Consider the following 51,012-nt stretch of genomic DNA (forward strand, 5'->3'; position numbering starts at 1 on the left):
TCTGATGACGATAAACAATTCCGCACCACATAAATCTGCGTGCCCATCTTGTTGCATTTGGCGCGGACGAGTACGAGTATTTCCGCCAAGACGACACAATATCCAGCTGTCCTCTTCTGGGGTGTTGTTCGGCTGGCGCTTTTTGCTTTGACGCCTAAAGTTATCGCGTGGAAAGACTCGGGCTGAACAAAGGGCGGAACAGCGCGGCTGGAACAACCACTGTCACCATCGTGCAACGTGCATGCCCACAGAAGCGGGGCACCCTAAAAGACGGCTACCACATAAAGGCACAAAAAGCGACCACCACTGGAGTGAAGTGAATTGCCACTTCTTGCTGCCACTCGCCGTGGCAAAGAGGTTCCCGTCTCCCGGTTCCCGGTTCCCGTCCCGCGACCAGTTCCTCGCCGTCCCAGCACGGCACTGTCCCCCGGGCCAATTGCAAGGACTACAAATGACTGCAAATGAGGAGCTGGGTTGCACGATAATGCTTGCGTAAGTGTTGCAGTTGTCGGGTGCAGGCTCCAGCGCGGACTCGTCCCCGTCCACTGGCCCAACCGGATAAGGAAAAGGAGAAGGAGGAGCAGAAGGAGGCAAAGGCAGAAGTAGCAGAGACAAAGCTCCGCTCCGTATCTGGTTTTTGTGCTGGTGCTGCATGTGCGGTTCGTGACTGGCGTATTTCTCGCTCTGAGCTCCTGAATATCTGTTCTGTATGGGTTTTTTATGCCCATTAACGCCTCTCAAGGACGGCTGAAAGGGAAGCGCTAAAACAGTTTTATGTGTTTAAGGAAATGCGGCCATATGCTCGGCGGTGACAACTCCGCGACGCGGATGCGGATGCCGTCGACTATACAGACACGGACTCTCGCCCGGGGCAGGACGCAAGAAGCGCGAGACGCGAGACGCGGTGCCCTGCCATGCACATGCACCCCGCTAAACTCGAGCGGTAATCAGACAACTGGCGAACTTGGCCAACTGTAGCGGCGCTGGGACCGTCTGTTTTGTGCATTTTATGGCGACTTCACACAGAACACGATGCACATCTCCACATCCGGCTGACAGGCCCCACTGGATCCTCATTTTGTGCCTTGAATTCCTTCAAGCAATGTACGCGCCCGCATTCCGAGGCCGGCTGTCTTGCCAGCGCCTTTGAGTCCAGCCCAAGGCATCGCCTCTGATACCTCCTTCTCCAATTCCACGTTTGACATCGCTTCAGAAACTTTCAGCCAGCGATTTGTAATCCTCGTACCATCATGCCACACTCGACTCACAGTTTTCATCAGACTGTAGCTTCCGCTCTAGAAGAATCGATCAACTTTACTGCAGTTATTATACTTTAAACCTAATGTTAACTTATTCAGAATCTAAATAAGTTGTAGTTAATTTAGTGGTGAGATGGCCAGAGAAAATAGGACGTGTTCCCCATAAACATCAAAGAAAGCAAGGACTATTTTGAGACGAACCTCCTTTTGGCTGTGGGAAGCGCCAGTATTGTGTCGCCCTAATTGCTGGAGCCGAGCTCAAAGTAAACACAGAACAGGACATGGGATGGAGAAACCGCTCATCACTCATCATGCATCGTGTCTTGGTCAGCCCTTCGGCACCGCTGACGCCGTCATCGTCATCATCATCGTGAAGTCCCAGGGCAACCGACCCAACACTCGGCACCCCCTGAGTGGCATTGACGACTGCAGCGTCAAAGGCAACACTGCGGATGCCAAAAACATTATTTGCAAACTAACGACATCTTGTGGATGCGCCTTTATGAAGCACTGGCCCGGCATGTGTGCAGATGCGGGCGTGCATTTGATGACATCGTGAGCCACTGAAGCCAGAGAGTGTCTGCGCCATGGCTGAAACATCATCAGCCATCATCGACAGCTCTATCATAACGCCAGAAGCAGATGCATCCACCGAAGTGCCAAAGCATGACAACAACACCCACTCACTTTATATAAATCACATTCTTACCCACCGCGCCGCACAAGGTCCCTGCCCCGATCCGATGGCAGCACCCGAGCTCGACCAGATTTGGGTGGCATCCATCCAAGTAGATAGTCTAAAACGAGAACTCAGTTCGTATTCATAGTATTTCTTGCTCTTGGCATAGCCAGCAATCTCAATGAAAGGAAAATCAATGCTCTGTCCATTAGATTCAAAAATGTATACGAGAATAACCAACATGCTCCTACTCGAACATATATTATATACGTAATTCATTTTTTGATGGATTTGGAAAGAGATTCAGGAGAGTTCAGGGGTACTGGAGCGCAGGTTCGGGTGATGAAATATTACTAAATACGACTGCATTCAAGAATGGTCTTATGATTAGTTGCGACTTTCCTACTCTTGCTGGCGTCACTGCCACTGCAGCGTTACCCCAGTGCACACGTGGCGCTAATTGCTAGCCCAGAGATATGTATGTGCGAGTCCCCCACATAGCAGAAGCAGTAGCATCATCCATACCCAGCCAGGTGCGAAAGCCAACGGCCTCAGAGCTCGCTCGCAGCGGTCTTGGGTGCCAGCACCTTGGATGTGCAGTGCGGCCGAGTCGCGTGGGTCACAGGGCGGGTGATGGCGGAGTGAAAAAAGGTCCTTCAAAGCATTTTTGCATATGCAAACGAATATTTTTAGCCATTTTTAGCGGTTGCAACGCTGCGCATTTGCTCTCACGCCCCTGGCCCCTGGCCCCTGGCGCCCGGCCCCTGGCCCCTTGTTTGTGTTCAGTGTTTATCGGAGCGAAAACTTCAGCATGTAAATGACTATTTTCTTACGGGCGAATGTTTTGGGTGAAGGTGCCAGGTCCTCCCAGATTGCCGCCTGTCCCGCTCGTGAAGTGCGCATACATTTTGTAATTTATTAAGGTTTCGCTCTGAACGAATCCACGACGCGACGTGCCAGCTCATAAACTAAATAGTTTCTTCCACACTTTAAGTCGACAGCTGTGATAAGCCCCCACAGACCTGTCACGTAGAAGGGTTGCAAGGGTGGAACTGACTGTCGTCGTGTGTGGCATGTGCGACCGTTTGGTCATTTAGCTCGAGGCCGAGAGCTCTTTCTATGTGGTTGTCCTTTGGGTGCTGGAGAGTTAAAAATGTTGTTGTTGGTATATTTCCTGTCTTGGACCCTGAAACATTCTGGAGAGGGGCAACTTCGTCTGCTCAGTGGCCGATACAGCGCAATTAAGAGGCAGAAGGTAATTGAAATATTGCGTATACGGCGTGTGGGACATTATGCTCGAATTGAGGCACGCGTGCCCGCTGTAAAAGGCACCATAAAAACAGCAGTGACAGTGCCCTGACTCTGTTATTGATTTGATTTGGGGCTGCTCTGGTGGACCTAGGGGTCTGTGCGCACCTTCGCGAATTCTGGCATCATCCCGCTCCGCACTTTATGACAATTTTATATTCTTTTTTATTGGAGATGGCATTTTGCTTATCGCGAACAAAATAAAACCAAAAATGATTTCCGAAGCAGGATTTTTATATTCGTACCCGCGGCGCGCCTTCGGCCACGTTAATGGCCATGCTCAGCGCTGACCACGGATCTGCCGTCTGTCCGATTTTTGTGCATTTGAAAGCATTGGAAAGTTGCTGTCACCTCGATGTCATCGATTTGACCGTTTGCTGCTTGTGAGAGAATTTGCGATTTGCAATATTCATACATATTCGAAAAATATTTTATTCTTTCATTAAAAAATACACTGCGCATCTGCATACAAAGTTAAGTCAGCTGGGGGTTTTTTGTGATTGCACAGAAATCGATTTCATTAAAATAACGCAACTTTGTGGACACGCCGGATGGACGGGCGCTCGAATTGCATAGAGAATTTAATTTATTCGTTCATGGCGTCGGCGTCCTCTGTGGTATGGGCATGTGCCAAATGAAGGCTGCAGGATTTTGAGCCAATATATGAAAATGTGACATACAAAATATGCAAATATGTACAGTGTGTGTACAGCAAAGCAATATGCGGGCACCGGCCAGCCTCCAGACCGTCCCCAGGAGAAGCGCTTAAGGGCGGGCTTTGTTATGCTAAATGCCAGGCGAGTATATTTCTGATTTTATTACAATCGAGTGGCCTTCTTGCCCTCCAGATCATCGGATGCCATTGTCATGCACTGTGCCGTTTCCAACCCGAACGGAGAAATCTGTACAGTACGAGTCCCACATTAAGTACGAGTACGGCATTATTGATTCAGCTCGAAAATCTACATTTCTCACTAACGGACTGTGAACCAGACACTAGAAATCAGGATTTAAGAGTGAAATGACACTAAAGACTCCGCTCCCGTATCTAGAGTACATATTCAGAATATGGTTTGGATGTCCTTTACTTGCCGCAAAACAGCGCCAACGGCAATCGATCAAATTAGCCCTTGCGAAGAAAAGGTTTCGAAAGTTTTTTGTCGTCTTGTGAGTCGGGGGCGATTCAGGTTCTTGGCAATACTCGTAGACTGGTGTCCGCTGTCACGCTCAACCAGCCAGAATTCGTCGGCTCTGCGCTGCTCTTGACAAAGTTTCCCAACAGTTCTGTGTTAATTTAATTCCATTTGCTCGCAGCATCACCGCTCTGTTCGGCCTTAAGTGTACAAGAAACTTGTTCGAAAGTTGGCCAGCAGAAAAGTTTCCCTGATGACACATTATGGTCACATTCATTAGTGCATTGGCCAGCGATCATTATACGAGTATTTGCCCGAGTATTTGCTGAGCTGAGCCAGTTCAAAATACGACAATTTCATTACGGCCCAAGGAGACCGACATACCACATGGAAGCTAATTACACTGCTGAAATTTTTCACCCTGATTGATGATTCAGAATATTACGACTTTGGCGAATAGTCATTCATATGTGCTAAGCACTCACAATTACCACTCCACCTTAATAACCAAAGTCTTTGGCTTGGTTCCTTCCAATAGCCTGGAATTCTTATATTATAATTTAGTATAAATATTTAAATGTTCTAATGTAAATTGTAAATTGTTTGTACGTATTCTGAGTCGTGGTTAGAATGTAATGGCAAACCGCAGCCGCTGCCACCGACTAAACACCGAGAACAAAAAGCCCCTCAACAGAGATTACGTGACTGAACTGCTCCACACAAGTGCATAAACCGGAGCTCCCGGCAACAAATCAAAGTTTCATTTGCTGCATCGCAAAGTTTTAGTGCACATTTCAGGACGCACATTGCGTGCGCTCTTCCCAACAACACGGCACAGGCAGCCACTAAACATTTTACATCCCTTTATGTATGAGTCATGTATGAAAAATCTGTGACTGTGTGTGTAACGAGTATTTATTTCCCTGGCCAGTTCGCCGGCATGCGATATCAATTGCAGGTGCTCCTCAGATTCAATATTTCACGAGCACCCTTCGCCCAATGCTCACTTTAAAGTGCGGGTCCTCACAGTCATCAAAATGGGGCTGGTAGGCCGGAAACGCGAACGTTTTGACCGCTTTGACCTTCACAGCAAGAGACTGGGCTTCCGGCCTGGTCTTGCCTGCCTTTTGCACTGCAGATATAAAAGCAAAAATAAAAAAGAACTCCAATAAAACATGAACAAAAACACTAATAAAAGCTAAACGATATGACCTCTTTCCCGACTCAGCCGCAGCGGCTGCCTCCCTCGCAGCCAGCATAATGTTAAATAAACATTTTTTATTGTTGAATTTCAGCTTAGACTTACAGTATCCGGTAGCCGTGTGACCGCTGCGTTTTGTTCCGTTTCATTCCGTTTTGTTTCCATCCCATTGTGTTCGGTGGTCAGCGCATTTTCGCTGGCGATTCTGGTGCAACATATCGTATGCGCAATTCAGTGTTTATTGCCTTGTAGCACTTTCAACATACCGTCGGCCATAACTTTCGGGGCATTTGTTGCTCCATCTTAGCCTCGGACAGTGAGTCCTTCGGTGAGTCTCCCGGCATGGCGAAATTGATTAATGACCTCGACGGACTGCCATAAGAGCTGCTGCTAGGCACGCCTTCCCCCGCTCCGAGTAGCTGATGGCCACCAGCTGCTCTTCATGTTTCTGATGAGCGCGGAGTCTGTGGTCTACCGATGATTGACTCAATCTGCGTTTGCCACAGCTAATGCGAACTGAAGTGTCGAATGAGGCATGGCATGCTATACGCACAGTGCCTCCCACTCCTCCACCTCCACGTCGGCCTGACCCATTACCGACCCATCAAAGTCATGGCTGAGGAGACGACAAGTTGTCAATGGCGACCTCGGACGCCAGACAGTTCATAAATAATGCAGTGGCGCCAACACACACACGCATGAGCTCCAGCCAAGAGTGGAGGAGATCCGGGAGAGCAGTAGACTGCTGGACTTCTGCCGGGTCACGCCTGTATTATTAATTATGCTAACGGCAGCAGCCAAGCGTGGAACTTATTGTGACATTTGAAGTAATTATCCCAGGGTAAGCATTTCGTACCATGCGGGGTACGTGCTGAGGTCCTCTGCTAAGTGCAGAACAGAACGTATCAGCTTCTCAAGTCGGACTTCGACGCCACCGAAGTGTGCCGGGTGGCATACAGCCTTGACGACTCACTCGCTGCTGCCCCTGTCCCTGCACCAGTCGTCACATGCGCTTGTGGGGCTAATGTGCGTCTGCTTGTGCGTGTGCTGGTACTCAGAAGTTGCCCAATTATGCCGGAAAACAAATTAAAAGCACTTGTGCACTCGTTTCCTACTGTCCTTGCACGCAGGCAATCGTTGCAGTGGCAGATTGCACGGCGCTTAAGAAAATTTCTTGCAGCAGATTCCGATCCGGTGGAGCTTAAATGTAGTTCTTATGACCCCAACTTGACCCTGTTATTGGACTGTCCCAGCATGCATTTGGTTATTTCGTGGCCCTATGGTACACTTTGGTGGTGCTGAAAGTGGGCTTTAACTGACAATTGGAGCAGCGTACAAAGCCAAGCACAACCCAGACAATACTCAAAAGGGCGTATAGTCAGGAGTAGGAGCACAGGAGCTGAGTTTCGTTCCCTACGGCCGGAAACAATCATCCCGGCGCTACGTCACTCCCTCCCTCCACTCCTTTGGAGATGAGAGTTCATCTGACGAGCCCTTCGCATGTTGCAGAGAAAAGATAACTGGCCTGACGTTTCCTTTGTATAACGCTAATTGGAAAAGTCAAATTTGGCGTTTGTGCACCAAAGGAAATTTGTCAGCCGGTGGAAACTATTTCCCTCATCTTCTAATTGGTAAAGTAATCCATTCGACTCATATTCATTATAGAGGATTTACAGCAAATGCTGATAACCCGGGATCCGTGTTATCAATAAATAAGCAGCTATAAACTGTAAACAGTCAATCGCTGCAATCAATGTCTTATTCATTATTCATACATTCATTTATTTGTATTATTTATTTATTATATATTTAGGAATACGGCTTTATGCCGTATAGATAGCTGCTACTGCGCTTCTGCCTTAGTCTCGAGCCTTCGTTCTCCCTTCGTGTAGAGCAGAAGGTTCCTTCCTACGCTGGTCAAGCTCCCTATATAATCTTCCAGTGGATGACACTGATTGCTTTCGATACTTACTACTCCTTCGAAACGACCCCGCAGATTTGACTGCATTGATGTTTCTGTATTTATAAATTTATTGTATTCCCAATCGGATTTTTGTTCATAATCGAACAAATTCCGCTTTTGATTGGTCTTCAGAAGAACCGGGATCTACTTTTGTTATCATCCATCATACTCATATGTACAGCGGTACGGGGCTGCTCTCCCTGCACACATTCAAATTATTGCGTATATTTTTACACAGATAAGAAAGAAAAGAGTGGCGAGTCCCCTTTCATGAAGTGGTTCCAGACAAAGGCTAGTGGTAGCTACCATTACAGATCCTGATAAACAAAGTCGTTTATTTCATTCAGTTGGCTTTGTCTATTGTTTCGTTCCACGGTTTTGGTCTCGTTCTCTACGGCTTTTGTGACTCTTGCACAAACAGGGAGAACAATGTCAAAGTAATAATACCTCATAGCCTTTGTATATTCTTTGGAATTTTTCATCTATGTACGTACTTTATTCAGAAATGTTTAGAAATACTGCAATCTTCTAAACATGTTCGTAACAGAGTACTCGATGAAATCGTTTGTATTGCCCAAAAATATTACTTTTTAGTACAAACCTGTTGCAAGTCATGCCTAGCCATCGGATCCGATCGATCCATTCATTAACAGCTGCAGCATGGCCTACTAGTGATCTGATAATACTGAATACCCTATCACATTCCGACAAGTGGGACTATCTGGGATTACAGCACTAAGATTTAGTTATGCGGTGGCTAAGTAGCGGCCCACCGGAGTTCTTCACCCTTGGACCGATTGTTGGCGATAGATAACATGTTTTGTCTCCTCAATTTATTTGATTGAAATGGTTTCGAACCAAATAAATATTCAGCTGTGGACGCGCCGTTCTTGGGCCAATTGATGGTCCTGACAATGACCACCATGTGACACCAATCCTATGCCTATCACGCGCGGACCCAGGTAGAAACGCAGCACTGCTCCCGCCCAACCGACCGAGGGCCGCTGTCGCATAACGCGTTAGGAAAGATGGCTGTTAGACAAATAAACGAGGAAAGTTAGAACTTACTCCAATAACTCTAATAGAACTTATACTCTAAAAATACAATCTATCAAGTGAAAAACAGCATAAAGAGCCAAGAAGGGACTGGGACGATGAAATGTATTTACTTTACATTTCGAGGCATTTCAGTGTCAAAAATTTGCATAACATCATGACTGAAAGGTATAGAAATCGGATTGCAAACGAGAGTGAAATGAAGTGTCCTTATACTGCAAACAGAGCTTAACACCATCTGCATACATGAGTAAGTTTCCTTAAAAGCCTTTAATGATGGAGGAGGTGAACTCTAATACATTTGTGGTAGTGATCGCCGCCTTCTAAATCCATTCTGTGTTGGAGATATATGTGATTAAGGTAAGGTGATTAGTTAAAATGGTCTCAAGCATTTTAGGAATAGCGGGCTAAAGATATTGCTCAGGGGAACAGTTGTAACAGAGAAGCAGCTCTGTTAGTACACTGGCTAACAGCCTATTCTCGCTCGCGGGTACCAAACGCATTTGACAGCCAGTAACAGCGCTCTCTGACTGCGCTCTGAGAGCGGGCTCGTCCTTGATCTGCCGATCCACACGGTTCTCATCGTTTCATAGCATGTAAACTAGACTTAACTCCGTTTCAACCCCCGTTTCAACCGGCCGTGAATTACAACCCCGCACATACATATGCATCTACAAAGCCTACTGAAATACATACGTATACGTTGAAATATAAATCGCCCGTCGACCAATAGCTATTGGTTCTACGACTGCACAGCAAATACTACTACAACCAGATATATGTACCCATTATGTACCGCCTTATATGCTAACATTTTGGTCTCTTATCGTAAGGGTAGGAGGCCCAAAGGCACTATTATTCTATGATCATATTTTCGAGTACCTGCAGGTACTCATGTTTATAAGTTTATGCCCTCCGCTCTTTCTGCGATCGCACTCTAGTCTTACATCTCAAGGGTTTTTGTGGGTGCCCTTTCCATATGAGATTCTCATTTTTATAATCCAGCGGTCGGCAAGGCCCTATAATATTGCCATAGGAAAGTTCGCTGCTGCTGCGCTGACGCTCATGCAAATGCGTATAACAGTGTTTGGTTAATACAATTTTCCGTTTTGCTTGCTGTATACGAAAACAAAAGCAAAGACCCCTACAAAGCCAAGACCAGAACGTTCCTGCGTGAACAACTAGAATGTAATTGGCTTCAATGAGAGTGGCATGTTTGAGACGGGAATTCAATTTAGCCAACCCGGCGTGTGCAGAATACTTCACAGTCGCAATAAAGATCGTTTAAGTCAAATATATTTTAATTATCCGACATTCTTTATAGAGTCGCTGTTCGCATTATTTCCGTAATCATCTGAAGAGACGTACCTTGTACATATTGTGACCCGACCCTCATCAAAATCCACGGAGCTGGCGGCAACCTTTGAACCAAAGACGAGCAGAGGCAGAGTGCGGTGCGTCGTCTGTAAAAACGAAGAACAGAGCTCCTTTTGGCTGCCTTTTGAAGGGACAACTTTAATTGGTCGCATTTGGTCGAAACTCGGTCGGAAGGTGCTAAACGGAAATTCGTACAATTCGCATTGTTCTCGGAGCGCTGCATTACTCGTAAAACTGAAAGAGAAGCAAAAAGCACATCGTACTGTCAGCAGCAAGTTGGTGTGTTGGACCCTAGGACGAAGCCAACCACCGACCAACCCACACATCAACTTCTTGCCAGAGGGAGGGCGGCGGCAAAAATTAGATAAATTATTTGAACAGCATTCAATTTGCGGCGGGGGGAGGGGCAGGTCCTCAAAGAAAACTAAACACTAAAATTTAGGACCAAGCAGTATGCAGTAGAGGTAGTCGTAGTCTTCGGCCAGCGATGGGATGGGCAGAGCGCTCAGAACTTCGGCTTCAGCTCATATTTTATTCAGCAGATCCAAGGGACAGCACAAGAGTTCTCGGTGTCTGAAGTAGATCTGTCGCAGGCCAGAGCCAGAGCCAGAGCAGACCAACTTCTGCAGCTGAGCTCCCGCCATTTTTCTTGTTTTTTCGCCAAGATTTGCCCACGTAGAACACTGGCGAGAGTGAAAAAATGATGAGAATAAAGTGCAAATTTACAGTCCACTGCCACTGCCCCACACAGTCTCAGTGGCGCGTTTTCCCTATTTGCATAAAACCCTGCGTATACACAATGGCCTGCTGCTCCTCGCCCTCGGCTTATGAGGATTACTCTGTGTCCTAATTAATATCAAGTCCCCAAAGAATTGCTCTAATTGTAAGATGGCGATAAAATCATTCCGATTTTAATTTGCATGCATGCACGAAACTGTCTGTGTAGTTAATCATCAATCTCATTGAACTCATCAGTCATCAGTCATCCAATCCATCAGTTTTGAAGGATTTTGGTCCAATTTGACACTTATCTGTGACTCTGTTTTCTTATACAATTGCGCTTAAGAGACATCAACCTCAATGGATGTAAGCCCTTTAGAAACAGCTTAATTAGAGCTCGGATGCCACAAAAATTTATGAAAGTGATGGTACAAACTCGTACTCGTATGTAGATTGAAAGGGCGGAACTTTTGACAATGGCTGTGCATGAGGTGAGAGCAGGAGCATCCAAAGAGCACATCTGGTTCTGGCACTGGTACAGGCGCTGGCACTGGTACATCTACAATCTTTATCGTTTCGAGCTAGAGAAGGTCAGAGTGAAAATAATCAATTTACCGACTCGGCCATGAAAAGAATGAGAAGAATTTTCCCGCCACTTCCGTGCATGCCAAGCTAAGAGTTTGCTGCTGCATTACCCGAAAGTTTGACAAAGGAACGGAAATTATCATAAATTTTGTTAGACGGCAAAGAATGACGGGAAAAACACAAGACACACGCGTGGAAGCATGAACAGTGGGATCTATGCGAAAAGTGTCCTCTGAATTATCGATTTTCATTTAGGAACATATTAAAGCAGCCAGACGGAGTGCCTGAGATAAGGACATAGACAAAACTACACGCCTCGACCCTCTTGACGTAATGAAATTCCACCAAGGTGTTTTGTCCCCTCAGTTGGGTGCCAAAATATGCTCGTGATACGTCGACGGCAGGGTGTCACAGCTAAAGCCAAGAGCCATCAGCCATCAGTTGACATGAGCAGATGAACCCTGTCTAACGAAGATGGAATTTGGCGCAATATGGCTATTGCCTAAAGTGAATTAATGTAATTAACGCGGTGTGTTGCAAGCTTTGCTTTGTGAGCAAGTCTCGTTCTTAAAGGAATCTCGTTAAAGCCTCATCGGAAGATGCTCTGAATGTTGCCGTGCTGGTGCGAAAGTTGCGTGTGGTCAGTCCAAGGCCTTGAACATGAGCTTGACCCATCTGAAGGACCTCTGTCGACGTCAACACACGCAACAGTCTTCCCCCAGATTGCGTGCTACAAGGTGCAATCAGAGCACTTGCCACTCGAGAGTAATTACATCCCCATCCACATGTGCCAGGTGACTAAGAGAGTTTGCGAGAGAGAGGCAGTCTCGGGGGATGGAAACTTTGCTGAGGAAAAACGAGAGTCAGAAAGAATAAAAATATAAGGAAAAAGCACCAACCCGTAAGGAAATGGGAATGGGAATGGCCACTTGGCTACGTTCTAGTCGTCACAAATTAATTAATAATACTTGTAACATTATCTCTAATTGGATTGCAGCTAACGTTTGGTAGTGCCCAGACAGTATACCTACATAGATGCTGTGCCCATTAACAGTCTGGCAAATAGTACATACGAACACGCATTCCCAATGGTCGACAAGTCACTGAACAACTTATGACAAATCAATTTCTAGAATGCCAAGCATTTTACATTTCCTTCCGGTCGCTTCATTAATAAATGTTCAGTAAATGTTTAACTAGAAATTTACAACTATAAAGGTTGAGAAATCAATTGTGCATGTTCGGGCCAGCCGCCGAAAAATTAATTAGGAAGTAAATTTAATCATTGGTATTGTTGTTGTTATTGTATGAGCAGCGTGAGCCGCCTAGGTTTTGCAAGCGGTGACTTTCTGCAGAGCTGCTGCGCTCTCCCGCTAAAAGGGCTGTCTGCCGCATATAGAGGCATATATAATTCTAGTGTATACTTACTTAAAATCAACGTCTTAACAGCCACTTCGGCAATCACTTTGATCTGCCGCCGTCGTTTTTTCAGTTCTATGCTCACTCCTCTGCGCACCCCTCTGGTTGCATATCGACATCTCATAAAACTTATATGGCCATATCAAGCAATCGGCTTCCGCTAAGCCACCAAACTTAAATACATATTATAAAGTTGGTGGCAAAAAAGCTTGGCATCTCAATTGATTGATGATGGGTAAAGACCAACACTGCCAAATTTAACTAAATCTTTGAGGAATCTGACCATCTGACCAAAAAAACGTATTTTTGAGATAGACCCAAATCTAGTGATTACAATGTCACATAATCTCCACAGGAACGATCAAGCTTCGGTCCCCGAAAGCTAGACTTCTTTCCCTTGGTGGTTTAAAATTTAGTAATTACAAACGTAGTTCATTAATATGATGCTTTTAAACCTTGGTATAGATTTTCCGAGCATTCTCAGCATTCTAGTCTTCATTTTACCATCTAATTGTTTGGATCTTCCATGGTAAAGGAGGTACCGCAGGGTCTTCACCACCTCCTCTATTGGCTGCTTAGTTGGGGCGCAATAAATATTGATTACCCCGCTGTTCGAAACTGCTGTGGGTTTGTTTGGTTGAGATGGCTGGCTTAATGTTCCGTTGAAATTCTAATTTATAAACCAATTAGCAGGCGAAGCTCATGCCGAGCCCATAAATATCGCTCCCAACAAATTTAATCAAATAGTTTGGGAAATGCTTCTTCTCGCTGAAGCGCTCTAACCAATTTTGTGCTGTCTGTTTCCCCTTCCCTATATTCATTCTCTCAGAGTGAGTACTGAAAGGATGTTTTGTTGCTGGTTCATTTAATGGGATTCCTTTACCATAATCAAAATTAGTTGGGCGAAATTTTCAAGTGGAAGATACTTATGAAGGCATATATAATTCTAGTGTATACTTACTTAAAATCAACGTCTTAAAAGTCCTGGAAATAATTTGGGTCCCAATCTATCGTTCTTACATACAAACATACGTGTATCTTTGATTATTTATGATTTTTTCATGGAGTAGTGCTGCAGCAGATATCAACCCCGATAATCCATCAAATTTGGTATTTGGATTTCACGAGGTTATCTGATTACTGATGATGATGATGATGACTGATAGACATTCTAGATCATAATCACCGTATCCGAGGTGATTAAGATCAACATTTAACTTTTCCCCAAATGAAAGTCCACGTAGGTAAGTTAATATTTCATTTATTTATTTTGTTAAAAAGAAACGTATAAAATGTACAGTACATAAGAATGGGAAGTGGGAGAAGAAATGGAAAGTGAAGGGAACCAAAATCTTTTCACAGTTTACCTACAGATTACTCTTATGGCTATACATATTTTTGTGGTTTCATTCAACTTTCTTCTCAACTTTACATAGATATTTACGCAAAGTATCCGTATCCGTAAGTACCCATATCCAATGGCCAATGCCTCGCCACAGCAATAGAGGAATACGGGTTCGATTAGAGTCGATTAGTATGCCTGCATGTGTGTATTTTTGATGATTCAAGTTTATATTTTCCCTCTGAACATTTTCATTTTCATAGACGAATACGAGTTATTCATTGTGGCTTAGCTAACAGGAATAATTTATTTACATGTGTATGATTTGATTAACTGCTGTCCTAATGAGAACCACATCTGTTAGGTGCTACATAGACTTACTGAACGGAGTCTGATGGAGATCCAGATCCACTCCACTCTCCCATTTCTATGCACTCCAATTTTTTGCCTACTGATAGTGCCTAGTGATAGTGATACTCGTATTTACATCTTGGCTAAATTGAGCTATTTTAATGTGACCATCCATTAGGTTAGTTATTTCAGTTTGGCTGTAGGCTATGCTATATACACTTTACTAAATGCAGGCTCCTTCGTTTTGTGGCCTACGACTTGAAGTACTCGTAGATAGTAAGTACACACTTAAATGCTAATTAGGAAGGCACTTGACATTCGAAATAAATCCCCAAACCGAACAACACGATGAGATACGCACGAGTGCGAGTAGTTCAACGAAAAGCTGGCCTGTTCGTAAATGCTTGACATTTCAGACGCACACTCGAGGGTGCAAGCTGTGTGGGTGTGGGTGTACACCATGCGTATACCCCACAGCTGAACGGCTATCGCAGCTGAACTCCCGCAGAAACAGCACTGGTTCGTCGTCGAGGATGCATGCCAGCAACGTCCAAGACAACGCGAAGTGAAGCGAATTGCCTATGTTATAGATCTATCTCTAAATAAAAGTCTACGACTATGACCTATAATGCTGTGTCTACCAGTGTGGCACGCCGTTCATAGAAACCACGCCATTTCCGGTGGTACACATATGCCACGGGAGAGCGCTTCCGTGCAATCCATTAGCTCGTTTGTCTGCTCCAGCCCCAGCCCCAGCCCCAGCCACGTCTAAGGTCAGTCAGCAATGCCGGATATTAATTACGCTCATATGTACATTTGTATCGCATTAATCTGAGGCCCACAATGAGCTACACGAAGACTCACACAGACACACACACACACAAACACACACACTGAATCTGGAGGAATAAAGCATTTACATGTCTCAGCGCTACAAGAACCCACACATACTACTGGTAATTGAACGTATGTGCCCCCAAAATTTACATACCTACTAGTTCTCTGGTAAGGGCAGGCTCCGGCCTAGGCCTCGACATTTATGAGAAGTCGTGTTTTGTTTACTCTGCGGGGAGTTGCGTCGTTATCTGTGCGGATGTGCGACGGCTTACGAGTGCGAGTATGTGGCAGTATTTGTGTTAGACGTCGCCCCTAAGCGGCAGCCATTAGTACTCGGTCCTCCCACACGTACGCTGCCCCCCCCTCCCCACACTGCTGGCTTGATGGATATGATGGGGGTGAGGATGAGCAGTACTCTGAGGCCGTGTCTGCCTATTTGTTGGCATATGTTTATGCTTGTGTCTGTCGCTACATTATTGATAACGCCAAATGAACCCCGCGCAATTTACTTTCACTTATTGGGTACAACAAATTTGTAAGGCAACTCCTTTTTTGTTCGCAGAAGCATAAAAGACAGAAAGACAGACAAAGCTGTACCACTAAATTGATTCGAGATACGTCGAACGACAACCACGCTGGTAGACAGACAACCTACAAGATGGCTTAAGACCTTTTCTACATCGGGCTATGAACCAATATAATTTTGGCTATAATCTCAAAATGCATTCATTCATTAGGTATTTACAGTTACCGAAAGCTCGTCCATATTTAAAAACAGCTCGCCTGAGTCCTCTCCACCAAATTCCTAAACGCCGGACAAGAGAGCACTCCTCAATCTGGACCTGTGTACTGCTGCAAAGGGGAGGAGCTGGCTAGGATTTTCTTTGTATTGTCGTTGGTGTCTCGCACAGAAACACTCGTATCCACGGGTGGCTAGGGTCCAGCAAACGCATCCACAGTTGTTGCACGTTCGGAGGGTTCGAGCAACTGATGTCCCGGCATGTCCTTACTAGTCTTGCTGCTGACATTGGGAGGGGCGACAGCGACGCTCACTGATGTGGTATACACATGGGGCTCGCAATCCAGAGTGCTCTGTCATCCGTAGTAGAACTGCGACCCGACAGCAACGCCAGTGGACAATGTGCGCGGCGCAGTGCCGTCATAGGAGAGTTGTGGCTGGAGCATGGGGGGCTTGGAGCGGCGCAGCGTCGAAGTGCCCGGCCCGGCTACATGGCTCAGCGTCGTCATACTTAGCGGAGACTGAAGCTGCTGTGATGGAGGGTGCGCCGGCGAACCGCCCGCCAGCGAGGATGGCGGCGTGGGCGTATTGGTTTGGCGCTGCAGGACGCCCATACCCATGCCCTCAGCGTTTATGATATACCCGCCCCTGATTGTCGGCGCCGTCGTGTACTGAGCCAGCGAAGTGATTGGTACCATTGTGCCTTCCGAGGGGAAAGCGAGATATGGAGTAAGCGGATCGGGGCAGTGGAGCGGTTACTTACTTATGGCGCTGCTGCCGGGCAAGCCTGCTCCAGCTCCGTTGGCTCCAATGACAATGGCCGGCGTCAGAATTCCCGCCACCGTTCCTGGACCGGCGCTGGCACTGCTCGTCGCCACGAAGGTGCCTGAGGATATGCCAATGAGGTCGGGCGACTGCCGTGCTCCCACTAGAAGGGGATTCGCTATCAACCCAGCGGCAGGCCCAGAGCCAGGAGCCAGGCTAGCATACAAGTTGCTGGCTGGCGCGTAGGTCAAATAGTTCTGCAGGAGCATCGGTGTGAAGCGGAATGAGCCACCAAATTCATTCTTAGTCACTCACCTCGTTCTTGGACACACTGGGCACAGGTATTGGAGTAGTGAGGTCGATGTCTGCATCTATTTCGGAAATGGTGTCGTTAAAGCCGCTGGGAATTGTCGTCTCGTCGACTAGGCCTCCTCCGCCCCCGCCGCCTTTGCTCGAGCTGTCGGTGGAGTGCGTATTGGTTGCAAGACCCCGACGCTTCTGCAACACGAGTCTAGTGGCAACGATGACGATAGAGAAGAGCACCCCCAGCGACCCAATGATAAGGAGGTAGAAGTACATGCGCTCCTGGTCATCTGCGGAGAGGATAGAATAGGAGGATTTTAAAGATCATACAAACGCTAGGCATCCTCAGTATATTAGAAGCAGACCGCCAGGCATTGAAGGTACTTTAAGGTCAAAGCATTTCGTTAAAGCTATCCGAAAAAAAACCACACTGTAGAAGTACAATGCAATTTTTGTATCATCTGGTAGCAAATGTGACCGAAAAGGAGCCCCGAGGATTTAAAACCCCGCCACTGGATATTATTTGCAAATCAGATTTCTACACTACGAATGTCTGCGACGCCCCTGGTGGCAGTTCGGACAAACACGGGTGGTGCAAAACTGTTGTGGTATAAGGTCTGTGCTGCTTGCAGGTTAGGTCTGTCAGAAGGACAACTGCAGTTCAATAGCCGGTGTCAAGAAGAGGCTGAATTTATCTACGCTTTCATTTAAAAAACAAGATCCGACTTTAAGTTTAAAAAATGGCTTACCCTCTAGGCTCAAGTCGGCACTATGTGTCATTACAGGATTGACGCCACTGCCATCGACATCTGAGACCAGGGAGCCGTTCGTCATGGTCTGATTGCCAGCAGGATTAGCACTAGCTCCGGACCCAGGCCCGTTGGTGCTGTTGCGCCTTCCGAGAGCTGTTGTGTTTCCGTAAAGTTTTGGTATCGCCTCCGACTCCTTGTAGATCAACTCGTCGTCGTAGAGGTCGTTGATGTCGCCCTCAAAGTCTTCAGACTCGTCCGGCTCCACTTCCGAGTCGTTGCTCTCCTTGAGCACTTGCTTTGGCACTAGACGAAAACACAGGAGGGATGCAGCGGATTAATTGATGTACATAAATCAAGCGGCCAAGTCAGGCATCGAAAGAGAAGCACCAGGCATCAATCTTGTGCTCCGATACGATTGGATGCACCAAGCCCCCAAGATCAGCCCCCTCATGCTCTAGTGCTCTACTTACCACATGTGTAAACAACCTTCAGATACATCCGCGAGTTGGGCTGGCACGGAGTGCCGAAGGTGTTTGCGTCAGCTGCCAGGTTGCATCGCCGTCGTCCGTGGCAAATTTGCATGACGGTCTCTGTCGCGTATGAGGCGAGGCACGCTACACACGGAGATAGAACCAAGGAAATAAAGTGCAAGAGGTGAAGAATCAATGTCAGTGCGCTGTCGGAGCCATGATTGATGAGAGTCAGTGCCTCAGATGACCTCCGAAACCTCCCAAACCTACCAAAGCTCCCAAACTCAAACTTACTTTCTTCGCGAACACCCTGCGGCTGTGGGCACTGGATGCTCTCGTACTCGGTCCTCCCAAAGCTGGCGCTGTACACCGCTATCCGAGAGTACGGGTTGCATTCCAGCTGGGCAACATCGTTGTGACAGGCAACCTTGCTGCGGAACTCATCTGAAATTGGTACATAGAACAAAGCTTATGAATACATAATAGAGTGGAATGTTCAATTTCTTTGCCAAATAAACTACTGTTGCGCAACTCATTGAATGGAGGAACCAACTTTGATTCAAAGCGAATTTCCCCTTGTTACTTCACGAAAAGACGTTTAATATGTAGTTACTGTGTGAATGGGCGCCACACGGACGTTACGACAATGAAAAGCCCGGTAGAGCAGTCAACGATTTCAACGATTTCGACAATTTCGTAATTGAAAGACACGGTGCTCGCGCTGCATCTGACTTAAATGTGCTTCCCACTCCATCCAGCCCTCCGATTATAGGTCTGAAATTCAAATGTTCGTACAATAAGTGCGCAACATTCACTGCAATTGGAAGCGCCCTGCCCTGCCCTGCTTCCTCTGGGCCCAGATCCCTGTTCACCGATGGAAGTTAATTTTGTGTCATCGAAGTTCTTCCGTGTTCGACGAAGCACGTCCAAAGGCGAACGGACTGCCAGATCCCGGGAGCGAAGCTCCTCTTCTGACTGTCCCGTTTGCAACCGCCTCCAGGGCCTTCTGCCGTCATAGCCGACTCTGCAGCTCCGCGCTAACAAAGCCCCAACCCAGGTCGCCCTTCCACCTCACTGGATTTTTGGAACGCACGACAGAGCGCTAAACTTGTTATACTCGTACATGTACAAGTATCCTCCAATACATATACTATGTACGTACGAGGAAATTTGTTCCGTGCTAGCTCCAGCCAACTTGCATGCTGTGCTCCCCTCGAATTTCGCCGACGGGACAGCACCCGAGTCCCCGTACTTACCTCCGGCCCTGGCTGTCAGCTGGCGGATAGGGAAAGCTTTGCTCAGGGCGCAGCCCGTAGCCTGACCCCGGCGAACTTTTATTTAACTTTTTCGGTTGGACGTTTATGTGTCGATTCCGGCTGTCGAGGGTATTCCACCCCCGGAATCAATAGGTAGCCCAGAAACTCCCGGCTACACGGGTATCGATGTGTCGGTGTATCGTGCTCGCATTTTCTGCCCTTTTACGTGTACCCTCGTGTCCCTTGTGCTCCAAATAAATTCGGGCGAATTGAAAAAAAACTTGCGACGGTTCCATGGGTGTGTTGGTTGACTTACATGGGCGGCATTTGTAGGCAACTTCGACGATTTTCCGACGCTTGGGGCAGGGGTCGTTGCTGATTGCATTGGAGCTAGCCGTGCTGCTGTGATAGCTGCTGGTGCCGGACGAATCGCCCACTCCGCTGGCTCCCAGTCCGTAGAATTGCGGGGATCCGTGAAACTTGCAGTGCTTCTTCTTCTGGCATGCCTCGACCACCGTCTGAAGCAGGGAGTACTGAAAGTAAGGAGCAAGACCAGGCCGTGCATTAGTTGCTTTCCAGTCCACCCAGACTCTGTCTGCTCCGCATTAAGGTGCAAACAGAAGACCCGAAAAGTCAACGAGGCAGCAGAGCTCTGCGCTGAATTGCAAACTTTGCAAATTGAAATAAAATATTTGCCCTAAAAACGTAATGGAAGTGTTACCGATTGTATTTTATTTTGTGTTTTCCTTCTCCGTTTGCTCGTCCTTAACGGAAACTTACATTGCAATAAAACGTGTCACAAAAGAGCGTCAGTCTGGCTAAAGCCACTTGATTATACCCGGTACTCAAAGAGTATCTTGACTCTCTATTTCTAGGTAGATTAGATTCGTATAGAAGGAAGAGCTTCCGACCCCACAAATATATATTTATATTCTTGATCAGCATCAATAGCCGAGTAGGTATAGTCTGTCCAGATCTATAAAAGCAACCAACAACCAACAAAGGTCGAAAATCTGTGGCATCCACAATTTTGAAGATACGAGAAAGCAGAATCATAGAAAATTACCATATATACTAAATAACAGAATTTGGATTAGATCGGATTATTTCTCTTTATCTCTCTTTCTTAAACTGTACTTCGTTCAGTGTGCGCCCTCTGGCGGAATGAGCGAGGTCCATATAGCAGACGGATGACAATTGAAAAGAGGAAGAGTGAGATATTCAACGAGCGGTGCGGTTAGAATATTAATAAATATATAGAATATATAAATTACAGAATATATTCCCATCGCCACTATCTTGTGATGACAGCGTTTCTCCAACCTGAAAAATAGTGCTACTAATTTGGACAGAAGGCTATGCTGTCTAGCAGCCAATGACAGTCAATGAAAAGCAATGGAGGAACAGTACGAAATTAAGGAAACACAACGCTACAGCAACGACAAACAATGGTGTCCATTTAACAAAAAAGATGCGACAAATGATGTGCTGTGGCAGTCATATTAAGCGGCGGCTGTCGAATCCGTTCTCAGGACTCGTTTCTGTAGGTTTTCCGTCTAACGACAATTCACAGCGGGAGATGATTTGGGAGGCCCTGACGTGGCTTGCCTCGATAGAAAGGCAACATTCGGCCTTCGTCAATTTGAAAGGATGTTACAGCACCACACTCTCCTGCCCATCCTAAACACTCTGACGTCTATGACGCACGCTCTGACGGGCAGCTAACTAAAATTAAACGCAAAGAGTTTCAAGCTATGCTCTCTTGTTTTTCCTATTGTGGAATTTTCCTCGAGTTTAAATTCGTATTTTCTGCTGACTAGTCAGCGAATCAGCAACCCCACCCAAACAAATACAGGAAAAGGAAACAAAAATATTTAATGAATTGGAAGTGAAGCTCCGAATGTAGAAAATTGCCCTTGTCTGCCTACCAGACGGGCGCATTGACACGCGCACCCAACAAAGGATTTATCGTATCTGAGGCGACCTGATTATCTAAGGCTCGGGGTAGTTTTTCAAACAATCTTGAAAATGATAAATGGGGAATGTAACTAAGTAAGAAGGAACATTTGGTATGGTATTGAATTACAGATCATGAATACAATAATATGAATAACATGAATAAAATAAATTGAACAGGACATAATTAAGTAGCTCATCTGAATTCCACTAATATTCGTTTCTTATATGTGCACTCGTACCTGTAGAGCATTCGGCCACATGCAATTTTCTGGCGAATCATCGCCATTATCAGCGGGGCCTAGCAGCTCGCCAACAGGGACGGACTTCCCAGGGTTTCCAGAGTTGACAGTGCTCCTAGACTCCAGCTCAGAACCAGTTGCACTTGCCCATGTGCTGGTGAGAGCATCCACTGCCGAGGGCACCGCCATGGCCACGCCATAGCCATAGCCGCCGTAGCCGCCATTTACATAGCGATTGGCAGGAACTTTCTGTGAGGATGAGCCAAAGATGGATCCCCGTAGCAGGTGTTTCGCCTTGCCACGAATCTCGGTTGCAGCGGCTCCAGAAATTGGACACAGCTCCTCAATGCTATAGCCATCTGGGAGAAATCGGAGGGTGGCACGGGTATGTGCATTACGTTGAATTACGTTAAAGCTAAAAAGTGGCTCCTGTCCTGCACAGGGTGTGGGTATGTGTACTTACCTTTCGCCACAAACTTGTTGTACTGGGCAAACTCAATTGAGATGCTGGTGCCTCGAGGACAGGCAATAACCACCTGGTCCGAGTCGCAGGCCGCTTTCTGATACGTGCGCAGCGTGGCCGACAGTAGCGCTGTAAAAAAAGGTGATTCACATAAAATATCTTTATAGCATAATTTTAAAGGTTTCCATGTCGACATCATCTGATGGGGATGTGGAAGAAAAATAAATAACCGAATAAGTGCAAGTCAGCTCCATTCGGGAGAACGTGGACGCCCTTTTGTACGGTTCTCTTGTCCCTCATTGTAAGTCTGATGATATGAAAAACAAAGGACTAAATTGAAAAGGATCCGTCCTTGCGTGCCAGAACTTTTCCCCAATTACAATGAAAGCCAGCGTCCTAGCCCGTAACAAACCCGCAGTCGCTAAAGCTCTCCACCTGAGCAAACAGCGCGGAGTACTCGGAGTACTTGTGGGTGTGGGAGGTATGGAAGGTGTGGCTGCGACACATATTGGAGCAGGGGAAATTAAGATAGCTTTATACAGAGGGCCACCGCTATGCCTTCTTCCGGACTGCCTCTGCGTTGCCGAACGCGGAGGATGAACCGACTGATGGAGGAAGCAAGGAAACATATTTTCGCAATTAAAAATAAGTAGGCCCTATGGACGGTTCCCTCGACTTAAAGTTGCCAACCGGTAAAATTCTAAACAAGTCCAACAATCTTTAATTTTAGCTTAATCTTAAAATATGCACAAGTGTTTGCTGTTTTCTTAACCTTATCCACGGGGATAGGACGCCATGGTTTTAATGGTAGGGCTGTGGAAAGCTTTCGAAAGGATGTAAAGAACAGACGTTCCTCTAGGAAACACAGATCTAATGGGGCGAGAAACAAGCGTCTTAAAGCCCCTACGTCCTGGGATCCACAATCGAAATTAAAACAGAACTTCAAAAGCATATAATTTTCACCCCCAAAAAGGTGTCGGGTATTGTTTTCGATTTAAAATATGCCGCCCCTCGCACCCGACCTATGCGAGATACTCTTCCATTGATGCGGGCTGGGTATATATAGGGGGATGGGTATAGGCAAACGTAATTATCACTACGAGTGTCGCTGCAGTAGTGTCTGAGACCCTCTAAGGCCCTGCAGTGAGATTGCCATTTTAAAGCATCGACGAGCCCCCACGAGCTTCCCTAAATGTCGATCTAATTTAATGGGTCTGTTGCGGCAGGACTGCCGTAAACTGGTCCAGTTCGGCTGCTGCTGCGTTACCGGAACATATCACCGAAATGGCGAATATGCCCGTGTGGAATGAAACACACATCCATCAGCCGGGGCCCGGCTCCAGTAACAACGCTGCAGGGCGGACATGGCAAAATAATTTAGCCGTTCGCTTCGTGGCCTCCGCTTTATCCCTAATGAGTTCGGTGACTGCGCGAACGATTTGGTTTGTTTCTGACGACTGCCCTGCCCCGAGCAAAGGCGTGGCGGCAACGACTGTGGGAATGGAAGGTGCCCGGGTAAGGGTTGTGCGAATCTGTGTGATTTATGTGGCGAGCCGTAAATTATATTCAAATGCCGATCTCCCCCACTTATGGCGGGATGGACAGGGTCTGAAAACTGGCGACTGGGGCTGGGGACTGGGGACTGTCCACGTGCACACCACCTCCTCGCCGTTTGGGGCCGTTCGTAATTATTTCTTCGGGTAGATAGCAATTCAATGCGGCAATGGGCACCGCCCCGTGACAGTAAATTTTAAGGGACAGTCAGGACCACCAAACAAAGGACACGCAGGAATGGTGCTGTAGGCAAATGTATCTGGAGGATACACTCATTATCCTCAACTAAACGGAGAAAAGAGAAAGAGGCCTGGCCGAGCACTGACATACTTGTGTTAACTTTCTCGTCCTTGAACTAGTCCGTTGGAGGTCTTTGTGGTCGCCAGTATTTTAGAAATACTTGAAGTTTTTATTGGAGCCGTTTCAGAAAAGTAATCGAATCACCCTGGTACGAAGCGCCATAAACTTTTGGCTGCACTTGGCCATAAAATCTCTGTGTTCTTGGTCTCTCCGCTCCCGGAGATCACGTCCCGCAACTGCCGCATGCGAGGTGTACATTTTAAAGCGAAAGTGTTTGAGCCGGAGGTTTAAACTGAAACGAAAAACAATAAAAAGAAGGAAAAGTCCCTTTGACCTTGCTGCTCACAGCCACATCCACTTCCACATCCCACCCTTTGTGGGTGCGTCTGCCCATACAGGCACGTGAAGCTTTCGGGCGGTTGTTCAAAACTTTTTATTTGATTTGAAATTGAAAGCGCCGCAGAAGGAGTCCCTCGCCGAGCTGCGGGAATGGGGTCGTTTCCTCGAACCGCACTCTTTGCGGGGAACGGTGTCAACGATGATGTGGAAGTGGATGGGGACTGCGATCTGGGCTCCTCATTTACGTTTCGAACTGTCGGGCATGAAATTTGTGTAAGCGATGGCATTACATTATGAAGTCTGAAGTTGCCATCTGTATGTCTCACAGGCAAGTATATCGCCTCGCTTAACATATATGACTATATGAATAATGCATGTCTACAGAGGCACGAAATTCCGAGGAGAGTAAAAAGTGTCCCTTCGTTTAACCAGTCGGAAGGCACAGAGATGGCCGAACACGAAATCAGTCGTGTGATTTCAGTCCGTTGTGCAACTCGAATTATTCGTAGCTAAGCTTGGTGAAGAAGTAGTGGAAACTGGAGCAAATCAAGTTAACATAATTCTAAAAATGTATTTATTTCTTGTCAAATTCAAATAAATGGCTTCGCCTTTGAATGAGCACCATTAAAAATTAATGGAATGCAGGGCCAGAGTACAAGCAGGTCCCAGATACTCGTAGATATGTACATCCAACAGAAGAGCATACTCTTCGAATGAAACGCCGAGAGGAAAATAAATATTCTATGAGCAGTAAGTGCAGAGTTCAATCGTACCCAGAGCCCCTAAGCTGTACTTCCTCCATCCTCCATGATACCAGACCCGCCTAGCATCCATCGACGGGAAGCCTCGACTTAAGTGCCAATATAGCGGACAGTAAAAGCAGGAACAGATTAGGTTAGAGCTGAGACGGAGCTCCGCGAAAGTTAATTCAGTCTACTAGTACTTCTAGGAACACGCTAGCGCTCCGAGAGTGGGCAGTATTTGGGATGATAAAAGGTGCGTTTCCAGCCTGTGTATCCGTGCGAGTATATTCTTTGATTTGCAATTCCGAAAACTTTTGACCTCCGCGTCAGTGGGGTGCGCCCACTTAACCCAATTTGACTGTCACTGCAATTTGCTTTTGGTCTGCGAGCAGGACCAAAAGCGCTGCCTGGAAACGCTTTGGGACAGGGCAACGCTCTGGGAACCGATGCTCACTTGTACGTTCGGCAATCAACCGACCAGAGCAGCGGGCCAGACACGAGTAAGCAACTGTCATCGGGTGTTCCCAAGTCAATGGCGTAGAAGAAATTGATTTGTTTTGATTTATCCCCATGAACTTTGCCTTCTGTTCCACACCACACCCAGTTGCCATTGCCGTTGCCGTTGCCATTGCTAGTCAGCCGTCGCTGCCTTTGCGTCCCCTTACTAGTGGTCCCGCTTGCCACTTTGCTGTCTTCGTTGCCCTCTAAGCAAATTCGTCTGATTGCTCCTCAGACTGCTGCTGCTCCTGTCGTCCTCCTCCCAGCACCGTCCATTCCTGGCCTGGCCTTCCACTGTCGCCGTCAGAGCACCCGTGCTCAGGATGCGTTGCTTTCATATTTTATTGACCCATTTTGTTCCGAACAATAAATGGCAATTCTCGTCTGTTGACACAGTGGGGCTGGTCGGTCTATCTGCCTCCGCCCCTGCCCCTGCCCCTGCCTCCATCCATTTCAGCCAATAAAAATTGATATGTCACTGATATGACCGGCGCTCGCCCAATTCTATTCAGTGACCAAATAAATCTAATTAAACGAAATTTAATATTTATGTACAGTTTTTCGGACATCGACAAATGGAATCAATTCATTTACGTGTATTTTGTATGTCAGCATGGGGCAGGCTCAACTGTCCGTCCTCCCTTTTTGCAGCCTTTGACTGAGACCTGCCACAGCTGGAAGTTATCCTTTTCATCGGGGAAAATGCAGTTTGGACATAGATCTAGACTAACAGATTTATTCTTGTTGTACCCCAACAAAAAATTTAGTTAAAAACTGCTTCCTCCTTTAGTACGCAGTAGTCTATTCTGATGTGTATATTCAGACTGTTTTGGCAGATATGTTTTGGGACCTCTGAACTCGCTGGGAAAGAAAGCACACAGCCAAGTGTCGACAGATAAAAATCCGTTCATTCGTAAATTAAATGCCAGGGAAACAAAAGGGAAAAGGATAGATATACATACATATATAGTCGCGACGGAATATGTAGCATTACTTGTCCTTTTGTGCTGGGCTTGCTGTCTGTTTTTTTCTGCAGTAAGCCTGGACCTTTTCCTAGGCTACGAAGCTTATGACATTTTACGAGCTTTTTTAATACTTTGTTAAAACTTTGCGCTTCCCGCTGTTGCGCCGTGGTCCCACGTCCACCACCATAGCTGCAGATAGAGATACTTATCCATCTTTGTACTCGGAAACTTGTGAGACCCAGCACAAAATTTATGAGCGTGTTTTGTCAAATAGAGATGCCCGGATAGGCGTGGCGGCCTACACGCCGCGCATACGCAAAGTTTTTGGCTATCTGCCACCCAAGGACTCATAAGAGGACTCATAAGCAAGTACATCATTTCCCGGTGCTGCCGCTTCGGAATATTTTTGCAGCTTTACGAGTAAATATTTCGTATTCGTGTGGATGTCCGCAGGTCTGATCTGCGATGAGCACTGTGAATACTTGACACGTCAGCAGAGCTCTTGTGAACAGCTGGGATTAGTCCGCACTCGGACTCAGACGCCGTGTGCCGCCCCTAAGCTTTTCCTCTGGCCAAAACTGAGCAGAGCATCCAGCCACCCAGGAAGCGCCGAAAGAGAGCGGTTATCCCACGGCAAGAATGGTTCGGTAATTGAGAGAATACTTTTTATGGTCTCCGAGCAGAACGAAGCCTTTTGTATTCGGACCAAAAAATATTTTTTTACAAGCCAATTTGGGTGCATATCTATATCTCATAGATCTACTTGTTGCTCAAATGGCAGGTACTATTTGCGTTAGAGTTGCATCTTTCAAATGAATATTGAGGGGTCGAATTTACATTTCCAATTAATATTTTACGAACCTGTTATAAGCTAGTGTTACATCATTCAAAATAATATATAATTTTCTTTGAGAAGTAACTCTAAGGGCGGAGAATATTAATTGATGCTTACCCAGCGGATCTATGCGGAATATGACCTCCCCATTGGCGTTAGCGTTAGCACCCGCACTGAGAACGAACAGAAACGACAGCATCAAGCTCTGGGCCTGCGAATAATCCATTCTCCGTCGGATATGCGAGCGGAGCGCGGCGGGAGTTTGGCGGGCGACTGGAGAAGCGTTAGCCAGCGTCAGCGGTCCGCGAGGGGCGCATTCGCATCACAATCGGGGATCCAGCAAGCTCGCTGATGGCGGCAAGCACTCGATCTCGCATTAGCTCGCGGAGATCGGAAGTCGATTGGCTATATTCACTTTACACTGTTTCAGCTTTTCCTTTTAACTTATTTACTTTCGGTTTTTATAGGTTTTTTACCCTGCGAACGACACGACTCTCTTTACTAGTGGTACGCCACTCATGGTCCCGTTCCACACTGATTCCGGTGCAGGTAATCTAATTGTCCTAAAGCCTTTCGCCATCCCTCCCATTGCCAGCGGGTAGCAGCATCGATTGAATCGATTTTCCTCACCTCGGACAAAGCAGAGCGGAAGATGCTCCTGGCGCGGAATACCCTGTGGGTCTCGCCCCGCTCTGGACACCAACCCATCAGCAAGACCATCAAAATTCATGCCCACGCATATGCAAATGAGTGCCATACAAATGGCAACAGCCATTGCCCGCACAGCCATAGCAGCAACGAAATAATGGCAGCAATATCGCCGCCGGAAAAACTGTTCGCAATTGTCGCCTTGCCTTGTGACAATTCGAGATAGCTGCATTTTTTTCACACATTTAAATTTAATTTCGTGCCGTCCAACTTGGCTATTTTGCGGTCTTGCACGGTTTTCCAATATACGGGTAATAGCGGCTTCGATTGGTTTGTCTTTCCCTGCCCTGCCCTGTCCTGCCCTGCCGATGCATGATTATGTAAAGTGCTTGCCATAAAGGCAACCAGTATTATATACCCCATCATTCATGTCTCTTGAATCTGTTTACTGGCTTACAGAAGCGCTGGAAGGCAGCTTCGAAAAAAGCAACAAAAGTTGCGAGAATCTGAGCCACGTATCATCTCAAGAGTGGATGACACTAGAGTGGAGCTTGGACGGCTTATGATGCGCTGAAATGTTCGCAGCACGCTCTCATCCAAACTCCGAGCAGCATCAATCATACGGCGGATCAACGGCAATTATGTAACTCCGCCATTGGGCAGCAGCATCTGGAAAGATGACGAGTCCAACAGAACTTTTAATTAAAATGTTGTCTGACAAGCGAACTGAGAACTTTTGGCACTTTTTTTTTTCTTGTGCCGGCGACTGTTCGACCAGTCCGAGTGCATGGCCGAATGGGAAAACAGTCGAAGCTAGACGGATGACCAGAGCCAGGGGTGGGCCTTCGGGAGGGATGAAAGGCACTCGAGACTAAACTGCCAGGTAAGCGTGCTGTGCAGTTTATTCCCATTTAGCATCGGAATGTTTAATTAACGCTCAATGACACATGTACTTGTCACCCGGACGACAGCTGACAGCTGCCTAGATTGAGTCTGATTGCCAAACGCATACGGAATAGCTAGATGCTCGATGCTCGACGCTCGACGCTCGAAAATGTTGGATGCATTAGGTTACAGCTTGCACTCAAGTTCACACCGAGAGCACCAAATTGTGTATCTGAGTCTGGAGCTTAATCAATTTGGGGGTCTCAGTTACAGTACGAGCGTTTAATCTGCTAGTGAGCATTTAGGCTATTGCCACAACTAAAAGCTAGGAAAAGGCTTGTTGGACAACAGAGACGGACGTCTTCTACTTGCAATTTTGTGGCATTCGTCATTCGCTCTCCGGCTGTCGGCTTGCATTAAGCAAATGACAATCTCCTGGCATAGAAGGCACTTGAGAAGCGGCCTCAATTATTCGGATTCCGACTGTGCCAAGGTCGGGATATGGGCATGGAGGTGAGTTTATACGAAATGAATGCACGAACGTAAGTAGTCACGGAATCCCTCAGCGTTGGACATTTTTCATGAAATTATTCTTCGCTTGCGAATCATCCGCTCCTGGAAGGGACTCCCCGCCATCTTCCTCAATGAAACAACTTCATTGTGACGGGCAGCGCGATACGAGTATTTTCGCATTGGTTGTATTATTCAATTATCTTATCAGGGCAGCGCTGCGAATGAACTTGAGTACCAGCACCAGCCGCGCACTCGACAGTTGATTAATGATGCGATCCATGCCAACTTTTCTCTGCTTCGGATGTGAACTGCGGGATGTACATACGTACATACACACATGCATACTATACGTATGTATGTATGTAGTCAGCTGACTACCGCTCGCATATGTAACAGTTCTTTCCCAGCCATTTAACACGGTATTTACTAAGGCCTGGCCTGTTCTGACAAAGTCCTGATGGTTGTGGGTGTGGGTATGGGTATGTGTGTGGGTGGTTCATATGCGGTCATACAAATGGCTTTATTAGCACGCATTATGCGAGGGGAGCACTTGAGAATGGCACTTGAACGCTCCACTTGCTGACAAAACTGGCGACAGAATTGGAAAAGGCGACGCAAACGACGCCTCCATCTGAAGCTCTGGACACAATTTAACGCGGTCCGCTTTCTGACATTCCGTGGAGAGAGGCATGCTAATCATTACCGAAGAGGCTCAACCACCTACACCGATCGTCCTTAATCCCCTCGAACAGCTTTAAATTCCGCGCTCGTTAGTTCCTTTTTTTGTGTGTCAGGTTGAACATGCTGTTGGGTTTTCAAACTTTTTGGTGGTTTTTTTATGCTTATTTATACTGCCGCCGGAATGTAAAGCACACACGCACTCAAAGGAATACCTCGCGTTCGGGCTGGCAAAAAGCACGTGCAAATTCACAGTTGCCCACGGGTGAGCAGGCGGATCGCGGTCGGTCGGCTCCTATTCGGCTAAGAGCAACGCCGCCGAGCGGTACGAGGACGAAAAGTGCCAGATGGGCTCTTTCCTTCAGTTAAACTCCCGCTGTGCAGGTCCGCGCCGCTTGAGTGTCTTTTGGTTAGTGCGAACTGACGCAGACCAGACTCTTCCTCAGACCGAGTCGACTGCCAGGCGAAGTCCTGTCGGCCGACCGGCCAGGGTAGAGCGACGAGCAGCTTCGCATGCCAGCTTCGTGGGGAAATACTCTCTTTGAGCACAGAACATGCGCCAACAACGAAGAGAGAGAATGTCTGCCAAGGGAGCCGACCGACCGCCAACAACATTATCGGGCCGAACACGGACCCTTGCGTGGGGCTGACGAACTGGGAATCTGGGTCAGTGTGACCGCCGCATCCTTAGCACCATCCCCAGTCCAATCCCCAGCATCCAGCCTCTGTTTTGTCTCTGCCACAATCGGTGGCATTGGCAACCCGACGCGACGCTGAGAACGTGGCCAGGAGTGGCGGCGTGCGTGCCGAATTTAATCGAATGTAACGTTTACAGTCAACTTAACACATCGACTCTGCATATCGTAGTTAAATCTGTGACCGACTGCGATTGGTACAAGCAGATCTATCCTGAAACGTCTAGCTCGTATCAGGAGGTGCGTGTCTCTGAGCGATTCCGGTTGGAACTTCCTTCTACTATTTTCATTCATTTCAGTAATTCGTTTAACAATCGGGCTTATTCCTAGCTGATGTTGGTACTGAACAACAACACGTTGGGAAACAAACGGGGCCTAAACGGATGACTTGTTGCCTCCAAATGGGAGTGGCTAGATTTTGTAATTCACCGCATCGAAAGACATTAACTGACTGTTGTAGGATCTCCTTCCTTCAGAAACGCACAATACCCGTTGACATTGCCTTACTGGCAGCTATTTTTTATTTCAGCAGAGGGCTAAGTTGAATTGTTATCCTAATTGATCCTGAATTGAATCCTACGAGTGTATCCAAACAGAAAGCTTACCTGTTCATTGGACATGTGCCAATTGGTGTGAGGCTCTCGAAATTTTACAAAAACGATACGACATATACAATAATCAAAATAAAACCGATTGTTCAATAAGGCAAACAGAATTGTTTTGCTAATGAATTTGGGATGACACGAAAATAGCCGAAAATATACATTGTACACAAAACAAAACCATAACCCTGCAAAGCGAATATTTTTCTAATTCTTGATTGCTTGTAATTTGCGGTTACACATTTAATTAAGTTTGCTGCCACACTGCCAACCACAATTATTAGTGCTACAACGAACCAAACTATTTTAACAAAATCAATATTGCTGTATGAAATACAAAACTTTTTTTCAACTATAATTTTCACACTTAGAATCGCTAATTAGAATGTTAGCTAATTGATGCTTCAGTATTTCAAAAGCTTTTATTTTCCTACTCTAATGTATATAAGTTTTAACAATTATGAAAGAGACAGGCAGATAGACGGACAGTCGTACATGGCCTTATCGCCTTGACTGTTGAATAGATGCACCAGCTGCTAACTTCTCTGTAATAGCCTCTGAAAGGATATATCACGAGAGATGTCCTCGCCAATTAAATGATGGGGAGCGTCAGCAACATCTGGACGATTTATCAAAGACATGCTTTAATTTATACACTTTAGACTAATGATATTAACGATGATTGAAGGTGCACATGCACAGTTATGATAAATGATAGCGAGGTATTTAGCAAGAGGTTGAATTGCTTACAGGGCAGGTATGAACACGAGAGCGGTAAGGTGGCACTGTTTTACAGTTGATGCGCAGCCATTTATGGCATTTAATCGCACATTTTTCTGCTCGCACCACAAACATTTACATAGATGTGAACGGCCGTCAGAGTGGCGCGTACACGCAAACGATAATACTCGTGCTCTAACATACGCCGGCTGTCTTTCCTATGGAGCCACACTTTGTTGGTACTGTGCATTTGCATTTGCATTCGCTCCACCAGAGGCACATTCGCGTAGTTAATAAATTTGCAGATTGCATCCGATTCCTTTCGCTTCGTTCGCATTTGCCTTGTTTCGTGAATACCGGAAGGATATGGTGGGAAAGTTGGGTGAAGCTTCCATCCCGTCCCGTTGTGACATTTAAAATGCAATTAGAAAATGCCTTTTAAAAATTTACCGTTCTATTTTGTTAATTTTCTTCGCAGGAGGCCGGGCCCGGTACACGGTACACTACTTTCATTACCATTAGCAGGTGACTGAATCTGAGAGATCCTGGCAAGGACAAGCAGCGGCCGCGGAATATGCAAATGTAACATTAATATTCGCTGGCTGCCGCAGGTGCAATACTTGAACCGAGGACCAAGCAGCTGGCTATTGTGTTGGGAGTTTCGGAAATAGCTACTCGCAAGCCAAATCCGATCTTCCATGGACAGGCGCCAATCCATGAACAAATCGGTCCTTTTCAGGAGCACCAAAAATTCATAGAGATGCATATATTTTTCTTTATTTTAAAGTTTTCCCGACAGAAGGAAGCGTTTCTATGTTAAGAAATTATCCGCTTAGTTTAAACGCTGCAAACGCATACATCGATGTGAACCGTTTTCCATTTCCGCTGCATCGTCATCCTTTCTTTCTTTTCTTTTCGCATATCGCTAGTAAATTTATACATATACATATGTATATCATTCAGAAAATACATATATATCGGACGTCATAAACTTTGTACTATTATTATACGGCCTCATTTTCGTAGTCGCTATTTTGATATGATACCGTTGGACAGGTTGGATCCCTACGGTCATGGGATAATTAGTCCTTCACCGATCTGGCCCTATTTGTCTGAGACATAGCCTTCCGAAAATTTGGATTTCCATATCTTTGTAGTACTGTTTTTGGCCATATATGTATGTATATTGTGTATAATAAAATATCATAATAATGTAATATATATAATATAATATAATATAATATAATGTAATATAATATAATATAACAATAAAGATATATTTTGGTATTCTGTGTCCTCGATTTCTTGCTAGTGTGAACAAATTCAGTTTGTTTTTAACAGAGTTATTTGGGACAGAGTAGCAAGCAGTTCAATATAATTTTATTATTATAGTATAACATATAATCGTTCAGTTTTGTTCACTTATAACAATCAAGAAAGTATAGCAGTATAAAAGAATCAACCATTACAATTCCGCAGCATATTCTTCGCAACATACATTCGCCACATTATAACAGAAACAAAACTTATGGCATATTTATGGCACCAGTGAATGCGGTAAACATAAATTTAACGAATATTTTGTATATGAGATTATAGCGTTGAGCAATATAACACTATAAATATATTTAGTTTCAACGAATATAACAAAAATAGAAAATAGCTAGCAAAGCGCCGTCTGTGAAAAGGTAGCCGCAGTATAACAGATTCTAAATGTGAAATTTTTGGCACCAGTACCACTACTACTCACTAGATGGCGCGATATGCACTGTTGGGCAACGGCTGCACTTCCATTCTGACGTACGCTATATTCAAATGTTAAGAATTATGTCGATGTTAAATGATTTAAAAAAATTCGAATGAAACAGTACATTTTTAAAAAACTGGTTTTTGTATTTGTTTAAAAATTAAGTAGCGTAGCCTTTTAATTAGCAAAGAGTTCAGCTAATCTGCAATCGAACATACGCTTTTACGGACTTAAAACCAAAATATGACCTAAAGTTACGAGTGGGCCAAAAAATTTCTAAACTCTCCCAACTATTAAGTATCAAAACTTTTCCGGGTTTTTATACCTGGTGCGTGTAGTACCCGGATAGAATCTTTACCGACCAATAAGATCTAGAGCAACGACATTTTGTATCTAGATTTCTGTAATATCACACCGAATCCAGTTCGTTTCCAAATTTTGCCACACCTTCTTTGGCGCCACAAAGAATGAAAGTCTGTGCATCCACAATTTTGAAGATACGAGAAAACCGAAAACGCAGAACTATAGACTATAGACAGTGGCTTCGCTGCATCTTGCTGTATGCGCCTTCTGGCGGAGAAGAGACATACTGTCTGAGAATGGGGTATAAATGTAGAGCCGCAGCTCACAACGTTCCCGATCTTGTAAATTAGATCTGTGGAGGCATCTGGCGTACGTTACTGGCGTTAAGTAAGGGAAATATGGAAATTTCGGGGTAATACAAGTTTAAAAAATATATCGTTTGCTGAAAATCGCTCAATATGTTTGACAGATTTTGTGGAATAACTTTAATCAAGAATAATCGTTGTTGTAAAATATAATAATAGAAAAATTAAATAACAAATTTTGGACAAATGAACTATTGCTGATTCGAAGAAAATTGCTGTATTTTATTGACTTTTAATGTTTTTGGGCGAAAATAACCATTTAGAAATTACTGAGTTATTTTGGTGTAAAATACGATTTATTGATGAGACAACTGCCCTAATTTCCCCCACATCACTAGGACAATAAGTCAAGCAAATAGCAATCGCTGCAACAGCAAAAGCCATCAGAAGTTTGGCAGTCCGTCCCCGCCCAGGCATCAGGCGCAGTCAGCTCCAGCCGCAGCGAGTAGGATTAACGGCCCCAAGAACATGCATTTGAATCAGAATCCTGATTGTATATGCGATGCAATTCTGCATCGCAGATGCTTTATTCTGTGCTTTCGCGTTAGCTCAGTCCTGCAGATCTTGATCTACTTAGAATTAACTCGTATGAATGCCTCACCTCATAGATACGGACACATACTATTCATCCGCCATTTCATCAGCGCCACAAATTCGTCTGCGAGTTATAACCGCATTTCCTGAGCGCCGTTTTACCGCTGCGGATCCCATCACACCCATCAATTCGAGTTCTCGCCGAAATCTCTTTTTTGGCTCTACCTACACCCGTACTTGAAAAGTTATTACTGCACCCAGGCGGAAAATTGCTTCTTTCTGAGCGTGCGAATTGTTTTTACGCTTTGTTTGAAAAGCGGGCAAATGGTACACACCTACACAACCGGCTTCTTTGGGTTTCACAATGAGCTGGGTCCTCGTGGCTGCTGATTGCCGCTAATGAACGTCAAATGGAAATTCCAGTGTTGGGCGCTGCTTTAACCTGAAAGCAGAGCTCGAATGTCGATTTTGTGTGACAGGGACACGTGAGATGTATGTACATATACATTACTGAGACTGAAAATGTATGTTTCGCAAGCACTGCCAGTGAATCAGGTTTCAGTATTTAGCCCTGTTGACCGTCTGCGTTGCGGGCTGCTTCTAAATCCCCATGCAAACTGCCAGGTCCGCCGGCGATGCACCTCTGCGGCTCGACCTTTTTAGCTATGTCAATCGGACCGATGAACTGCAGCGCCGACAGCAACTGAGGTAGTTAAAGGACACATGGACCCTGGAACTGGCTGCGCTCCCGCTCCCCGACCTATTGGAAAACTTTGGCTGAGCATTTCATAGAAAGGTGTTTCTTCCCCGCCTAACCGGAATATTAGAGCTGCCTGTCAGCGTGTGGCGCTTTCATACATGCTTGCAACTTTTAGCGTCCCGATGCCACCGACAGGAAGTGTCAAACAGGCCTCACTCACTTAGTCTCACTGCCACGGGCACTCCCACTGTAATACGTCAGGTACAAACTTTTTCGGAATTTGTTGGCACAAAGCAAACTGGAGACTATGAGGGACGCAAGGGTGTGGGACGGGACGCTCCCTGTCATCGGAAATTTTGCTGACATGATTGGTGACGACTTCTTCAATCGTAGGGAAAACAAAGAAACGCACACATTTTTCCAGGGGCCTGTGAAAAACCAAGCAAACGCAACCTACCAACCCTTTTCAGGGGTCCGACTTGAAGACGGCAATCATTAAAAGTCGAAATGTTGTACTGTAAGTAGGTCACTTTGCATACAGATCTAGTCTAGCGGGGAATAATCGCTGTGCGCTGTGCGCTGTGTGGAGCGACATTGACAGTATTGTCAAGTCAAAGACCTCCACATTTGTTAATACTCGTGTGCAGGCATTGTGCATTCCCCTAGCATTCCCCTCTTGTGGCATGTTATGTTGAGGTTCTGTCGGGTCGGATCAGATCAGATGTTCGGCGATGATTCATTGCAATGGCCTGTCAAAATTCCAACTAATTGTAGATGGAGGGCGATATTTGTTTATTTTTACACTGATCTGATGAGTTTTCATTTGAAACTAATACATTAATATAGCATGGAAATGCTAACAGATCTATCGAGATGTCGCAGCCAGAAAACCGTTCTCAGAATAGCTTTTGGGATGAGAATGTCCGAAAATACTTCAGTCAATATTTTTTGAAATGCAATTCACATTAAAGGGAGTACTTTGGTTGAAATCCATATGCTGCACTTGTGATCTGCAACAGGTGTTTTTAGAGTAGGACCACGGGGCTGTGGGGGAACAGGCGGAAGGCCAAAAGACCCATAAGTCAGTATAATCCCAACAGATCTATTACGACACTTCGACCAATTCATTCTTTTTTGCACGTTGATTTATTAAATCGAAAAACATAGTGGAATTTTAGAAAGTCACCTACTCCGAAAATCTCCCTAAAGATTTTCATCTGTTTCCATATTTGCTGTTTGTAACGCACCGATGAAAGAATATATTCATTATATACTTTATAATAGGTATAACTTAGTGAAACATCCATTGACTATGGCCTAAGCGAGGTCTCAAACATAAGCATCGAATCACCATTGCAAACTCTATATTGGTTCGGTTTTTATGCTTTGATTAAATGATAAGCGAGGGGGAACGTTGCGCGTCGTAGTAACGGCCGCGGATCTATATTTATACCCGATCCTCCGTCAGTATGGATCGCTCCGTCAGGGGGCGCACACTGCAAGAGGAAGAGTGTGTGAAAGAGAGGGAATGAGTAAGCGCGTGGCAGGCGTTGCATAGACATTGCAGGAGTCTGGATATGAAATAAAGTTACTGTAGCTTTTTTAGTGTCAAACAAGACGGACGGACGGAGGGCGCACAGAAATGGCTATATCGACTCGGCTATTGATGCTGATCAAGAATATATATATTTCATGGGGAAGGAAACGAATCCTTCTGGGTGTTACGCACATGCACTTTTTTGAGTATCGGGTATAAAAAGTGTTTGGTTTGTCCAATCATTGTAGATGACAATTGTCATCGCTCACTGCTGCTACTGTAGTATAAAGTATAAAGTATAAAGGGAATAAAAAGTTTGACTCTGTTGGCCAGTATTTAAGAGTGAGTTTACCTATGATTCGCGCCTTTTGAAGTCCAGTGATAAGTGTAAGTAAGGAAGAATATTTTTGCTTTATTTCTGGTTTTTTATGTTGGAGAGTTTCAGAGTTTCCCTTAAAAACAATGTTAGTGCAGCTCCTTCATACTTCTTCCATTCCTCGCATCTTATTAGCGATTCTATTATGAATGGTTCCCAATGAACAGGGTCTTTCTGTCAGTCGCCGAGTTAATAACTTTGGCATTGTAACTGGGAATATGTAACATTCAATATATCACCAGAACAGTACAGTCACCCATGTACCCTGTGAATGTCGGGTCATTGCGGGTTGACAAAAAGTGCCGCCTCCACCCAGAATCGTATGGTAATACATGCGTATATCTAAGGAAACATGTTTATTCATAGCCTTGGCGCGGGTTCATGATTTCCTTTCCAGTTCCAGTTCGTCCCGTCACCCCGGAAGCCCCAACCCGTGTGCATATGCACGCACTTATCGTCTCTCCTACTCCTCCCCTTAAAAAATGTTTGTCTGTTGTGCTGTCTGTCTGTCTTTATGTATCTGGATGTTGTGTAAAAGGTGAGCGTGCTCTTCAGCCCGCTATTGACTTCAGCATTCATATATATAGTAGGTATTTATATATCTTCATGTGTATTCATAAATGGTGGTTTTATCTAATGCCGACGCACACAGCAATCAAAAACGCTTGTTTGGGGAACCGCTAACGTTGTGAGAGTCACGATTATTTTATATTATATTTGATCCCCTCAATCGTTCCAGCTCACACATCCACCCGCCCGCCGATACATATACTCGCATACAAGAATAAAAAGAGTGTGCATCGATGCCTGGAGATTCGCCTAATATGAATTTAAACAGAAGACCCTTCCTGCGCATTAAGGATCATTTATTAGGAGCCATTAATGCTGTTGAAGAACTCCAGGCCACTGGAGTAATAGTGGTTAGTGGCACTGGAACCTCAGCGTCGCTATAACATTGCGATTACTTTAAGCCACTATCCAATTGTCATTGTTAACAATACCAGTTAAAACAATGAACTCAAACCTAACCAGTACATAATCTGGACTGACAAGGGGATCTACTTTGTTGGTGTTGAACATTAACAGACAGAGTGTAAAATCGAATTAGCGAAGGTGATTTGATTGCAGATGTTTGATTCAGAACATCATCGGTAAGGTGAAAAGGAAGACTGTGATGGAAACCTCGTCAATACGACAAGGACGTACAGTAGGGCTGAAAATTTGCCATCTTTTTGCACAAACTTGCGTCTGTCGACAATATTCGGATGTCCCCAAATGCCTTGTGCACTCGAGCCAAAGGACGTCTCCAGCCAGAACCGAAAAACGCGAGGGACTCTCTTCCCCGGAGTGTAGCCGCACCGATTCGTTAGGAACGAGTCCAAACCGTTACCTATGTCAGCGTTTAACTGACTAAATTCCTATGTAAGTGTACTCGTTGACTATATTGTTGTTTAGATGATTTTGAGCGAGAATATCACCGCAGGAAAACTCTACTCTACAATATAAACTCTAATACTCCAGAGTCGATTGTTTGAAAGGCTCTCAGTGCCAGTCCACCAAGTCGAACAGGAATACCACATTGGCGTAATATAGTCTTCTGCCAATGCGTAGGAAAAGAGCGAATGGTAATTTGGAAAGTCAACATTTCGCGCTTTCATCGATTTGGCGGAAAATGAAAATACGGAACCATCTTAATGAACTCCTCGCTCTAGCGATGAAGGATTCAACGTCAAGGAAAATGCCAAATAACGACTCAAATAAATAAAAGATAAGGGCCATGAAGCCAACAGCCAGACAAAGGCAGGGGGGCATTGGCACCGAAGAAACGAGAAGAGCATGTACGCTGGGTTTCGTCAACGCAGAAGACAATATGGAACGAGATGTAAATAAGAAGAGCGATTTAGCCACTTACCCAACTTCTCGCCGCAGAACACGGAGCTGGGGGACTGGGTCCACACCAAGGCCAACGCAATAATTGTAGCTCCAAGATGCACGGGACGGGAGCTGGTGCGAGAGCAATGCCGCCTACAGCTCTGGCGCGGCTCCATCTCAAGGCTTCCGCCGAGGGGCACCGAATTGGCCAGCGAGTGGCTCTAAATCCTCTAGTCAGGCAAAGGATTCCTCTATTCCTCGCACTCTCACTGTGATTTTCCGTTTATGCACGATTCGTTGCGGTTTACGCAGTTGCTACCGCTTTCATTGGCAGTAAGGACAGTGTTGGTGCCTCTCGAATGAGCTCTGTTTGGAATTGGCGTCCCCTTTGCCAGTGCCTTCCACACGCTTCGCTACCTAATATCAGCCCACAGTTGCGGCGATGAATATAAAGATTTTACTCCACCAAGGAGCCTAAAAAAGCGTGCAGGACGGTGACAAGTTTCCGTCTTCTCGGCACTGTACAACCTGAGTAATTGTTGTTCAAATACAATGCATGGAGAGTATTCTAATTTGCACTTTGCGACAATTCCCTGTCTCAATTTTGGGGAATTGGGGATTCATTTAGTTTGTGCTGTACAGGTCTAACTGTTGGCATTCTCATCTCAGTCGCTTGTTTAGTGCAAATTTCCGGGTATACCTAGAAGACAAGTAAAAAAAATATATTAGTTCGATGCTATGGGAAGCTGGCCAACATTTATAGCCTTTCACGTTGTGGGGTTTTTGGTGTGCAATGCTATTCGATTAAGATCCAAGTTGGCTGGACGAACATATATTTTTATTTAGACTAAAAATGAGCTAGACGAACATGGAGCAAAATTAACTAAACAAAATAACTGAATTAGTCGTCATTAATCGGAATCGTTATTGGAGCACTATGTTTATCATTTATAATATGTAGATGCCGTTGCAACGATCGGTCAAAAACAAGTTGTTGACAGAAAAAAATTTTTGGCCATTGAGATAATCCAACCAATTCCAGACTGCTGTAGTATAAAAAACATAAAAAACAAGTACGATGACCCCAACAAAAAGACAGACAAAAAAAGATCTAAGTTCCTGCTTGGAGTTCGGTGTTTTGACCTGAACAAAATCTACCGCGTAGTAGATTTTTATAGTTGATTTCAAATGAAAAGTAACAGCAAAATAAATATTACTGTTTGCCGTACACGAATACAGATAGTTCCTATGTATGTACATGCTATGTACGAATTGATATTTATATTTACTTATAACTTATAAGTAAAATGAGCTCATACACATAGTATGATTGAATTATTTGTAACACATTTTACGAACAATTGTTCCTATGGAAACTATAGAATATCAACTATATATTGGTGAGGTTAATATTAAATATGTTAATAACATCGAAACAAAAATTTGGCTTTTTTTCTTAGCATTATTATTAGCATTCTTAGCATATCAAAGTGTTGAGTTTAAAAACTCAGGAAAAGTCAAAACTAATTAGAGTCTTGTTTTTTTTATATTTTATTCATATAGGAACGTTACGATAATTATCGTATAATTATAATTAGTCGTCATGTATCAATTTGTTCTCAGCTTGGTATGATCTCTTTATTAAAAAACTTTGAATTTTATTTTTGAGCCGAAAAATCTAAAATATTCAAAACTTTATTTCTGAGTTATATTTTTTCCCTCAAAATGGACAGCTATTAATAATATTTAATAATTCAGAAAAATTATTTTTACCGAATTATTATCATTAAAAATTAAAATAATATAGTTTTGTTGGATATGTACATATATGTATATTATTCTTCGAGTACTCCAGCGGCATCTTTAATTATACTTTGCGGCTATTCTAAATGGATTATTTGTTCGGCTGCAAAAATATAAAAGACCAATTATTTACGATTTCTGAAAAAAGGGTTATCTCACAGAATTTTGCCCATTGTTTCCTTGACAGCTTATTTATATACATTAGGTTCTATACGTTGAAGTATTATATAACGAAAAATGTTGACTTGATGTACCAACATACTACGAACAAAAAATCAACACATTGATCTGCAATCGTTTTATGCGAGCTACATATACGTATGTTAGGGGAACAGCCTTGCTCCCCACCTGCTCTCACTGCTCTGAGATGTATTTTCCGGCAGAGGTTGCTAACGCTTCTCGGACCCCAAAAAGTAGAAACAAAACACAAATACGATAACGGTTTTGTTATTGTTGAGTTTTAAAGGCTCCCAAACTCAAAAAGGGTGCCCACAGCTGATATACATACATACTCGTATATGATAATTAATTAATTTAAATCATCCAACCTAATTTCTTACCTATTTTCTGGATAATAAAAGTATTGACCTTTGCAATGCAATGCCCGGGTAAATAATATGATGGATGTATTCCAAAGATCTATGAGCTCTTCAGATCCCCTCATCTTAAGTATATTTATAGCTCTCATGACTTTCCTTTGTGATCACGCATACGCCTTGTTGCCATATATGGGCTATTTGGGCTAGCCATAGTCAAATTAACTTAAGATTGTTTTCAAATATTTAGAGTGCTATATTTATCAAATACACCAAGTTTCAGCTCGATATCTGCTTTATTCGACTTTATGCCACTTATTTCGGAATTCCGCCCAGTGTGCTTTGGTACAATTCAATACCATTTCTTATTTTTCTAATATCAAAATTTGATTAATTCACTAATTAGCTCAATTAATCTTCTAAAATGCAATGATATTTATTTATACCGGTCTAGCCATGAAAAATATTGTGTACATAAGTCCGAATGAGATTGCTGCCAAATGTATTTATACAAATTTAAAATACAAGAAAAAAGTTTCAGTTCTTATTACCATTCAATGTCCGCTTGTAAGAGTAATCCAAAAAAGGGAAAAAATGTTATCCTCATTTCCCAGATTTTGTTTTGCTATTCAGAAGCAATTTATTTTAATTCAATTTATTCCAAAGAAAACAATGGACTCATTATCTTCACTTCACTGTCAAACTGTCGCATTTAAGGGCTAAAATTCACAAATCCAAAATAGAACCCGTCACGGAATTTTCAGTCACTTTAGAGGATTTACAGATTCACTGTGCCCTGGTCCGCCGATTCTCTTTGAATATTGCCAAACAAGTCGTCGCAAAGAGTTTATACAGCACGTCCGCTTGTCTTGATTCACTTTTCTTTTCGCTCAGGACAATTTTTCCTTAGCCTTTTTCACTGGCCATCCCAGCTAAGAAGCTTGGTTGGCATTGCCACGAGTTAAGGGTAGAGTTACCCCAAAAAATTGCTGAATCGTCGCCAAGCAATCTAGCCGCGACACAAATTTAGTTCGATTCGATGTTTTTTTCTTGAGGAAAGTTATTTCATAACGAATTTTCACATTTTCATCTGCTCGTAGCTTTGTTTGTAAGCTTCGTTGATAACCAGGGTGTCGGGGGAAATTCGGATTTGATAGACAGTCTTTATTTTCACAGGCCGTTATTTTATTCTGCTTTATTAATTACATATGGCAGATTATTACATTTTTAATTTCAATGAGTGGACTGCTTTTTCACTTTCACTATGTTGCCATTTACACTGGAAGATCAGCACTGGGATGGTTTGTCGAATGCTGATGGTGTGAATTAGCCTTAAGTGGAACCGCCAGGCTGGGCAGGAGCCTCTGATGTCTATAAGTTTAGTTTAGAGCTGACTACACGTTACGTTCTCGGATCTGTATCGTTCTCTCCGCGAGTAACTTTGATTTCTTGAGTATATTATGACTTCGGATGACTGTAGTGTACGGCTTTTTAGGATTGCAATTGATTGCGGTCTGCACTGGGGGCCCTGGACTAACCAACTAATCGCAGAGTCAGGCTACGCACGTCGCCAGCACCCGAAGTGAAGAGGCTGCTGGAGATGCTGTGTTGATGCTGAAGCTTTTCAGAGAAACAAAAAGCTACCGTTGAAGCTTTTTCTGCACAAACATAGTGTCGTAGTGTCGCACTGCTCTAACGGTATTCATTGAGCTCCCGAGAATTAGAGCGGTGCGACCCTATGTCCAAGGGGAAAGCGCGGTCTTTTGAAAACGCTTTTTTACACTTACACATGGGTTATTCGATGCTTGGACTTATACTGCCTTATTCCTGATGCGTACAGGTTTATTTGGCATGACGAGTAGCTTTGAGTTATTTCAGTTTACCCTATGTTCATATGTGGTACAACAGCTGATAGTTCCATACGTAGCTTACACACATATTTCCAATTTTATGTCCGAACGAAAATGTGAAAGTACGAAAGTCTACTTATGTACATCTAAAGGCACATTTTATGCTTATCAAAACGTCATATTAGGAAACTTCTAAGCTTCGAAACTTCTTCCCACACATTTTTAGTTATTCCCATTAGCAGGGGAGTTACGAAAGTCCGATCTGTTAAATTGTCACATTAATAGTCGTCTAAGCCAATTAATTGGCTGGTACGCGTAAATCTCAGCAATTTGCAACGTTCCAAGTCATAGGAAGACTTCCTCAGCCTCAGCTCGGTAGTGTTGATATAGGAGCCGCAGCATAACTCTGAGCATAAATGTTGATTGGGTCTTAAAGTAGCTTATGTAATTGGGCGTCTAAAGTTTTATTGCTCACGGTAAAGGAAAAGGAACACGACAAAATTTTGTGGTTTCACAACTTGCGTCTAAAATGTACCTAACTATATGCTAGTGCGCGGTCGAGGTTGGCTCTGCTAAGCAGTGGAATGGCCATAGGGAGATGGAGGTGTAAACGCACCACAATCAACTTAGCTGTCGCCTTGTTGTAGCCCCACGACGCCATTTTGACGTGATATCTTAATTGATGACAGATTTCGAGCACGAAGCCTTAATCAACATAATTGGACTGGGGCAGCAATAAGTTGAGGACAATGATAGGCACTGGAGTTTGAGCTCACCGTCGGCTGCCACCTGAAACCCGACGTCTCCCCACCGACAGCGAATAACAGCAGCCGCCGCGCCGCCTCGAGGCATCACTGAGAGCGTGGGAAATCGCTTTTCGCCTTTCAGATAAAATAACATGAATAACAGTTTATTTTTTATTTGCGATGATGGCGATGGCTTCTTTGCTGAGATACCCCATCATTGTTTGCCCAAGGCAAGCTGCTTCCATGGCCCAAGATTAGGTTTCGGTCGACCAGAGATAATATATTGCGTTTTGATTCTTGCTGCCTACACTAAGGTCATCGTGAATGGTGGTCGGCAGTGTTAGTGGCAGTGGCAGTGTGGGATTCAGCATAAATCACTTAAGCAAACGGTTGCTTTCCACCCAACCTAATGTTAATTGAACTGTCAATATTAATTGCTTATAAATAACTCAAAATCGTCTAAAGCTTTAGTTTGTATATAAGAATTCGACTCTATTTTGTCAGTCTCTATTTCTTTCGTGTAAGCACCTGGATAAACTATAAAACATAATATTTAACTCATATAGAGCAAGAAATGGTGATGGATAGTATCTGTTGAGTATTTGCATGTGCTAAACAATAGTATTAGTATTTCCTTCTCTTACTTGTCTGTTGGCGAGGTATCTTAACTAACAGTCTGTTAGTTGCCACCAGGCTAACACTACGCTGTAACGCCATAGCTGTAACACTAAACATATCTATTCTTCGGCTGGACATTTGCGTCCAATATGCAGCTATAAAAAGTAACCAGCTGTCACTTTGACACTTGAAAAGGGTAAGCTAACAAAGTATTTGGCATGTCGTTGTTGATACGATATTTTTCGAAATACGCTTTCTGAAAAGTCGAAGTTCGTGTAAACAAAAGAAACAGTAAATGTCGCTGGGATCCAGTCACGTATTCATTTGCGGTTATACATACATATGTATGTACTTCTAGAGCCAATTCAAGACCCACAAGGACATCATCAGTAGGAAAATTATATAAATCACAATTCTCAAAGTTAACTTAGAGTATGGACTCACATATTTCCCCAAGTTACCTCTGGAGTACGACTGGCAGCCACTTAAGCCCTTTACTTTTTACGCTCTTTATAAATGACCCGAGTTCAGGATTAACAAGCTCTCGAGTACCGATAAATACGGATGATGTGAAGGAAATTTCATTTCACTCACACTTGCAATTATGCATGTTCAAATGCCCTAATGCTTCTCATAAGACTAATTATTCCATCCTTTGGGGATGTACGATGTAACTTAAAACTAACTTAAAGCTAACTTAACTTGTAATCGACCACTGCAAGCTATAATGAGCCAGCTATATAGTCATCAGATTCAGAATATTTTTAAAGAACACATAGATAGATTTGAGCAGCATCAAAAGCCAATTCGACTCCCGCTCGTAAGGAAACAACAGGGCTGGTGAACAAAGTGGTGGAAAATGATTAATTTAGGTTTAAATGGGAAAAAGTACCTTTTCTTTAAAAATGTGGGCTTGTTTATTAGAGACTGGCGATTGAAAGGCCGAAATTTGCTGCACCTTTTCCTGTCACTCGTTGCCATCGCACGACTCCGTGTCCTTTGATGACTCGGACATCTGTAGGGGGAGTTGTGTGCATGAACATATGCAAAAGCTCACGTGTGCACCCATTACCATGGTTGGACAACCTTCTGTGGCCCCTTTGGTCTCGTCTAGACGAACGAATCACGGGGGCAATTGTCCTTTCACACAAATGCTGGCACGGAGATAGCTGCAGGTGCCGGCACGCAAACACACAGGTCGGTGCTCTCCCAAGACCGTTGGGCAGGGCAGCCATGGAAAGCTGGTGCAGTTGCTCATTTCTTCAGTCACTGTCGAGCAGAGCAGACCTGGCATTTGGCTGTGGACAATAATAATAGGAGTATTTAATTTGATGGTGGACATCAATAGCTGTTTTCAACATTTTTATTTCTGCAGAAATATGTCGGTACTGTTGCTTTGGATTATCGGCGAGCTCTCGATCTCTCTCCTTAATGCATTTGGCCTTCAATATGTTCACGCAAATACTGGTAAGCTATACATAAATTACTTAAATCCAACATTGAAGAATTTGTGGATCTTCAAATCGTATCATTAAAGTATGTATGATATTGCAAAGTGTGCTGGTATTAGTGGAAAATGGAGGACTCTATACTTTATACTATATATGAAATAATTTAATACATTTTTGAAGTGTTGAGTTAAGTGTATGTATAAGGCCTTTTAAATATACTTAAGTAGGGATTTTTTTCAAAATACATATTAGCCCGAGTTAGGGGTATATTAAATTCGTGCAGAAGTGTGTAAAAGCCAGATGAAAGCTTTAACGACATTATAGCTTTATCTTTCTTTTCTACTTAACATACTCAGCGACTTCGAGTATATTTCATTACTATATATCAAATTAACATTAAAAATACTAGACTCGAACATGACACATAACATACATCAGTAAATTTAGATTTACTTTCTTAACTGAAAGTGTTCTTGGTACTGCAAGTTCCAAATTTTTAACTACAAATATATTAATTTCATGAACGAAATCATTCAATATTATTTAAAATTGTATAACCATAAATATGACAACAGCAACAAATTTCTTAATGGCTTTAGGGATAAATATTTCAACTGATATAGAACAGGATCGAATAATCGTGAGTCGGTAGAAAATTCAATAGAGGTTTTATACCCCGTAATGGTAGAGTACGACTGTAGCTCCATTGGGTGGAAAAACATGTTCTCTAGTAAAAGGTATTGAAATAACCATTATTGAAAAGGTTGTATTATTGTATATTTTTAGTCGCATATGGGCATTTCATATGGGCTTTTTATGTACAAAAGAGATAGAAAACAAAAAATCTCCCCAAAAAAGTAAACTTTGGCTTACTTGAGAAGGTTTTCAGATCAATTTTTATTAATTTATATGTCAATTGGTTAAAAAAGCTGAGTTTAAATCAATTTCGAAAATAATATCTAGACAAAAGTATATGGAAATGTGTTTTTATTGACTTTTAATTTTTTCGGAAATTATTGTTTTGCAGTTTTCATTTCGACGAGCACAATAGTTAATTTTTTATAGTGTACTTTGAATGCAAATTGAAAGTTTTCGAGCTTTATGTGTGGGTGGTGAAATCTGCTCAATCTGGCCGATTCTTTCGTGGCTATGAAACCTTTTCGATGAAAAAGCTACTGAGAGCTTCAAGGTCTAAGTTTACTGTAAGATGACCAGGAGAGGAAAGCTTTTCAGTTATCCTGCTTAAACGACGAAACAAAACTCCCCTTCCAGTCGTTGCCACAATTTAAATAACTGATGTCGGGGCACTCATGGTCATTTATGTTTACATGTGGTCTAAACACAAGAGGTATCGTAGCTTATCGACGGACTTTAAAAACGGCTTATCTGAAAACCTAAGCAATCAGTTAAGTAACGAAATTATAAAATCGTGGGGGTAGAAGCGCGAGCTCCATATTTTGCGTATACCACAGAGTTTTCTCAGTGTGTAGCGGCAAGAGAATTACGCAAATGAAAGATAAATGCGTACTTGCTTGATAGGCGTTAATTTCACATTCAACAAGTACAATAATTGGTGCTCCACAAGTGTCAAGGGCGTTTCAATATAAATACAAATTCAATCGTTTTTCTATTATTAGTATTTGTTTCTTTAAATTAAATATGTGGAAACGACGAGAGAATCACATTTAATTATTAAGAACAAAGCGAAAAGCCTCTTTTCCACCTTATAGAATAGAGTTCAGGCCATTCGAAGGACAACTCCCTCCTCGTACGACTAGTCGCGTCCCCGCATTTACACGTGTCTCCGGTTGCCTTGCATAATATTTATGGGCTTGGCTTGCCTGGCGCCGTGGTGACAATGACTCTGCTCACGTGCTGCAAACAGAGACGCCAAATGCCGCATAGCACTTCGTCGCACTTCTCCCCCGACAGCAGTGTGAGCAGTGTGGCATGAGTCGCCCAGCACCGCTCTTATTGACTACGCACATATGCGGGCTGGAGTGGAGGAGGTAATGGGATAGCTTCTTCCTCTCGGAGAAGAACCTCCCTTGAATCCATATCGCTTGAAATTCCGGGTGCGCTTCATTTTCAAATTATTCAAAGGAAAGGCACCAGGTAGCCCAGGAGGAAGGAGTCGCACCCTGGAAATAAGTGTCATGAAAACAAATATTCCGGGAAGCGAAATAGAATAAGAGGGGAACGTGCGAGCGTCAACGCCACTCAAGTCCATAAAATCAATCACATCGCGATCTGAGCGCGAGCCCAGGAAGTACGACGGAGCACACGAGCTGGAGTGTACCCAAAAGCGGGAACATCAAACACTGGGCTATGAGGAATGTCTCTAGCAATTAGGGACGATAGAAGTCGGCAGATGGTGTGTTCTGCTGTATGCATAAATCAACGCAGAAAGACTGTCAAAACTTAAAATATACATAGACCAGAGCTTAAGGCACTTTCAGTTGCTTGCATCGACGCAAAACTCGAGTTGTTTCAAGGGGGTCAAATCTCGTAGATCATTTGCGTAAATTCAACCAAAAGCCTGTGACAGATTTCTGCACATGGCTATACGTTTATGCATGTGGAATTTCCATTCCAATCCCATTTCACTGGTACGAAAAAGGAACTTTTATACAGGTTTGATACAGTCAAAGATATGATGTTAATTTGTTTGGGGTTGTAGCTTAAAGGATTAAAGTACCATTCAGCATTTGTTGATGCTCCTATTATGAACATAGGAAAATTTATGGTAATCAATAATATGAAGAGTTAAGAGCATACTCGTACAACCGTATTTCACAATCTGCTGACAGAGAAACGAAATTGATTTGCTATTAGGAAGGTGATTAGAGTAAATACATCAAGGCAAAGGAGCCAGACCGCCCACTGTCAGTGACAGACTGTCTGCAGCTTGTCTCAAAGTAGCAATCAATTGTTGCACTGTCCGAGCACAAAGCGGACAATTCGTGAGAATGTAGCCTAATATGACACACGACAACAAACACAATGATTACGTACTAAACGTCTACCCCTACCCCTACCCCTATCCCTATCGTTCCCCTAAGAACCAGTGGCAGAAGCAGCAGGTGACAGGGGCAGAGCATTGACACTCTTAATGGGAATTCAAATAAGTGAGCACCCTCTCGTGGACCTTCCGACTATAAGATACCTGTTTCTCGGATTTGTTTGTTAAATAAATTTGTAATGATTCGAAAGGAAATCGCAATACTGCGAAATGAAATGTCAATTGAGTGTAGAAAATGCGACTCTTTATTCTAAAAATTGGTAATTGTGCCACGTTTGATATTTATGGAATGGTAGATACCAAATAAATCCGAAGGTATAACATACTTGATTTTAGCGCTCACTAGAAATTTGCTGGTTTAATGGGGTATAAAAGAATATACAATGCTGATTAAGAATAAGCAGTATATACAATTTATATTGCCAGGAACCTATTTTTCTGTATGTTACATACACCTGCAGGGGTACGATATACCCCAACTCTTCCGATTTCGGCGGTAAGAACGGAACTTTAAGTTTGACAACTTCATCAGCAGAGTTCCTGCCGCAGACACCCTCGAAAACAACTTGAAAGTGAATCGTGCTCAGTTGTGTTGTCGTCTAGGTGGGGGGAGGTGTTGGGTTGCGTCGGAGAGGCGGTGCGACATACTCGTAAGTAAATTATGCAAATTCCTGGGGCCGAATGCCTACTTGGCAGTTTACATTTGAAATGTGAACGCTGCAAACGAACCAGAAATCGGACAAGGACGGCAAGGAGACAACCAAGTGACAGGAGGAGACAGACTGAGGCAGTGGACAAAGAGGGGCTAGGCGGACAAGCAGACAGACAGGCAGACACTGTGAGTGGCAGCCGCAACACTGATTGCTCCCAACGATGCCACTAATATATTCAAAAGTTGCCATTTACGAATCGTACGAGTACGAGTATGAAGGGAAACATATTCGCCATTCGGGAGGGCTCATTTATGGCAACGCTGATAAAAATGCAAACAAAACCACAATTTAGTAAAACACTTGACAGATGTTTGATTCTGTTTCTGTTAACATTGCATTACAGCAGCAGCAGCAGCAACAGCAACACTGCCAGCGCCAGGCAAGGTCCCAGCATGACACAATATCGTTTTGTGCCTGCATTTAAATGCGGACTTCCACACCCCCTATCTGGCCTCCTCCTGGCCTCCTGCCCGCTCCGCACCGCACCGCAGTCCCAGAGGGATGGCAATCTCGAAACAGCTTTGTAGTACAGCTACAACAAATCTCGCCCCGTAGAAGCAGGGAAACCCGAACAGAGACACATGTATAGTAGTAGTGTTCCCACACTCGTTCCCATACGCTTTTGTAGAGACAAATACCGGCCCCAAGGTCCACACGAGGAGCAGCACTCGTCGGAGGCCTGTGGGCC

The 51,012-nt window shown here is 44.3% G+C and overlaps 2 protein-coding genes and 1 long non-coding RNA gene across 4 annotated transcripts in view; 1 reads left to right on the forward strand and 2 right to left on the reverse strand.

Moving 5' to 3' along the window:
- Window positions 1-1,268: 1,268 nt before the first annotated feature.
- LOC108154614 lies at window positions 1,269-2,122 on the reverse strand. The gene is made up of 2 exons (XM_017284931.2): window positions 1,969-2,122; window positions 1,269-1,705 (listed from the first exon to the last, which is right to left on the reverse strand). The coding sequence occupies exons 1-2, from the start codon at window positions 2,037-2,039 to the stop codon at window positions 1,429-1,431; spliced, it is 348 nt and encodes a 115-aa protein (XP_017140420.1). The 5' UTR covers window positions 2,040-2,122; the 3' UTR covers window positions 1,269-1,428.
- Window positions 2,123-13,945: 11,823 nt separating this feature from the next.
- LOC108157441 lies at window positions 13,946-43,459 on the reverse strand. Of its 2 annotated transcripts, XM_017289495.2 has the most exons (11): window positions 42,476-43,459; window positions 39,626-40,285; window positions 22,177-22,305; window positions 21,714-22,072; window positions 19,832-20,048; window positions 18,554-18,703; window positions 18,260-18,403; window positions 17,787-18,092; window positions 17,050-17,327; window positions 16,733-16,991; window positions 13,946-16,672 (listed from the first exon to the last, which is right to left on the reverse strand). In XM_017289495.2, the coding sequence occupies exons 2-11, from the start codon at window positions 39,759-39,761 to the stop codon at window positions 16,326-16,328; spliced, it is 2,325 nt and encodes a 774-aa protein (XP_017144984.1). In that variant the 5' UTR covers window positions 39,762-40,285; window positions 42,476-43,459; the 3' UTR covers window positions 13,946-16,325. The 2 variants fall into 2 exon arrangements, with proteins under 2 accessions (XP_017144984.1, XP_017144986.1); XM_017289497.2 differs by lacking the exons at window positions 39,626-40,285; window positions 42,476-43,459 and adding an exon at window positions 27,528-28,682.
- A 7,347-nt stretch (window positions 43,460-50,806) lies between these two features.
- LOC117187285 overlaps window positions 50,807-51,012 on the forward strand; it is a 1,004-nt gene continuing 798 nt past the window's right edge. Inside the window, exon 1 of the long non-coding RNA XR_004472027.1 lies at window positions 50,807-51,012. This exon is cut by the window's right edge and continues 297 nt beyond it. This is a non-coding gene — a long non-coding RNA (uncharacterized LOC117187285).

The sequence above is a fragment of the Drosophila miranda genome, chromosome 2, assembly GCF_003369915.1.
Source record: "Drosophila miranda strain MSH22 chromosome 2, D.miranda_PacBio2.1, whole genome shotgun sequence".
In the NCBI taxonomy this organism is placed as follows: domain Eukaryota; kingdom Metazoa; phylum Arthropoda; class Insecta; order Diptera; family Drosophilidae; genus Drosophila; species Drosophila miranda.

Excerpts from the sequence above, each read along its gene's own strand:
- LOC108154614 (XM_017284931.2), bottom strand. The coding sequence starts at position 2,039 with ATGCCACCCAAATCTGGTCGAGCTCGGGTGCTGCCATCGGATCGGGGC. Across the intron at positions 1,706-1,968 it reads GACCTTGTGCGGCGCGGTGG|TGTTGCCTTTGACGCTGCAG; the intron begins GTAAGAATGTGA and ends TGGCATCCGCAG.
- LOC108157441 (XM_017289495.2), bottom strand. The coding sequence starts at position 39,761 with ATGGAGCCGCGCCAGAGCTGTAGGCGGCATTGCTCTCGCACCAGCTCC. Across the intron at positions 18,404-18,553 it reads GCAGGGTGTTCGCGAAGAAA|CGTGCCTCGCCTCATACGCG; the intron begins GTAAGTTTGAGT and ends CTCCGTGTGTAG. Across the intron at positions 18,093-18,259 it reads GAAGGTTGTTTACACATGTG|TGCCAAAGCAAGTGCTCAAG; the intron begins GTAAGTAGAGCA and ends GTTTTCGTCTAG.